The following is a 69,854-nucleotide window of genomic DNA, read 5'->3' as shown; positions in this document are numbered from 1 at the left end:
ATAATTTTTTTAAGGAATTAAAACTCATTTGTAAATTACACCTAAATTTATAAAGTATGAAATGGGGAGATTTACATACATACTACTAAATTCTTACCTATTTACTATATAATACCTAAATCTTTATTTTTACTTTTGAAACACATTTTTAAATCAGATGTAAATTTATGCATAAAAAATATTTTCCATTAAAAAAAAAGTAAAAATAGTGATATTTTCATGTGATTCCAAAATTGCATTATTATGTAAATGCATAAAATTTTAATGCTAAATATTTAAATACATAACATGTATATAGACCATTTTCAAAATAATATAGTTCAATTCAATTTCTTTAAAAAATATTTAAAAAAATTATTTTTCCAATATTCAATATTTAACTTATTAAATGATGGTGAAAAATCACACGAAAAATTTGAGTTAGAGAGAAATATTTTACTTGGATATTAAGTATTGGATGTTATTAGACCAATACCGATTGTGGAGAAAGGCATATTAATAGAGGTGTATATTAAATGGGCATGGGGCACTTTGGACTTCCTATAAAATACTATTAATTCAAAAACCTCATCATAAAAAACTAATGAAAGCTAAATAGTTTGACAATTAAATTAATATCAAAAACTCTTTATTATATCATCAAGACGAGAGATTATTATGTGTGGAGTCCGGACACAGAAAATCAATAAAAGTACAGTAAAAGCATAATTACTATTCACCATTACGTTTTTACTGTTTACAATCACAAAACCGAATGATTTTTTTTTGCATCCAGACTCCGCATATAATAATCTCTCCATCAAAACAAGATCATGTTAGACCGGTCCAGCCGGCTCCTTGCGAAGGTTCAATCCTATTTGCAACTGCATGGCCCAATTAATGCAAGTCTTTCGGTGATGAAGTTGAAATGTAAATACATATAACACAGCAAGAGCAGGTGTGTCATCATAAAAATCTCTAAACAAATCAAATATTGACATTTTACTCTCATTTACTGCTAAAAGTTGACACAAACTATTTGAAACATGAAAAAGACTTAACTAAAAGTCCCAATGGTATCATTAAAACAGTATAGATATGCAGATAAGTTACCATAATAGACAACCTTGAAAATCAGCCACTGTGGAGCTATAGCGTCCAGAAGCCCCCCTTTTACCTGCATGGTGAAGTTTGGTGGAGATCCATGAAAGCAAGAAAAGAAGTTAAAAAGTTAGATAAGGAATCAAAAACTTAAAACTCCATTCATAGCAGTCAATCAACTCAATGTTCTTTTAACATTTGCCGAAACTTTTGTTATGAATTTGAAGGCCAGCACAACTATCTTACCCCATGCTTCAGTCATGTCCTACAGAGAAGCCAAAACTAACACAAAAAAACCAATCAGCTACTTTCCCAGAACCTTCAGTTTGCTAAATGAAATACTATACATTATGTGAGAACATCCACAGAGTCAGTAATAAATACTCTTGAGCCATATTGACCTTCAGATTCTATAGATTCTCCTCCTAGCACTCGAATCCTATTTCTAAATTGGACTCAAAACAGCATAATCTTGAGGTTGTTCACAGTTCATAAGGCCATAATACAAAGGCTGAGTATCCTGCAATGCCAAAGTTGATGACTGGCTGGTGGGAATGTAACCATTCATTTGTCCAAAAATAGTATTGGGTCTCTGGAATTGGCATATCCGGGATGCGTGCTTCTTTCCGACCAGATGAGCCTGGAACATGGCCTCGCTATTACAAACTGCATTGCATAGAACACAAACACGAGGCTGCTCGGGTGCAGTGTTCCTCTTCCGCTTCTTCTTTCGATTCGCATTTGCATCACATTTTATATTTGATGTTTCTATAACAGATTCATTGTGTTGCTCGGGTTTCGTGTCATTATCAGCTACTAACTTTTCAGCCATGTCCGGTCGCCCTTCCATCCTTTCCAATAATTGGACAGTTCTCTTATGGCGCTTCCCAGTCCTATGGTTCTCTAGGACTTGCAGGCTGTTGCAGTCAACCCGGCAGACATCGCACCATGAAAGTGGAAGGGTGGATGGTTGCAGCAGCAAAGATTCTTTCAATGAAGGAGGCTCCAGTGCCACTGCGTCTTCTCCAGGTGTTGACAGATTGATTTTAGGAACTACTTCATGTGCAACCGATTGCTGCCCAAAATTCTCAACTACCGTTGATTTTCCATGTTGAACATCATTGCCATGAAAGTGGACGGCTCCAATGTCAACCTCCTGACGAGGATAGGGGTGGAATTTGCCCTGGACACCAACTCCCCGTCTCATTCCATACCAATCCCTAAACTGAGACCTATTACCCTGAGCCTGGACAATGACTTGATTAGATTACCAGAAGATGGTGCTAACACAAATGTATCTAAGGGAATGCTGCAGAACAGAAGTATTTTACAAGACTGTACATTGTTCGTCTACAATAATGCGCACAGTTTAACAAAGCTAATCAAAATGAAAATTCATATCGTGATAGAACATACCAGCCTTGTTTTACTGAAAATATGCGGTTAAAACTAACATAAGTTTGTCATAAAAAAAAGGGAGGGGGGGGGGGTCGGTAATAAGATGATCTATGGTGTCAAAGATTATGCTTTATATAAAAAAGGAATACGGAAGTGAATACCATTTCTCAAACACGAACTTCTAAAAGTTGTAAACTTTGAAAATTGCTTTAATGAAAATTTCATACGAAAGAAGCATAAAAATTTCATTTCAAGGTCTACAAAGAATGAATAAGAAGGACGCCAGCAACACACGCATCAAACAGAAATAGGATCTTGTGAAAAACTAACTAAAATATAACTTATTTGGATAAAATGGACAAAAAAGCCCAACATAAGGGGGAAAAAAGTTATTCCATCCAATATTATCAAAGTGACTCAGGAATTACTTGAAATAGTAGTCACGAAATGCCAATAGATAACAACCATACATGTACTGAAGAAATCTCACAAAGCAAAAAGGCAAGAAGTTCACGATTTTTTTTTTATAGAGAAGAGCTAATGAAACTTCCACATTGATGTTTTTGTGGAAAGGGAAAAAATCATATTGAAGTGACACTTAATTGAGGAAACAAGAGATGAAAATGAAAGAATCCATCTAAGCACAACCTCAACATGAAAATGGGTTACAAAAATGATCAGCTCCTAGAGCAATAGATCTAACATAACCATGGCAGAAACAAAATTGAAACCCTTATGCATATCACGTTCTCAAGTATTTTTGTTAACAGCTATTCAAAATTTGTTGATCTACAAGATCAAAAAAATCGAGGACAAACTTCTAGCCAAAAATAAATAAAGGACTAGATCATCTGAAAGAAATCACTAAAGGTTGAAACAAGAGTATAAAATACCATTCCACATGTTCCAAAGAAAAATATGACACCACATCAATTGGCTTGCTCAAGGACTTTTGAGCGCACACACGTAGATTGATTTATATGGAAAAGTAATGGATCGTTGTGAGTATGATGTCTTTCCACTCACCCAATCTATCTGATAGGCTTGTTAGCACGGAAGCTAGATTGGAGTTTGGTTAGCAATAATAGCCTTGAAACTCAACTGGGGTTTTGCTAGGCGTACTAGTATACAAGTTGGTCCAGAATTAGCAAACCAGATGATATCGAAGTTGATCCAATGTTTAATTAGGCTAGATAGCATAGGAGCTGGCCCAGATGTTGATTTGACTAGGTAACATAAGATATGCTCAGAGTTGATTAGGCTTGGGAATCGGCCCAATGTTGTTTAAGCTTTGTAGCATTGAAATTTGCATGACATTTGTAGACCCGAAAGCATGGAAGTTGGTCCAATGTTTGGTTAATCTTTATACTATATAATTTAGCTTGGAGGTTGAATTGACTTCATACCAATGGAGGCAGCAAAAAATCTATTTAAATTGGTAGAATGAGAGTTAGCCTGGGGCTTGAATTTATTGGATCTACATCATCATCTCTATAAACTCGATCTAAGATTGGGTCTTATATCCATGGGGAAGGCCCCTGCTGGTTTCATACAAATTGAACATTATTAGTGAAGTCACAACCCCAACGGAAAGAAGGAACAAATTTTGGTTGATAAAACATTCATTAAATTGCCTTGAAGATCTTCTGCAAATGTATGATAAAATATCGAAGCAAAGCCCCAAGTTGGGTCCGATAATAACTACATAAATAAGGGCACTGCATATACTTTTGAAAGCTCCACATAGGGATAAGAATTAGATGCCATCCTTTATGTTAGGACCTCTCTTCCTTTCAGCCCAAACTTTGATATTCACTTTAAAATATAATTGAGGTAATAGAACAATTTTGAAAGAGCACAACAAGGAGATTTAAGTAGCCCACATAAGGAAGGGCTGTAATTCATGGTCCCAAACAAATGTCTAAAAGAAGGACATAAAATTTTAAAAATAGTGGTTGATTCCAATCAAAATCTTACATTTAGCTTAACAAAATATAGAGCTGGGCGTTGAAATCTGTTTCCTATGCAAACAAAGCCATACCGATCTTGCTCTTTGCTCTCATCCTCCTTTAACTTCTTTTTGAATTAAACAAGCCTATCAATGTCCTCCTATCTTCAAATAATCTCCCTTTGTCCCAATTTGGATGCCAAAACTAGGGTTTATATATTTTTTGTGTGGAATCTTTAGTACCCTATATAAAGGGCTTTGAATGATTTAATTGTTCATATATATATATATAGACAATTATGCTCCTAATTTTATTTATAGATCTACTATCATATAAGACCTTCAAATTAAACATCACGCCATTGATTTCATCCATAACATGAAAATTAGTTAAGGATCAAATTTCATCATTTTTCATAGTTATTAAATCTTCAACAAGTATGCAAAAGACAAAGATGATTGAAGGACACATAAAAGAAAACTTTTAACTCCATTTTGCTCATGCATTTTGACAAATCGGAACTATCAAATACACTTCAAATACCATCAATAGCTTATGCATTTAAATACAAACCATTTAAAATACTCTAAGGATTGAAAAGCAAAATTATCTTTCCATGCAAATAGAATCATTCATATGATTAAATGATTTTAAAAGTTCTTAAAATCTTGCACGTACTAGTTCTAATTGCAACAACGAGCGATATATATTATAATTGAGTATTATAGCATGAAAATCTAAATAAGAGGGTAATAGTCTTTCTCCTCTAACTGGAATAACCACATGTGAGATTCAGCTTCCGTCAAAAAGATAACCACTCTACACTTGATATAATAACTAAACTTATATGACTTTTCTACCATATTTTGATAAAGGTTATTTGGTAAAATTATGACTTGTTAACCTAGTTTGATTTTTATTGGGGCCTTTTTTATTTCATGTTCTTCAGGGTTATATAGTACGTTCCAAAAGAAACTGGCAAATTTTTAATCTAGTGTTCCAAAAAAGTTTTATACGAAAGGAAAAAAAAAAAGGCAATTTGATTCGATAAGAAAGAAAGAAAAAAAAAACTAATAAGAACAATTTTTAAAGCTGTGCACAGGAGCGGATATCCGCAGGAAACCGATTAGGGCTGGGAACGAGGTTTATAGTTCAAATTCATGGATAGAAAATCATCAATAGAAACAAGAAACAAATAGCCAGCATCAAGGACCACTACGGCTAGCACAACCCTAACGGAACAAGCAGAAACCCTAATGGCCTTTTTGAATAATAACAAGCTCTTACTTTACCTCGCATCAGGAATGATCTTCATCAAATATGACAAAAAAAAAAAAAGAAACATGTTCTTACACCAAAAGGACGACGTTTCCGCCGGTTTTCATGAGCACCGTCTTCGGCGAACTCGCCGGGGCCCATAAACTCAGTGGCATGAGTCACCTCATCATTCGCCGGCGGAGCCACAGTATGAATGGCGGATCCTGGTGGTGGAGTATAGGAGGGGAATGTGAGAGGTACACACCATTCCGGCAAATCGTCATCATCATCCACGGAGGGGTTGGGGTGAGAGTCCATCAGCGAAGGATAGGATTTAGGGTACCGAAAAAACCACATAGAAGAAATAATGTATATATATATATAATATGCAGCGGTGTAAAACACCTAAATTTTAGGTGCTCTATAATATTTTTTTGAAATAAATTTTTATTTCATATGATTATTCTACAATTGCTATAAAAATTAAAATACTTTTTAATAATCTACATCAAATTCCATGTAAAATTAAGTTTAACCTTTTTATAATCTAAATTAGAAAGATATGCATGTATAATCAAATAATATTAAATTATTAGATAATTGCAATAGTATAAATTTATAATATTTTTACTATATCAATAATTATGTATAATGCAAACCCAAATAATTAAAGAGTAAGATTCAAATAAATTTAAACTAGTTCACCTTGTTGATGAATTTAACTTGTCTATAAAAATCATAAGCAATATGGCTACTTCACCCAGCAAGTTGGCTTTACCGCAAGTCAACTATGTAGCAAGCCACCTATACATTACGAAGTCAAAATGGCAAAGTCATCCTAGTAAGTCGATAATTTCGTTCAGCAAGTTGAAGACCTTAGTTAACAAGTTAGAGACCACAACCAAAATGTTGGCAACTTATATAACTAGCCAACCGAATGGGGTCGATGACTCTTAGTGAGCCAACAATTGAATCACATCAATTAAGGACTCTAACCTTCAAGATAGAAGCTTTTGATTTTGGAATTTATGATTTTGGAATTCTAGAATATTTATGTTTTCTCTGGCCTATTTGAGATATATATTCTTGTATATGATTATTTTGAGGAATTAAATTTGTGTTTTGCGCAATATGGATGCTTATTTTATATATACTCTTCATATTTAGTGGCTCTAGTTTATTTATATTTATGGATGATTGACTTACTTTGATTAAGAAATTAGAGTTAAATTTCTCGATCTTTAGATCTGAACATACTTCATAACTCTTCATACTTTGATGATTGACTCTAAAACCCCTGCATAACTATTAGCGTCATGGGGTGGTATTAAAACAACGATCGAGAGGAATTTAATCAATACCAAAATCTTAGGAGATAATTTGTTAGGAGTGAGAATATGTGATATCATTTTAGAACTCGTGTTTTATGTATGTTTGAGTTCAATAAATGCGTTTGATATTAAATCTCTCCTCATTTTTGTCTAGTTTGAAGTGTTACAGTCATGCACTCTCAAGATCCTAAGGTACCTGATGGGCAGAGTTCTAGAGCTGCTATGATTCATAATACAGCTGAGGTTGTAATGTTAGACTCAATAATGCATTTTGTTAGGATGGTAGCACAACTGATGGGTGAAGTCCATAGCAGAATGTTTGGGGTGAGAGGAGACGGTATTGATCGTCATTTGCAGTTATTCTTGAGATTAAAACCTCCTTGTTTTTAAGGGGTCATAGATCCTCAAGCCACAGAGGATTGGCTATTAAGGTTGGAGAAATGCTTGGATGGAATGCAGTGTTCGAAAGGTAGAAAAGGTGCCTTTGACAATATTGCTTTTAGATGATGAAGTTGAGCACTGGTGGGTAGGCTCGTAGAGAGATAGATTTTTGGATTGAAAAAATGTTTAACATTTTCGAGGAGGAATTTGTGGAGACCTTTAGAGGCTAATTTGTTTTGCTTTCTACGAGGAAGCAAATGCAGGAGCAATTTTTTAGGCTGGTCCAAGAAAGCAAGTTAGTGATGCAATATGTAAGTTATGAATTTAGAACATAATTATTATTCTTAAAAATTTGTAATTTGAACTATCGGTCATAAAATTACCCGGTGCATTGTTTAATTATGAAGGGTTGTGTTGTTTTAGGGAAAGAAAAAGGAATGAGAGAACCTCTCGATATAAGTTTAAACAATGGATAAAATAAATGCATATATAGATCATAGGAAATCTAGAAATTCATCGAAGTGACAATGACATATGGAGTCATTTTATTGTATGTTGTACAAAATATAAGTTCCGCATATAATTGACATAATTATAAACATCATCATCAAAACAATCAACAATTTGATTTTCTATTGAACATCAAGGCATTTTCCTCATAAAATTTTCATTGGTGTTAGAGCAAGTTATTTATTAGATAACTTCTTTATATAATGGAGAAGCTGTCACTCTTGAATTTCTCTTTTCCTTCACACGTCACAATTGGTGAAATTTGATTTGAACTAGGTCGAACCTATTCCGAATGACTTAGGCTTCGTTTGGGATGGCGTTCTTCTTGCTTTCTAAAACAATTTTTTAGAACGAAAATTTCTTGAATTTAAATTTTTTATACTCGAAAGTCATTTTAGAATGTCATCCCAAACTGAGCTATGATATAATGCCATCCAGAAAGCTGAAGAGAGCATTAACAAAAGCTGGAAAGAAGGGAAACAAAGTAGGGAAATGGAAAAGCAAGTCAATTAGCTCATTGGAATGCCAGTTCAAATCTCATGTGGCCTGTTCAGAAAAATGTGAGGAGAGGGAGGTAGAGAGTCTCTGAAGCACATTTTCATGTGCAAAATTCTTGGTGGGGTTCTATCCCTCTCATTATTTCTTAGTTTTTGTCAAACTTGTTGACCTCTATTTGGTACCGGTTGAATAATTGTACATGCATTTATTCTCGATGAAATAGTAACTAAGATTTCATTTCAAACATTTTTTTACTGTTTTTAAAAGCAGCTTTTCATTTCTATATTTTGTTTGTGATTTAGCTTTTGCTATTATTTCAAATGAATGGCGTCGCTCACGAGCTCCAGCCGAAAGACAAAACTTATGGTATTTGGTTGCGGGTGAACAGTGCAATGCCAATATTGACGTTGCACTGTTCACATGCGTTATTTTTCTGTTCCACCGGATTTGCTAAAAAAAACACGCGAAGGAGAAAGACGATTACCTGGACGTAAAATAGAGTTTGATTGAAGATGAATCATGCCTTTTCTTAGTTTCACTATATTTTAGAGTGAAAGATGAGATTTTCGGTTAGAGATGCCCTTATGTTTTGGTGCAATTCTGTCATTTTTTAGGGAAATGATAAATACATTTTGGACGTCCACAATAAGACTCCCTGGAAGATCATAATGGGAAATTGGGATTTTTTTTTGCAATTTTTTTCTCGACGGTCTCTCTGGCAACCAGGAGTTCTCTTATCTTTGATATCTAAATGATTACATGTATATTTTGCCATTAGTGAGTCCTATTTGCTCTCACCTCTATAGGACTTATTTTTTATTGATTTATTAATCTTTTGCTTCAATTTTCTCTCTTCTCTAAGTTATTAGTTAATGAAATTGGGTCGTGCCCTTTTCAAAACAAAACAAAATCCTTTCTTTGATTTCTTACTCCCGTCCAGCTACAATGTAGCTTAATACAAATAATTTGCTAATTACCTAATTCTCGCCCGATGGTCCAACATATCGTAAAAACAAAAAAATAATAATTCACGGCTCCGCCGAGCCGTCGGATTTCAAATAAACGGTTGAAGTGGAAGATGGCAAGCTTTCCCTCATAAACCTTATCACCCCCGCCATGGACGGCCGCAGACTAGGCTGGTCGCCGACGCAGAGCGCCGCAAGCCCTAACGCCGCCGCCGCCTCTTCCTCATCGAAACTCCCAGCGACCATCGGATCAACCGCCACCGCTGCTGCTCCTCTCAATGCTGCCGCCGCCAGTGGCGGGCAGCCTTCTTCTGCCGCGATCGCTGGCAAACCGGTAATGAGCTCAAGCAACATCACGCCGAAGCTGTACACATCGCTCTTCTTCGAGAAGATCCCCGTACGCAAGTAGTGTGGGTCGGTATAGCCCGGCGACCCGATTATGGGGTCGCCGGTGCCAGCGGGTTTCACAGCAGCCGAAAAGCCCACCCTAGCCGATCCGAAATCACAGAGCTTCGGCCCTCGCCGTTCGTCGAGCAGCACATTCGCTGCCGTAATGTCGCCGTGGACGATCGGAAGCTCACCACCTTCGTGGAGGTAGTCCACCGCTTCCGCCACGTGGAGCGCAATGCTCAATCGCCGATCCCACGGAAGCGGCGCCTCGCAGCCGACGAGTCGATCGCGAAGAGTGCCGCCGGGTATGTATTCGAAGACGAGAGCGCTGGCGCCGTCTTCTCCGTGGTCGCTGTATCCTATGAGGCGGACGATGTGAGGATTTGAGAGACGGAAGAGGACATCAAGCTCCTGCTTGAAGGCGCGAAGGAGACGCTCACTATTGCCGCTGCGGTGGAGCTTCACGGCGGCTAGAGAGGAATCTGGGAGGCGAGCGAGATAGACGGTGCTGAAACCCCCTTCGCCAATAACATCTGAGGTGAATGAGTTTGTGAACAATTCGATCTCCGCCCATCTGAATCGACGGAACAGGATAGGGCTGCTGGTGAGCCCGGCGGGTGAATCCGGGCCGTAGGCGATGGGAGCGGGTGTTTCGCCGTCGCCGTCGCCGTCGGTAAGACTCAGTCGATTGCCGCAACAGGAAAGTGGAGTGAACCGGCGGAGGAATTTGAGGTATGTGACAGAGGCAATGGTGCTGGAGAGGAGAAAGGCGGCGGAGAGAGCCATGGGGAGAATCATCGTTGCATTCTTTCTTTCTTTCACTGGTTTCTATCTCCTCTCCGTAAATAAAGACCAATAAAAGATCCCATCCCGATTGAGAAATCTGAAAAGCGAACGAAGATGAGAAAGCTGGCGACTTTATTTGGCTGTGCCTTTGCAGCGGAGAACATGGATTTTGAAATCTAAGGACCAATTTGGTTGAAGGTAAAATTAAAATATAATAAATTTTAAAAATTGAAATATTGTAATTAGGTTATTTTTTATATATATTGAATTCATTCAATTAGGATGAATTCAAAATATATCATCTTAAATTCTTAATTAAGAAGCATAATCCAAGCTTATTACTTTGGGCGATAAGGCCATGCAGATGACTCATATAGATTTTCAATTTGATTATATATTTGGTAAAATTTAAATTCAGATAATCTTGAATTTGAGTATGAAAGTTACCAATTAAAACATTGCATAAAAAATTGTGCTTGGCCAGTTGAATTTCTAATGAAAATAAACTTTAAAAATTAAAGTAAAATATATCTAATTTGATCTGAGCTAAAGTCAAGTGTTTTAAGTATGATTGTAAACTTTGGGACATTAAGTGAAAGATCAAATGATCTCTAAATCATTTTTGCTTATAGTCAAATCGAGTATCTTGATACGATGAATCTAAAGAGCTCAAGATCATTTGATTTTGAAGTAATTAAGGCACTTAAATATTAATTAAATAGTATATAATTAAATTATTCAATATGGACTATCCAATAGAGTGTCATGATAATTTGACTAGCTTTGTCAAAAGCCCACTCCCTAAAATAGACTATTGTAACTTGGCTACAACGACACCAGTTGACTTCGTCTCTCTTTGTTGCTAATAGTGTCGACATACACCAACATCTATAAAACCAATGCATGCTTTTGGCATTGGCATCACTTATTAAGCTAATACTTACCATCAGTCACAACATTAATACATGTTATCACTAATAAGGTATTTGCCCATGGTCGACACCAACTTTGACTCCAAAATTAGACTTTGATCTTATATCCTTAAAGGAGAATGAATGAACATGCCACAAATGATCTCTTGAAGATAACTCCAATATATCAAGGCTCATACAACTTCTAACAAAAAATTCATTACCTGCATTTCATGTTTACTATAATATTTTAACATCTTCCCCAATTACATGACAATCATCATTTGTAATTGATAGCATACACTAGTGGAATGTTTCAATTAGTTTGTCCAATATTTTTCACTACTACGAGTAAAAACTCTGGTATCAAACTTCTTTTATTTGTGTGTATGCTAAACCTTCGTAAGAAGCTAAGACATTAAGCGCCAATATTTCATTGCCATCAAAATTCTAACACAACAATTTCAAATTTTTATAATTAAATAGCATGCAATGATTCTTCCTAAACATCTTCAACTAAGGTGAGTACCTTAGAGGGCTCATTCCTTATTCTTTATTTTATATGCAATTATTTAATACAAGGTGCTTAGATTAAGGTTAATTTGGGACGGCTTTTTTATTACTTTTTAAAGCAACTTTTTAGTTTTACTTCAAAAATTAATAAGAAAGATATCCCAACCCAAATCTTAATGAAAATAAAAAAAATAAAATATAAATTTGCTTTAACTGTCATAGAAATGTTAAAGAACGACAGGCAAAAATCCTCAATGGGCACTTCTTAATTGAAGTTCTTAGAGTAACTCGGCACCAACAAAAGACGAAGAGAGTAGCTCCCACGTCCTCCTTGAAAGCTTTTCCTTTCACCAGTAATTGGCAGGTTCTTTTCGCTGAAGGACTTATAAGGAATAAACTAAATATAAAAAATAAAAAATTTAGTTTCTTGTTTAGTTGAGAAGAAATGTAGTTCTTTATTCCTGTGAAATAGCCGTTAGAGGTGGGAACAATTATTTGGTTCGGTGAACGTACCGAACGTACCTCTACGTCAGGTCAGAGGACGTAATAATTGTTCTAGAGGTGGCCACTAAGATCTACCTTCACTTTCAAAAAGAGTAACCCTATTATATCTGCCCTTTATATAGGTAATGGACTCGTTAACCTTCTCAAAAGCAGAAAAAACTTCACCCTTCAGCTTTACTCAACGCCTAGACTTGGAAAATCCATCCCAACAGCAACAGGTGAAGATGCTGACTGCTTACATTTTTATTATTTTTGGATCAACAATTAAGGTTTAGGGAACAGTAATGGCACCAAAAGGTTTTGGACTCATAATCATTCATACAAAGGCGTCAAAACTGAAATTAAACTAACTCAGTAGCTAAAGTCACAAAATTAGACTCGGGCTTCATTTGTGACGGCTTTCTTTTTGCTTCTTAAAGCATCTTTCTAGTACAAAAAATTCAATTTTTACACTATAAAACTGCTTTAAGAAGCAGAAAAAAAGTCATCCCAAACGAAGCCTCAACAAGTTAATTTCATCCTTACTCTGCTGCCCAAGAACTTAGTCCAGAGCTCATACCGAAAAGGTCAATGGAAGGCGGCGGCAATGGCAATGGCAAAGGAGCGTCATGTTCAAACAAACCCAGCTGCAGTAGGAATCTATGAAGCAGCACCCCAGCTACATAGGAAATGCCGGAGGCTGAGAATCCTAGCCCAAGATAATAAAGGAAAGTTTTGATATAAGACTTTGGTTCGCTCACATGAGCCTTTCCAATAGAGAGTAGAGCAATGCAGAGCAGTGAGGAGAAAGCAACTGCAATGGTCTTGTCCTCCTTTAGGTCGCTTTCTCTAAATGAGAAACCATAGATGAGAGGAGGAAGCAGACCAAAGAATAGATATGACATTATGGCTACTGTTGCATGCAAACCAAAGTTTGATTTTCTGCCTAACAGCTTCCAGTAGCGACCACTCCGCTCATCATTTTGAGTTGCAGCTGCACTGCTTTTGAGTTCTGAAAGCTGCAAATGGAGATATGGGAATGGATGTAATACTTAAATACAAATGCTGAATTGAATATCCAAATTGACTATTGAAAGGTTCTTACATCATGTAACATCACAAAGAAACCGCCTATAAGATTTGCCAATCCAAGGGCAACAATATTCACTGCAAAACGAAAGAAATTGGTGAAACTTTATTATATATCTATATATAGTAGAGGTGAAAAACAAATCTCAAAAGCGTTGTTTGAATGCTATTGAGGTTTGAGGCAACAGAACAAATTTGAGATTTGAGGCAACATAATAATACGATTGATCAACACAATCAAATTCCACACATAACACATATCGAGGTTAACATCACAAAAAGTTGTTTCAGCAATCAACTCAACCTTATTTTAAGATTAATTTAATTATGAAAATAAAGTGCATCAAATATTAGTTAAAACGAGAGCATATAACCTACCAAATAAGCCTTTTAATCTTTTTAGAGAAACTGTTTAACTCTCAATATATCTTTATTCAATAACTGATGAGCATCATTGCTCAACAATTATTTTATACTGGCTGTTGTTATAGAGAAAGAAAAGGAAAAACTTAATGCAGAATATATTAAAGTTTATTTTACTTTATGTTTTACGGTTTAACATTGTTTTATAAAACTTAAGACCATAATGGCAGCGAGAGTTGTTCGGAAAGATCTAGAGAAAATTATAAAGTAGAAAATTCATGCTTACATGTTGAGGTCTTAGCACCAGCGGCCGATGATACTACACCAAGGCTGGTAATTGATTCAATCAAACCCCCATATACGATACTCTTTAGAACTTCCCATTCATTTTCTCTTCTTGTTTCCACTAATATCTGATTGCCAACACTAATCTGCACATCACCAACAGGTAGGAATACTGTAGGCTGGGCAGCAGAAATGCTAATGCTTAGATCCTTTTGAGAAGTTCCTTGGGAAGAAGGTTCAACTATTACAATAGGCTTAATCACATCATCATCTGCTACAGTGTTAGAATAAACCAAGAGAGAAACAATTCAAAAGGGAATATAAGTAAATAACGAAGACAGAAGACAACATGTTCCCATTTTGAGTCTAACCATGGGGTAAGAAGACAGTAGCAGGCGGTATTATTCCATCAAAATCATGGTTGTTTTGACCAATTCCTCCTGATATAGGAGGCTTGTTTATGATCACTGGCATGATATCACCATCATCTAGAAAGTAAATTACATCAACAAAGTGCATAAAAACAAACAGAACTCACATCATCTGAACATACTTCATAATATATCACATAACTTGTTTAGGGATCATAAAAAATGATTTTTTATTTTAACGTAATCAGTTGTACAGGAAGTTTGCAGGAAAATAAGAAAATGATATCCATTTTACTGTTTCAATGACGTCGCGAGCAAACAAACTCTGAAACTTTCTTTCCAATAAACCAAATTATACTGCAGCAAAACAAAATTTAGGAAGTGCAGGTTCAAGGAGAGATAAATTTGCAGGCTTCATAAATGTTAGTAATTACAATCAACAACCAACATCATATAACAATAAAAAGCTCACATGATAATGCAGTTTTACTTAATGGAGAAGCTTTGATAAATCTTTCATGCTAGGGAGTGCCTTCGAACTAGCGATTTGATGCTACGGGCTTGCTCAACATAGTAGGTACTAGGTATCATCCGTTTTCCTAATTGGCTGGTGCATGTGATTTTTTATGTAGTCTAGCAGATATATTGGAAAAGGATTTCATGCTATTAACATTATAATCTTCCATGAAGAGTTCATAATGAAGCAAGAGTAAATATTCTTAAATATGTGACGTGTCATCCATGCTGGAATTTATTTTTGTCCAAGCTAATGCTCAGGAGTTCTGAGAAGAAGCAAACCTGAACTGATCTTTAAAACTGTTGAATAATTTTCTCCAGCGTTGGCAGCTTCAGATACAGGTAGAGCTAGGGCGTTCTTACTTTCATTTTGCAATTGATCCCCACCAGATGATACATCAAGCACAATTGGAAATTGAGTTGCTGCTACTGAAATAAATTGTGTTAGCATCTAAAAGAGAAAAGTTGTAATCCATAAAATTGTATCTTGCACGATAAAGGTAACCCAAGTGCAGATCTTCAGAGTTTTACCCGGATGGAGCTTTCCATTGCTTGCATAACTTTCTTCAACTTCATTAGGTACCGGTATTGGTAAAGCTGTAATGCCATGATTTTCTTCTAGATTATGATCCCCACCAAATGAAATCTCAAGATGGGGTTGCAATTGAGCTGCTTCCACAAAATTGAACAGCTTTAGCAACTCACACTATCAACATAGAATTTAAGGGATAGATGAGTCATGCTGGAGGGGGTGCACTAAACAGAGGGCAGGCGAGCAAAGCTCAGTGTTGGTTTAAGAGAAAAAGAGACATCCTTCATCGATTAATAGCAAAATTGAACCCATTTGACCAGATTTCCATTGCATTTGCTCGAGTTGACTTATGGATTATATATGGAGGTCAATAGATAGAAATTCCTTAGTTTGTCTAAGTTTGGGTAATTAGATGTTGGGGACCAGAGGAAATATGATCCTAGGGACATATTTTATAAAATAAACCCAAATTTCAAAAATAAATAATAAATTATCCAAAGCTTCTACATCTGAATATTGCACTGTGTTAACTTGAGAGTGTTGCCTGACATTTTGATGTAGAACTGAGTATGAATGCAATGAATGTTGTAAGATTTTGCACAACTTTTGATTAGAGAATAACGAAGAAAACTACAAGCAGTTAAAACAACGGAATAAAACGTAGGAGGGGTCACGCCCGCTTAGGCTAAGTCACATAACCAGAAATTTGAACATTCAAAATAGATTAGAAAACAACATCATGCCAGAATAGTAGTTTTAATAAAAATCTCTAGTCTAACAATGAGAGCTAGAAGTAAATAGGTACACTCAAATCCTACTTTTACTAAGCTTAGCAATAGCAGGCGGAAGCGTCCTTCGTGACTTCAATCAATTCACAATAAATGTTAGACCTAAGAAACACAAGAGGAGTAGAGAAACTTCGTCAAGGATCGGCGATGGTCCTCCACTCGACGATCTTTAACTGCTCTTCAATAGCTTCCACCAAAGTATCCAAGATGTGTTCGACATAATCTACAACCGTATGGTCGATCCTCGGGTTGACGTCGAAGAAGGTTGAATGTAAGATGAATACAATCCCGTGGTCGTCGTACTTAAGTCCGTACTCGGTGTTGGGATCGGTCATTCATGGATGCTCGATGACAAAGTCTTCCCAAGGATTGCTAATACTCTTGAAGATCATTGACGAGAAGGAAGTTTCTCTAAAAGTGGTGTTGGTAGAAGGAGGCCGGTCAAGGGATGAGGTCGGGAGGTAGGAGAAATAGGTTAAGTGGGGAGAACAAATTGAAAACCTGAAATTAATTTCAGATTTCCAATTGGGAGGAGTTTAGGAATTCAACTTCAATTTGATTCCAAGAGAGAGAGGTGTAATAAGGTGGAGAGAGGAGATTGGGGAGAGAGGGAGAGGGGGCGGGTAGAGGTAGATGGCATGGAAATATTTCCAAACTCAAATACTAGGATTTGGAAAGTAAATAACATAGAGAGGCCTTGAGGATTTCGGCCAAAAGGAGGTGGGATGAAATTAGACTTGTTTCCAAAGGGGTTTAGAGGGATTAGAAAATAAATCCTAATTGATCCCTATAGGGGCCGGCGGCAATAAAGGCTAGGAGGAGCAAATTTTTTTTTTGGGGGGGGGGGGATTATGATCTCTTAATTTGGGCTTAGGATTTAGGAAAGTATTTAATCAAATCCAATTTGAAATTGAAATCCAAATAGATGTAAATTAAAAACTTTCCTAAAATAGATTAGTTAAATTAGGAAAGAATTTGAATTTCAAATAGATTCCTAATTAACTCTAACCAAACTAGGAAACCCCAAAAGAAAGGTGGGAGAGGGGATGGGGCGGCAGCTAATGGGTTAGGGCTGGCAGTTTAGGTGGAAACATGGATGGGAATGTGTGGGGCAAGGGGGTCGGGTGGGCAAGGGAAGCACAGTTTTGGGTGTAGCCAAAGTATAGGAGAGTATGTGGTGATGGAGGAGCATAAAGTGGCCGGCGGCAAGGTTTTGGGAGAACCTTGGTCGGCGGCTAGGTGAGGGAAGAAAGGTTTGCGAGGGAGATAAGGTAAGGAACCACGAACCCGGCCTTCTCCAAGGTTGGTGGGTGATGCGCAGATTTCCCTCTCCAAGGGATCTCTCTTCGATCTCTCAAGCTCTCTCAAGAATTCCAACAAGAAGACACAATTCTCAAATAATCATTCATTCATTCATTAACTTTGAAAAACAAAACAAGGGGCTATAAATAGCCTAGTACATGAAACTCAAGAAATAGAAAGACGAAAATGCCCTCGGGGCTTACATACGACATCCCTTTACTAGAAGGGTACAACGGGAAATAAAATAAAATAAAAACAAGTACAATGACACATCAATAAGAAAATACATGACATAAATCAAAAGTACAATGACTCGATCGTGGCCGTAGATCGGCGGCCCCACCTCTGATAAACCTTCCAAGATCTGATGTCCCCATCACATTTACCCAATAACAAAAAGGGTGTATTCAGTGCATGAGCTTCTCAACATAGTGGGGTCTGGAAAGATGCAACCTTAAGTTTACAATGTAATAGTTATGCTAAATCAACAACGTCCAGCAATTTATCGTAAAACCGATCTCATGGCTTAATAAAGCATATAAATATCACCATAAATAAGATATCACAATAAAAAATGAAGAAAAATCAGTGGCAAAAATATTCAGAGAATTAGCTGGCCAGCAACATTATTTATGGCATTTTGTTTATCTATCTTCTTCGTAATTTCAGATGCAGCAAGAAGCAATGAAGTTTTCTTATTTTCTCAGGTTATTTGTTATATGAGACTGTACTTCAGCATTAGGGAATCTGAAATTAACATTCAGTAGTATGCATCGACAGTTTCAGATGTATGGAAGTAAACAAGAGATCTTTAAGGAGAAAAAAAAAAGAAAATGCACAAGTTAGTGCCAAAACATGTGCTAACAGAGAATCATTTCCATCAAAGAACAAAGACAAAGACAGCTAAGGGATGTTTGGTATTGCTCGGTACAACTCGTTTTTTGGCGGGAATTTGCCTCCGACCGGACGTTCCTCTACGTCCGATCGAAGGACGTAATAATTGTTCATAAAATTGAGAGAGGAGTGCGTAATTTTAAAAACAGCAACCTCCACTACCTCAACTACCGTACTAGAAACGGCCATGTAGCCATCCAGCCGCACATTTATGACAACCCAAATCAATCTGCTGCATACACGTGTAAAGCTAAATCTCTATATATACCTCATGTAATACACAACAGACAATACAATGCTATACAGTAATTCATGAGATTCAAATGGATTTCTCTACTGTGCTTCCTGTACAGGTTTCTTGTTTTGTGCTAACTATTCTTCCATAGCAATTCTTCATGGTATCAGAGCAGGAGATCTCTCAGCAACTCCTGGTCTAAATGGCACAATCGTCTTCCTCATCTCAGGTGGCAGAGCATTGTAAAGACAAGACCTCTGAGCCATCACCCATCTTCGCATCTGTCAAACTGGTTTTAGCTAATATCAAAACCATCGTCCCTCTTCCTCTTTCTAACGACAACTACCCACTGTGAAAATCACAGATCCTCAAGCTTTTAAAAGCAAATGTTCGGTGGTCATTTAGACTCCAGCATCCCCATCCCTCAGCGTCTTCTTCTTCAACAGGACAACACCACCATTGTCAATCCAGCTTATACTCAATGGCAAGTCGCCGATCAGAATCTAGCTGCGGCAATATGCTCAACCATTACAGCCGCAATCCTTCCCTATGTTCTTCATCTGGAAAGTTGCTCGGAGATCTGGTTTACTCTCGAGCTACGACTTCAGGCATCCAACAGATCAAGGGTAATTCAATTGAAAAATGAATTACACAACATCTCTATGCGAGATCTTACAATGCAGCAGTATCTGACCAACATCAAGACCCTCGTCGATAACATCGCAGCAACGGGATCCAATATCGACGGAGAAGACATCATAATGTATACACTCAATGGCCTTCCACCTTCCTACCAAGCATTCAAGACTTCTATCCGAACAAAGTTATCCCCCCTCAGTCTTGAAAACCTGTATTCGCTACTCTTAAGCGAAGAGATTAGCCTAGCCGCAGAGCTAACCCGTGAACAGAACTTTCTAAATACTCACGCTGTGCTGTATACCTATCGCGGTCGCAGAGGAAGAGGACGCTTCTCACCAAGTAGTGCAACTAAAACTCCAACCACCCCGCCTACAGTTTACCAGATCTGCAACAAACGAGGTCACGCCGCCTCTCAGTGTTGGCACAGATTCAACGCTAACTACATTCCATCTTAACCAGCCGCAGCAGCCACCACCAAAGCTCTAATTACAGACACCTCGACCGTTTCCAACGACTGGTACATTGACTATGGTGCAACCTCACATCTGGACAATCTACAACATCCCACTACCTACCTCAGATCGGACAACGTCACAGTCGGCAACGGAGAAGCGCTTCCCATAGCGCATTCAGGTGCAGGCATCCTCCCCACGCCCAATCGTAAGTTGTCTCTCTCCTCTATACACCATGTTTTGAATCTTAAACACAATCTCCTCTCTGTTTCCACTCTTACCTCAGACAATAACATCTCTATTTCTTTCTCTTCATCTGGCTTCATCATCACTGATCTCAAGACTCGTCAAATACTACTCCAGGGACCATGCCGAAATGGGCTCTACAAAATTAACTTGCCTTCCGCCTCCTCCAGCGCTCTTTTAGCTATTTCAGCAAATACACTCTTATGGCATAACTGACTCGATCATACTCACAATCAAGTGCTTCGCACCATCTCCACGCAGCATCAACATCTCAGCATTCCAACTTCTGATTTTCTTTGCTCAACTTGTAAGGTCTCTAAAGGCCATAAATTAGCTTTTACCAGATCTCAAACCCATGTATCTTCACCCCTTCAATTACTACACTCAGATGTATGGGGACCATCCCCGGTTATATCTCACTAGGGATTTAAGTACTACTTGCTTTTAATTAATGAGTTCTCTAAATTTACATGGATGTTCCCAATGACTTATAAAAATGAAGTCACTCCTATTTTCATTAAATTTAAAGCTCTCATTGAAAATCAACTGTCCCACAAAATCAAGTGCGTGCGCACCGATGGGGGCTCTGAGTATCTCAATAGGGAACTCACAACCTTCCTTCAAACCCATGGCATACAACATCAAGTCTCTTGTCCCTATACCCCTGAGCAGAACGGCACTGCCGAGCGGAAACACCGCCATATCATCGAAACCACGCGTGCTTTACTCCACACCGCCGGTCTTCCACCCACATTTTGGCCTGATGCAGCCCTCACTGCCACCTACATTATCAATCGGCTACCCACAGCTACTACCAATCACATCTCACCCCTTCAAACTCTATATAATCAACAACCCAATTATTCCCTTCTTCGCACCTTCGGTTGCGCCTGCTATCCATGGAAGCCACCAGCCCAACGCCACAAACTTGAACCCAAGGCCACCCCCTGCATTTTCCTTGGCTACCTAGATTCCTACAAGGGCTATAAATGTCTAAATCCTATCAATAATAAAATTATCATTTCCAGGCATGTGACCTTTGATGAAACAGCCTTTCCCTACCCTCAACCAGTACCTCAAACTCCACCACCAAACATCCTTACCAATTCAAATCCTAATCCCCACCTATTAACTCCTACCTCCTCCTTACCCCACCATACAGCACCCATACAACCCGCAGCCAACTCCCCACCCATATTACCACCTCAAGTCCAGTCCCCTGCTACATACAATCCTATATCTGCTTCCCAACCCACACCGATAGCTAACCCCAGCCTACCTACCACTCCCATACAACAACCAGCTCCACCCGTCCCCTCTCACCACATGGTCACCCGGCTTCAGACATGTTCCCTCAAACCCAAACAATTCCTTGACCTCTCCCATATTACCACAACCTCTACTCAACATACCACTCCAGACCCAACAACCTTTGCCGAAGCCTAACAACATCCTCATTGGCAAGATGCCATGGCTCACGAATTTGCAGCCCTTCAAAAACAGGGGGCATGGACACTAGTCCCTCCTCCCCCTCAAGCTGCCCCGCTTGGATGCCGCTGGACTTATCGCACTAAATACCATTCAGACGGCATGCTAGCTCACCATAAAGCCCGCCTTGTTGCTCAGGGTTACCGCCAAGAATACGGCATTGATTACAATGAGACATTCAGTCCCGTCACTAAAATACCCACCATCCGCATTCTTCTAACCATTGCCTTCAATAAACATTGGCAAATTCATCAGCTCGATGTGGCGAATGCCTTCCTTCATGATAATCTCTCCGAGACCGTGTACATGAACAACCCCCCGGGTTTGAAAGTCACTCTCATCCGAACCATGCCTGCCTCTTACACAAAGCCATCTACGGCCTCAAACAGGCCCCGAGGCAATGGTTCAATACTTTTTCTACACACCTCATTTCTCTCGGTTTTACTCACAGCAAGTCCGATCATTCTCTCCTCACCTTCACCAAAAATGACACTCAAATGTTCCTCCTCATCTATGTCGATCATATCCTCCTCACCGGCAACAATCCCACAGCTCTCCACAACCTCATCAAAAGCCTAGATCAAAAATTCACAATGAAGCACTTAGGCTCAGCTCACACATTCATTGGCATTCAAATTCACCAACTTCCTCACTGCCTTTTCCTCAATCAAGCATCCTATGCTAACTCCATTCTACTCCGAGCTGGCCTATCTCACTGCAAACCCCTCTCAAATCCAATCTCCACCAAACCAATCACAGCTGAGTTTACCGACTCAGCTCTGTTCGATCCCCATATCTACCGCCAACTTACAGGGGGTCTTCAATATCTCACAATCACTAGACCGGATCTTGCATACCCCGTCAATGCCCTTTGTCAACATATGCATGATCCTCAACCTCCCCACTATCACCTTCTCAAACACACTCTCCAGTACATTCGTGGCACCTCCTATGGCATTCCCATCACCTATGGTTCCCTGCATCTGACATCCTTCTTCGACGCCGACTGGGCAAGCGACACCATGTCTCGCCGGTCCACAACGGGATATTGCTCATTCCTTGGCCACACAATCGTCTCTTGGTGCGTCAAAAGCAACACACAGTCGCACGCTCCTCAATAGAAGCCGAATACCGGGCTTTAGCAGTAGCAACCGCCGACGTTCTATGGCTACGTCGTCTACTTCAAGACTTCGGTATACCACTTCCCTGCCCAACCACAATATTCTGCGACAATGCATCAGCTATTGCTCTCGCCAATAACCTTGTGTTTCACTCCCGCACGAAACACATTGAGATCGATCAGCATTTTATCACAGATCACATACAGAACAATGTCATTACAGTGGCTCCCATCGCCACACAAGACCAACTCGCTGACGTGCTTAAAGCCACTGTCCACGCCCAAATTTCATTTTTTGCAGTCCAAATTGACAGTTCAGACAGAACCGTCCATTTGCGAGGGGGTAAAGACAGCAACCTCCACTACCTTAGCTACCGTACTAGAAACAGCCATGTAGCCATCCAGCCGCACATTTATAACAACCCAAATCAATCTGCTGCATACACGTGTAAAGCTAAATCTCTATATATACCTCATGTAATACACAACAGATAATACAATGATATACAGTAATTCATGAGATTCAAATGGATTTCTCAACTGTGCTTCCTGTACAGGTTTCCTGTTTTGTGCTAACTTTTCTTGCAGGTCTTCCATAGCAGTTCTACAAATTTGCCCAATAATAAGTATGATAAAGGAATATCGTATTGAAATTCAAGCTAATTTCAGGCTAAACTATTTGCATGATGAAAATAAAGAACAGAATAATATTTGATAAAATGAATATAAAAAATTAGTTATACAAGAGTTAAATTGTGTCTATGATTTTAAAAAAGAAGCCGACCTGCACCGTCATTTTTGGATTTCGCATTTTCTGCATAGTTTTGTGTTTCAGATGCAGAAAGAACCAGAGAAGTTGGGTACTTTTGTCCAGAATATCCAATATTAGAAGTAATAGGAGATTGTACTGGTAGCACAGCGCCCGGGATTGGCACTGCAATTTACAAGTTCATAATTAACATTAGCAATGATGCATAGATTCATTATTGTTCATAAAGAAAATAAAGAATTGTTGAACTCTTATGTTGTTTTATTTAGTCCAAACACTGTAGCAATTCAAAAGTCAATGTGCACGTAACAGCGTAAGATAGAGCAGAACTGAAGCTCAAATTGTTTCAATCAATAATATGAAGGAGTGCCAAATGTAGAGAAGTAGAAAAATAGAGAAAAAAACTACTTGAAATTTTATTATTTGATATGTACCACGCATGAAAGTACATGTAGACTTCTCCAACAGTCTCATAATACTGATATGTTACACACAACATAAGCATGGTCATTATTTGTTTAGACAATGTTGGAACTACAAACTTACATATTCAATCCATGAAAGACGATGCTAGCCAAATGTAGAAATCAAATCTTATCTACCATAAAAATCATCAATAAATCTTTTACATCACCCCTCTCCAATCTCCACATAGATAAAGAAGTTATTGCTCTTTTATTTGACAATCAGTTCCTATCAAACAACTCATTATTCCATACTTCCATCTGGTTAAATCATGGAAGTGCTAAGTTTTCAATTTTTAGATACATATAAATTCACTTCCTTCACCAAGTTCTTAAATGCAACCAAAAATAGGTTTGTTAAATCCACTTTATTTTCATATGCCAATGGCCCAACAACCAACCCACCACCTCCAGCTAAAAAAATAGAAAATATTACTTAGATGATTAACTGCTTCCAAGATGCCTAGCATTCAATTAATCTTACCTCATTCCCTTAAAATTTTAACTTTTATTAAGTTCATTTTGTTGAACTGCTGAGGAATCCAAAAATTTATAACAAAGACAAACCTGCTTCATTTTCTTTGTTCCTACTTGACTCTGATTTGAAAATAGAAGATAGCCGGCTCCCATCCTTGGAAGATGATTGTCCTGAGGATTGAATGTTGGGAACTTGCACGTCCACACTTTCCTCCCTTTTTCGGAAGATCCGGAATATATTAAACCCATTTTCTGCATGTAACAATAACAATACATTAAGTGAAAACGTGCCTCTGTAATCTCTCGCATATCATAGTAATCTTATGCCACTTATAATTTATTTGTAGTGCATATCAACTACTATGGTAAGTGAAACGTGCCTCTGTAGTATAAATAATGGAACAAAACAAAATGAGCTTTGCCAGAACAAGTACCATTTTACCGTACCAACAAAAAAAAATTAAGTCGAGTCCTGAAGTACCAATCAGATGCACTGAACAGCGAGAAAAATAAACTATATGTGATTCTCGGATTAGATAAACTTAAATAGATAAATAATTATTTCATATATTCGCCACTGGCCAACAAATGTCGCAAAATCTAATAACATATATGTAGTCCATCAAACAATTCCAATAAAAATATACAAAGAATTCAATTCTCATATTACTAGGATCAAGATGTTTGTTTTAGAGTTATTGAAACCATTACATAATCATATCACTATTATCAAGTGCAAAATATTTATAAATTATAATAAATCCTTATTATTTAAGATATTTTTACTTATGGCATTTTACTTTTTTTACTCAATTTGTTTGTCAATATATGGATAACTTTGCATCAACATATTATTCAATTCAACAATAATTATTGTAATTCTAGCTTTGCAGCAGTTTGGCTGTGAAAAAAAATTACTAATGAATTTGGAAAGTCAGTTAATTTTGTTTATTTTTCAGCATCTTGATCTTCTATATCATCACTGTGATAGGCAGAATTACCATGGACTTCCGTGAATATTTCCATTTTCATCTACTTAATCCATCCTCTGTGCATGTTAAGCCAAGATTCTTTGGTAGGCTAAAACTATGCAATACTTTATATGCTTGCAGTTGTATAAACTAGGGAGTCTTTTAAAGTGAGTATCAAAGGACATGGAGAAGAACAGTGAATTTTCATAAACCAACTCGAAAGATGAATCTCACAAAACTAACATAGCAATTTCAATAAAACTGAGTCATCCAATTGGCAGGAAATCAAATAAACTTCATAATGTTAAACAAACTGTGATCAGGTTGGATTAAAAATGAACAATAAAGATAAAATGCTATACCTGTTGGAATGAAAAAGCTAAAGCATGATAAACATCTGAATACGTCTGGCTCACTATCATGACTTGTTTCTACAATTTCAGTAGAAGTAGCCACAATATTTGGTCTAATATGCAGCTTCTCAGGGCGTTCTTCATATTGAAAATCTTGAACCCTTCTTTTCCTTTTGCGTAAAATTACTCTTTTGGTAATGCAAGAGTGGCAATTAGGACAAAACAAATCATGAGTTTCCTGCTCCTCTAATACCTTCTCAAGGTCTAGCTCTGAAACGTCTAATTTAAACGTCTTTTCAGCCTCACTATGCCCATGACTTTGCGGTTCAGTCTCAGTAGCTGGGACTACTTCATCTTCAACATTTACTACAGAATCCATGTGTGAATTTGGTCCATTTCCCATCTTAATGTGATTATAATCCTGTTTCTCTCCTTCCTTGGGAACACTTTGAAGATCATCCAAAACATCTGTGAATTCTGAATTCCCGTTTTCTAGTTTTTTCCCGGTATCAAAAGACTCTGGCTCTGTTGAATTCAAATTGGTGCCATCCGAGCTACAAAATTTAGTACCTGCAGGTATGCATCAAAACAAGTCATTTAGCATTAACTTCATCCATAAAACCTTCATTTCCCAGAATAAAGTATATGTCTTTACACTATGCTTCGCTGAATCTACACAGAAAATTCAGAAAGTATTCTTTCAAGGTGATAGAAAAGGAAATTTGCTATTTTGCACTTATTAATTTCCAACTTATTTCTAATAAATACAAAGTTATTAAGAAAAAAAGAGAGATAATAAATTGAGACAAAACAATGACAAAAAGTTGAGACAAACTAGAAACAAAGACTTAATATTCTTCTTTAATAGCAATGTTTTTGGGCTATTAGTTTAAGCTTTTAGGCTAATAGTTATGCATTTGCTAGAATATTGGGCCCATGTCATGTCCCTACATGTTTCAACTTCAAAAAGTGATATCAAAGTGTTGTAACATGCAAACTCAAACCAGACTCATGACTAGACCCAATAGCTTACTATGGAATCAAACCAGACCAATTCATAAGTTTAAATTTGTGTTTATTTTATCAGATTTATTTGTAAATTAGATAGAAATTATTATTTTTGGATAATTTTATTAATGACAGATCTTTCCTCGTAAGCACATCAATGAGATTGGTGGTGCCCGAATATCAAAGAAGAAGAGATAAGGAAATCACAGTAAGATCTTATTAGGAAAGTGTGTCAATAGAAACGATAAAAATATATTTTTGATGTTATTTAAAGAATTTAGTGTTATACAAGTAAAGAAACAATTTCAGTGTTAGATATGTCAACATGATAGTTTTAAGGGACATGCATGTAAAGCTCCCTAAATAAGATAACTATCCATTCTCTACTTTACTTGACTACTAGTGTGTGTAAGATTGAAAAAATCCAAGGAAATTGAGATCAATCCTCACTCTAACGACTCGATTTCCACATAAGTGATTCAACCCCATTGTTTGGAAAGGAAAAATGATAGATTCTAGAATGTCAATAACTCCAAAAAATGGGTGGGGGAGAAGAACTATAATAACATAGAGGTCATTTTATTTGATTGATTCTCTAATACTCCCTAATGGAGGGCGAATTATTACGTCCGGACATCCAATCCAGACGCGCCACGTCACCCAAATACACAGGGACCCGATGTATTTTGGTGACGTGGCGTGTCTAGATTGGTGTCCGGACGAATCCGGACACCGGACGTAATAATTTGCCCTAATGGAGAGTGCTTATAGAAATACTTATCTATAGACTACCATGGCCCGATACCACCTATTCATCCAATCTTAATTGATCATTACAATTATGAACCCTATAAGCAAGTCTAAGAAATAATTTTCAAAATTATAGCTTTAACAAGAAAAACTTACCCTTTTTTTTCCTTTTTACTGAAATGGTAAAATGTTGATTTTTCTAGGAAAAAGCCAAGGCTTGGAATCTTAGGTTGGGGAAATTTGGACAAATAATCTTCCAATAGCCTAAACCACATGTAACACTATTACTTCGTAAGTTTTCTTCTTCTCCTTTTTCTACACTTCAAGAATTAAAACTTAACAGAAAGAGCGATTATTATTACGATTTGGTATCAGAAATACATAACAAAATTATATATTTATTTTGTAAGAACTGGTTACCAGAAGCCAATAGACTAGCTAGACATGGAGCAAAAAAGCGAGCTAATAATTAAAAAAAATAAATAGAAATTTCATAATCAACATCGCCGGGCCCGGCGAGGAAATCAGTGAACATCAGCTGGCCCGGCGAAGGGCCCAGATTAAAGAGGATTGCAAAGCCGTCATTTTTCGCTGACAGCCAAAACCTCCATTTCTTTCCTTAAAGCAAAAGGTAGAAACAAAAACAAAAAAGAAAATATGGAAAAAAAAAAGAGCTAGAAGCAGCGCAACCTTGGTCTTCCTCGAGGGAAAAGCTCACGCTATCTTCTCTGCCGGAGGCCTCCTCATCGGCAGCACCATCAACCGCCGTCGCCGCAGCATCATTGCTTAATCTGGGCCGCCGCCGCCGCTTTGTATGGAGCCCACAGTCGCCTTCTGCATCTCCGGAGACCTCCTTCTCCTCCTCCGTCCACTCCTTGACCGGCACTTTCTCCATCAACGCAGAAGCCGTCGCCATCGCCGCCTTGGTCGCTTCTCAGCAGCACATACTGTTTTGTTCTACATTTATTAGATGAGCTGATAAGGTGCAAGCCTTTCTTAATTGCAATAAACAAATAGCGTTGCTGTCTTATTAAATGTTGCTTGAAAATCGAAACATCGAAGTATGGAAAAAAAGCATATTTCGCATTGATCATCAGCCCATGTTAGAAAGCGGGTGAGCCACTGTTCGTGGTGGCTATAAAAATCCTCCTTTCCATTACAAATTTTTGAACAAAGGAAAATTTATTTTAAAACATGCTGATGCGGATTGTTATTTTAATTGTTAGAATGTGGGCGAAGACAAAACTCAAAAGGGTGAGGATAGTATTTTTTTTATTTTAAAATGTAATAGAGGTGATTTATGACAAAAGCTGATATTTTGTCACAAGCGATTGATCCTTTTGATGCCGTTCACTGACGAACAAGGCAATAGATAATGAGATAGAGAGGTAAAGTTTCGAGAGAGAGAGATTGTGCGTGTGTGAAAGTAGAGCAATTATTAGGTCCAGTCAAAATTGTATGTATCTGAATGTATACAGAGCAATACCGAGTGCTCAATACTGAGTTTCAGGTGACGTGGCGCGTGGTTATTAGTTTATGAATGCGTTCGGTGACCGGACGTAATAATTGCTCGTGAAAGTAATGAATGGTGTTGTCATTGAGGATATTTGTAAGACATTGTCAATACATAAATCATTGGATCTATTTATTGAGAATTTAGACTATCAATTAATAAATTTGATATGAATCTGTCTTAATTGGCATAAATGTTCAAAATTGTTTGTGAAGGTAGTAATAAAAATATAATATATATAATAAATTTTGACTAATAAAATATTGAATAAGATTTTGACCAATTTCATTAATAATTTAAGTATATTAGCAATGATAAACCTAGAATAATTAATAAAAAAAGATTACAATCAATAATTAATTATATATTTGTATTAAATTACTTTTTAATTATATATTACTATTAAATTATGATAATTAACTGTTTGATAATTAATTAATCACTTAGGCTTCGTTTGGGACGGCTTTTTTATTGCTTTTTAAAACGGCGTTTTAGTACAAAAATAAAAAATTTGTACTAAAATTCCGTTTTAAAAGTAATAAAAAAACCGTCCCAAACGAAGCCTTAATTACTCATAGTAATCAATAAGTAGATATGATTAATAAGGATTTTAATAAAAAATAATCATAGTAAACTTCATAAAGTTTAGGGTAGCTTACTTAAGGTTCCATAATATATGTTAAAGGGAAATTCATGCTGAATTATAAATCTAATCATTTTGTTGGTCAAATAAATAAACTGATTAAAATTTCATTTGGGGGAAAATTATTCTATGTTAAACCGGACGGCGTCCGGAGACCAATCAGAATTCGTCATATCATTTTCTGGCTATGTACCGGTGCTTCATACCGTAGTGTACCAGGTGATATAGTGCATTCTAGTTGGCCTACAGATCATCCGGTGTCCACAAAAAATAAATTCTCTCATTTTGGACGACTTTCTTACTGCTTCTTAAGACTATTTTTTAGTATAAGAATTTAAATTTGTACACAAATTTTATTTTAAGAAGCAATAAAAAAATTTTAAGGAAATAAATTGTTATGATTATCTCAACTTATAACAAATTTATCTTAATTTCAGTTAAATCATAGTTGATAAGATGTGATTTTAAGGAACAATGAGGTTCCTTCTTTTACCATTTTGAATAAATGATTTCAAACACTGTGAGACATGTGATAGCATTAATTTTATTTTTAAAAAATAATTAAAATATATATAAATGTGTAACAGTTGGTTTCTACTCACGACTAAGGTTGGCAGAGCTACGTCCGCCATTAATGGCGTCCGTTGATTTTTGAGCGTACAGGTAAGAACTTATAGCAGAAAATAATTAATTATTTATCTAACTTGATCGGCCGATCGGATTGATAGTCAGGCAGGCCCACCGAAATCAAGTTTTTTTTTTTATAATTTTCCTATCATAATTTTTTTTAAATGATAATTTTAATCAACTAATTGACTAATTGTATATATATAGGCCTACCAACTTTTTTTACATGATTTTTTTATTTTAATTTTATTTTTCCAATCATCTAATATTTAATTAAAAGATTGTGCTCATATTCAATCAACGGTAAGAGAGTGATCTATAAAATTTTAAGTGAATCAAATTGCGCTTAGTATTGTGTCGTTTGATCTTATTTGTTCAAGTTTCGTTTGGGATGATTTTTTTATTGCTTTTTAAAGTAATTTTTTAATGTAAAAAAATTAATTTTTGTATTAAAAAATTACTTTAAAAAGCAATAAAAAAAAGTTCCAAACGAAACCTTAATTTTGCATTGACTTGAGTAGAGCTTGAACATAATGTGAGTTTTAAAATTTTATTAAATGAACTTAAAATAAGCATTATATGAGTATATATTAAGTTATTTATTGAATGCACTTCTTGGTTTATAGCCTTAGTGGAACCTTGGCATTTGGGAATATGTCACTATGTACATTCTTTTTTATATGAAACTCAATGATTATTCTGTGATATAGGACAAGTGATAAGTGTATTCTAGCACATGTAAATATGTACTTTCTTTTATGGGATGTGCTGAATAAGATTCAAATTCTTCTCTTATATTTATCTCTCCTTTTTTTTATATGATGTATGAGCATTGACTTTAAAGATTCGTTTAGGACGGCTCTTTTGTTGAGTTTTAAAGCAATTTTTTAGTTCCAAAATTTGTTGAAGTAGAAATTTTTTTTTATAGAAAGCTGCTTTTTAAAGCTGTCTCAAACAAAGCCTAAGTTCACGATCATTTCTCTTCCCTATTGCCTTTTGCTTAGTAAATATCCTAGTGCAAGAAAAGCCATACGTTAGATTGGCACTACGGGAAAACACGCGATTACCGTCGGAAATTCCGGCGGATATTTTTGCGCCGGTAAGCACGGCGCATTATTGCGCCGAAAATCTACGGCGGACTTTCCGGCTCAAACGACGCCGGAAAAGTTCCGGCGATATTTGCGCCGGTATATGCGTCGGAATAAACCAATATCTCACTATTTTCGTTGCACTTTATGGCGGAAAATCACCGGCGCCATTACCGGCGGATATTGCGCCGGGGTATTTAAACTCAACGAAACAAAACCGGCAGATGTTGCGCCGGAAAAATCTCTGGCGTCCGATCCGCCGGAGAAAACCCTATTTTCCGTAACCGAGCCCCTCTGGCCATCACTTCTTTCCTTTCGTTCTCTCACCTCGCCCGTAAATCGTCGTCGCCCTCCGTCGCTCGCCCGTAGATCGCCGTCGCCGATGGTCAGAGGAGTTTGCCGACGAGTCTCATAGCTTTTGTGGTCGCTTCACCGCCGACGGTCGCTCATCTTCGCCGACGGAAGGTTTTATTTTTTCGTTTCTTTTGACAAAATTTTTTCCCATTTCAGTTGGATTACATAGATTAGGTTTAAGAACATATCTTTTTTGCTTTAGTCATGAATTTCTTTTTTGCTTTAGCCATGGATGTTCTTACCATACATTTGCAAGAGGATGTACCCTATTGTATGCTTTTTGCTTTAGCCATGGATGTTCTTACCATACATTTCCAAGATAGATGGTCTTGATATCTCCAAGTGCTGATTTAGGTAGTGGGAAGGTAGTACTAGCCTTTGGAATGCTTAATCATATTGAGAATAAGTGTCTATTATGGAAGCTATACATTTTTTGAGAATAAGTGTCTATTATGGACACTTATAGAGAGAGGAGGATCTACATATGTTGTGTTTAAACACATTGCATGCATGTGTATGCTTTGACCAAATATTTTCTATTTCAATTGGATTACATCAAGGATCATAGCCCATATCTTTTTTTCTTTATCCATGGTGAAATATAGAGTGAATAAGAAGGATTTACATATGATACTTATTGAATTAGAAAAAAACATATGATAAAGTTCAAAGAGAAGTGCTATGGAGAGTTAATTTTAGAAAAGAAAGGATTTACATATGCTATGGAGAAGTGCTTTGGGCGATCAAGTCATTAATAAGAAAACATGTTATTAGTAGAATTCAAGTTGGTTGGTTAAAGTGGAGGAATACATCAAACCTGTTGTGTGATAGAAAAGGACTACTCAAACTTAAGAGAAAATTCTATAAATGATGGTGAGACCTGCAATGCTTTATGTCACATAATGTTGGCCATTAAAAGAGAAGTAAAAAATTAAGTTAAGTATTGTAGAGATGAGGATGCTCAAGTGGCTGAGTGTCTTTACTCTTAGAGACAATGCTAAATGGAGACAATGCTTCAGGCCTATTGTGTGATATATAGTGGAGGAATGCTTCAGGCCTATTGTGTGATTGATATAAAAGTATATGTAAGGATGAGGTGCTCATGTACTGAATGAGTTGCTTTTGTATCTTCTTAGACAGACAATGCTAAATGATCAAATTTTTACAAGCACACCCTGATTTTTTACATCTCTATATTAATTCAGTTTTCTAGATCTATTTAAGAGCGATAATCCATTACTTATTGCTCTTATATGTTGAGGTGTATGGATATTAGAAACTCAAAAGAGTTGAGATGATATTACGATTTATCTCAAGGTCGAAGACATAACATATAGGGCTGCTAAGCGAACCAATACGTTCGACGAGCTACTCGTGTTCCGTTCGATTAAAATGCTCGGTTACTGTGCATCTGTTTATAATTAAGCTAAGAAACAAACTTGAACAATATTTTTAAATACTCGATTCTATAAATAAACACATGAATAGTGTTCGGCTGCATTATGTTCGCGAAACACCATCGATTTGAAGTTCGTGAACAAGATCGACATTAAGCTCGATAGAAGCTTGATTCTTGTTCGATTTTGAACTCGTGAATAAGCTCGATAAAAATAATTAATATTTGACTATAAAATTAATAAATATAAATAATCATTGCCTTTGGTACATAGACTATTGCTTTTATTATAAATGTGTTTGTTCATAGATATGTTCATGAACATGTTTGTTTGATAGTTAAAAAAAATTCGTTAAATATGTTCGCGAACAAGCTCAATAAGCACTAAACGAACGAACATGAACTGAATATGAACCGAACATGAACACTCATTAATTTAAATGAACCAAACATGAATACAAACAATAAAGCTCGAACAAACATGAACCAAACTTGAACAAACTGATATTAAATGAACACAAACATGAACACTCACATACTAGGCTCGACTCGGTTCGTTTGCAGCCCTATTAACAGATGAATTCATTAATGGGGTGAACTTTTTCATTCAGCAAGCGAAGCGACTACCCAGCTTTTTATCAGAAGGAAAGTTTCGATGTCCATGCTCTAAACACAAAAATCTAGTGCACTTAGAAATAGATGATATAACTGTTGATCTGATTAGAAAGAATGACAAGATTAGAAAGAATTTTGAGAACCGTGGATCTACTCGGATGCATGACATGTTCACAGATATTAGAAAGCATGAGAAGCGACCATTGTGGATTGGAGAGGATATATGGGCTGAGTTGAATGCAGCTTGGGGCAGCAAAGAGTACACTAGGAGGAGGGATCAAAATCGATAGAACAGAGCTTCTGATGTTGGGGGCTTGGGTAGTTCACTTCATACAGGATGCTCCGTTCCACATACTGAGCACAAGCGTCGTTTGGTAATGAATTTTAAATATTTTTTAAAATTGTTCTTTAATTTATATTAATAAAATCCTCTTAATTCTAACAGAAAGAGACGCTTGGTAGAGAACTAACTCCTGTGGAATTGCATAGTCTCACTCATAAGCAACAGAAGGATTAACAATGAATTGATGAGAGAGCTAGGAAAGCCCATGTAAGTATATATTTATATGTGTTTTATAATTTTTATTTTTAGTTTAATTAGATATATTAATACTCTACTTTCACAGGAGGAATATACATGGTTTCGAGAGACTCATGTCGCAGCAGGTGAGGGCTCTTCTGGCGGCTCTGTGGAGTTTTATGAGTATCCAGAAATTACCGGCGTATGTTTCGGCGTCGTATCCGTCGGAGATTTCCGACGCATATTTTGCACCGTAAACATCCCGCAGGTTATTTACAGCGTATCAACGGCGTTTTATCCGTCGGTAATTACCGGCGCATGCATACGACGCAAATTACCGGCGCATATGGCGCCGGATTCAGCGGTCGAAATGTCGACGGCTGCCATCATTTTTTGCGCCGGTAATGCGTTGGAAAGTGCGCCGGAAAGATTTCGGGCGCATATTATGCGCCGGAAGACTTTTATCGACGCGCTCCAAACCGGCGCAGTGATATCCGCCGGAAAGTGTGCCGGAAACCTATAATTCCAACGGAAATCTTGTATGAGTGGCGGATATTATCCGCCGGTAATGACGGGTTTTCCCGTAGTGTGGCACGCGATGGTTGTAAGAGGAATCATAATTGTCGTTGACGGAGATCAGAGGGACAAAAGTGGGTGGGAGACGTTGGTCAGAGCAGCCAGAGTTGGTGGGGGTTGGAGGTCGAAGGGACCACAGTTGGCTGGCAATGGAAGTGGAGGGATCGCAATCGCTGAGCGACGGAGGTAAGAGAGATTGCAATCGATGGGCAATGGTGGTTAGAGGGACTATAATTGGCAAACACTGGTGTTGAGCAGCCCAGCTTGATTATAAGCATACTATATTTAGAGATCATTTGATCATCCAAGTAATGTTTTGAACATTTCAAATCTGCTTCGGTCCTTTGATTTTGATCTATTTAAGTTCAGATTGGACCGATTCTGATGTAGTTGTGTTTGTCTCCTTAGTACATTCAATTTGACTATAAATTTGTTGAAATTAGAATTTAAGTGGTCCACATTTGATTTTAGAAGTTGCAAATTATAATAAGTCCCAAGATCCGCTCGATCAAAGCCATTTTTGGGGAAGTATACGTCTTGTAGCAATTTCAAAATCGTTGCAAGATTTTTTTTTAATGATTTTTTTCAATTTCAAATATCACATATGCACATAGTATTTAGCATTGTTGCGTGCGAGAATATACGTGGTGGTAGAGTTTTCAAATTCGCGTCCTAGCGTTGCACGAGTATTCCGCACACAAACAGAAAAGAGAAAGTGAACACCAAGGTTTTTACGTGGAAAACCCAAAAAGGGAAAAAACCACGGGGCCTCGCCCAGTTGTAAAGTTTCACTAGTGTTTTTGTAGATTACAAATGGAGGATTCATCCCACAAATTGGGATAATCCGAATACAATTTGTTTCTCCCAAGAAGTTTACAAAATTCTGCAGATTCTCTACGTTTTCCGAAAATCCGGCAAAGTTCTGGCGTCTTCAGGCGGCAGGAAGAGCTTCGGCGGTAGTCGAGGAGGTGAGGAATCTCCTTTTCCCCTTTCTCCTTCTTCTTCTGCGAATTCCTGGTGTTTCCCGAAAATCCGGCAGAGTTCCGGCGTCTTCAGGCGGCAGGAAGAGCTCCGGCGGCGGTGGTCGAGGAGGTGAGGAATCTCCTATTCCCCTTTCTCCTTCTCCTACTCTTCTTCTTCTCTCTCTTCACTTGAGCCCCCTTTGGTGTAGAATGAGGGCTCTATTTATAGTTTTTCTGGAGTGGCATAGCCCGTAAATAGTCGTGAGATCAAGGGCGAACAGGGAGTGGTTTGAATGGATGGCCGATATCGAATCCTTTGATCATGCACCGTTTGTTGGACATTTGAAGGCCTTAATGATGTCGGAATTCAATGATCTTGGACTCGTTGGATTCGTCTCGTCGAGCCGTTCGATTCGAGTATAAGCTCGTCAAAATCGGAGACCGTTTGGTAATAGTATTTTTAAATATTTTTTTATTTAAAATAAATATTTATCCTATTTTAAGCAAATTAAAAAAAAAGTTTTATAGTTTCCGGAAAGCTCTCGTTGTAATGGCCATCCTCAAATGAAAGGCAACTTAAGAGTAACACAACATGTTAGGCTTGGCGACTTGGCGTACTTTTATGCATTATATATTTACTTTAGACTTTAGACTTTGGAAGAAATGGGCGAATAAACGAAAATGATATATACCAACATCATCGTTTTTGTTTTTTTAAGAGATTTGTTCTCTCCAAATCCTGAAATTTAATATATAAAGCCAATAGTCAGCTATTTGTTGTACCAAAGCATTGATAATGAAGAGTTGACTCCACTTCTTTGCGATTTTTTTTTTTTTTAAGAACATGATATCCGGAGAGGAGGAGTTCGGCAGAGTAACTAATTCCTTGGTGTGTCTAGCAGCAACTAGCTCCATAACTATTAGACCACACACTTATTTTCTTCTCACTTAAGAAGTCGTGCAGCATGAGAGAGGAATACCCAGCTAAGCCTAATGGGGTACTCCTTTGCCATTGAAAATGATCGCATGGTTGGCTTAAAAACTATAAGATAATGGATGCGCCCAGTGTAAAATTAATTATAATTTTATAATCGCAAATTTAGAAATTTAAAAAACTATTATAGATAGTACAATTTTCTTCTTAAAAAACTAATTATTTTTATAACATTGTATTTTAATAAATATTCATTTACAATAATTTTTATATTTTATAAGAGGATTTACATATGTACTTGTAATTAAATTCATCTTCTGCTGTACTTGCAGCTATATTATTATTTTTTATTGCTGCCTAATGGATCTATAGGATGGCCCAACCTTAGCACTCTTTCAGGCTAAGTTGGCCCATTGAAATTTCAAGCTATCATTTTTGGGCCGTTATAAGAAATCTAGCAATTTTTGGCCCACTGATAGAAATCCAAAATATCAGCGTAATATGAATGCATATTCATCAATTTGTTTTCAAATAAATAAAACATAATTTTTCATAGAATAATAAAATAATCTAAAAAATTACAATTTAAGATTTAAATCATTATACATAGTACAATTTTGCGATTTCTAAATAATTATTTCCTATTATTCTAATTTACTAGCAATTTCGGTCATACTATCCATAATAATTCCAAAAGCATCGCGAAATTTCCTAAATTGTGAGCCGGCATCTCCATACAGCAATCCAGGCATTAGCTCATATATAATGTACCTCCTCATCTCCTTCCTCTTATCCGGTTCCACAGCTCTCAGCCTTTCCATCACATTCACCTTCCCTGTTCTCACCTCCTCCTCCTCCACATAGACCGAATACTTCTCGTAATCCTCCGGTAAGTGCCACGGGTACTGATAATAAGCGGTAAACGGGTTAAAAATGACCGGTATACAACCCGCCACCAACCCATCGAAAACGGACTTCCTCGTCGGGCTATCTCCCGGCGGCTGTAAACAAAACTCCGACTCCATGAACGTCGTCATCACATCTCCCGGCTCGCCGCATCCGCCACCGCCGCAATCAACGAACCGACATTCCGCCGCCGCCGCCGTACACTGTTTTATCAACACCGACCTTATGCTTTCCGTTGACTCAGGCCTCGCCGCACCCACAAAACTCACCAGCTTTCCCCGCGCCGCAGAAGCCACCCGCGCCTGCCACGTGGCAATATCGTCGTCCGAATGCGGGTGGAAGTGGGTGGGGTGGGGGATCCCGATCTCATTTAATTCCCACGGCTGCCTCTCGATAAGAAACTTAAAGGGAGATTGCATTTCGGGTAAAGATAAAAAATTGCTGCCCCATGGGCCGTCGCCGACCCGACGGAAATCCCATGAGATTTTCCCGAGAACAAACATATGGTCTCTTCCGCTTCGTCGGGTCCATTCCGGGCGGGTCTCCAGCCACTTCACAAGCTCGCTGCTAAGCCTGTCTTTATCTGAGATCGAAGCGTTGGCGAAGTGCCAGCGGAGGACGTCGAGGCCGGCGTAGAAAGGGACGTAGAATAGTCGGGCTTGGGCCGGGTCGGAGACCCGGCAACGATGGTTGAGAACCCTGGAGTGAAAGATGGGCTCGAGGGAGTACTGATGGGTTCGGTACCAGCCCGGCCCGAGACGCGGAATGGGTAGCCCAATACCATCCTTGACTAAAAACTCACAGAGATCGGTCCATGGAAGAAGCTTATTGCATTGGGCTATGAGATCTTTATTGAACTTAGAAGGCAAATCGTAGACGAAAATTCCTTTACCGCTACAGTTAATGTTGGAGTTAGCAGAAACCCACTTGCGCATTAAATGGAGTTTTTCTTCAACTAGTTTAACGGCTTCGGAAATTTCATTATTGGCGGCGGTAATGGGTTTATAAGTTCTGGACAAGTTGGAGGGGGGGATAAGGTGGCGGAGGGAATGGGATAAGGCGCCGCTGGAGATGCAGTAGGAGTCGAGCTTGCGGGAAGAGAAGCAGATTTGGAAGGAGCTTGAGAGGAGGACGGACAGGGACCAAATGGTGAGGAGGACGAGGAGGAGGAAGGAGGTGGAGAAGGAGAAAAAGGAGGAAGTTTTGGGCGGCGAAGGTGGAAGAAAGGCGGCGGTTTTGGTCGGAAGACGCTGGAAATTTGATCGGCGATGCATGAGAGTGATGGCCATGGCGGGAGGGTTGTTAATTCGTGAATGGTTCATTTGAAATTGTGGAGTGGTTAGGTATTTATACTGCTCGCTCGCTCGCGAAAGCAAGGCTTAGTTTAACTATGGATAATAGGAACGAGGGAGACACGTTCGAAGGAGAGCACGTCGTTTAAGGGTTAGGATAAAGGAAAAGAGTGAAATTAAGGAGAAAGTTGAAGTTATGATAATGTATTTATTTTGAATTAATTTAATGCAATATGTAATTACTTAACTATGCAATTTATTTATCTTAAAATAAATTTGATGATTATTATATTTATTTTGATTAAATTTGAATTAAAATATTCTCAAGTTATTTAAAAAAAAGTTTACGTAAATATAAATTATAACTTTGATCCAATTTATTAAAGAAAAATATTTCTCCACAAGTTTAAATCACGCACTATATGATTTATTGTCTATCATTTAAAAAATTAATAATATTTTAAAAGAAAAATATTGAATTTGAATATTCTTATAATAATTTGGTTAGAATGAATTTATTTATTTATTTGAGATTAATACAATATACAGATACGCAATCAACACTTCTATCACTTTTTTTTTTTCAAATAAATCCAAAAAGTTTTAAACTCAATGTTATCATATTTTCATAACAATATTTCCGCCCAAATATTTTCCTATCATTTACAAATTAGATTAAAATATAATGAAGAATAACAATGGAATATTTTTTATATTTTATAAATCATGTGCTGATTTAATGTTAAGAATTTGAGAAAAGAATAATTCAATCGAAAATGAGTAATATTTCACATGCACAAGTGCCAAATACCAATACATAATTAATATAAGTAGGTGGCTCTCATTAAACTGTACATTAATTATAATTATTCAAATTAAATGTGTTGAATTTGTGTTAAAATAAGATTAAAAAGCATTATTCAGTAGCAATTAAATAATTTTTTATCATCAAGGGAGATATTCATAGTGATTCTATAAATTCAATATACAAAAAGAATCATTTAATTAAAATTTCCTGGTTAATCGATTTATTTTCAACAATTATTTAAAAGTTTCATATAAAGTCAAATTCTAGCATTTAAAAACCAAAAGATTTGATCTCACATAGTTTAAAAATGGTCATATAAGTGGCTTTATGGTAACCACGAACTTGTAAGAGTAGACAAGAATACAAAAAGATTATGAATAGCTAGAAATTTGAACTCAGCGGAAGGTAGTGATTAATTATTTTGTGCAGACGCCGAACGCCATCTGGAGACCAACCGGAATGCGTCACATCACCCTTGGCTAAATACAGCTAGCATGGCGCATTTTGGTTGATCTCCGAACGGCGTTCTGTACCCGGTCTCCGCACAGAATAATTTCTCCAGCAGAGGATATTTCTTTTAAAAAAAGGATTTTAATTTGCTAGTAAAGAGATTCAAATACAATTTTGATCAGGACCATCCCAGTTAAAATCATGTAGAGAACTTCACGGCCATTTCTATCTGAACAAATCCTAATAAACAGATAAAGAATCGAGTAGTAATATGTACATTTATAAGGAGTTTAACCAATGAGTGAAGTAAACATGCAATATATTTATTGCTTGCAGAATGAAGAGATTACAGGATAAACATTCTGACCGTTATTTCCTCATGAGAAGCACAACAGTGTGAGCAGCAATGCTACGGTTCTCGCCAAGACTGTCCACTTTTTCATGGGTCTTTGCTTTGATATTAACGACAGAAGGATCGGCACCGAGCAGTTCACATAAATTGGCTCTAATGGTTTCCTTATGTGGGCTCAGCTTCGGCTTCTGAAGAATAAGGGTGGCATCCAAGTTTCCCAGTTCATAACCAGACTCACGCATAAGCCTAACCTGGGATTCAATTACAATAACATACAGTTCAATTTGACAAGTACAGTAATAAAGGAGAAAACTGTACCATTATAGGCCCAAAGTATGGGTCCATTATAAAAGCTGTTGTAGTATTATAACAAAAAATATATATATATGTTTTGAAAGTTGCGGGTAATATACACAACTCATCTTGTTCTGTTGGTTGAGAGTTTAGACTACCAACTAAGAGATTTAAGCTTCGAGTCTTGTGTATGCGATGTGTGTGCGAGTCTGACTTAATTGGCCTAAATGTTAAATTTTTTTTTTTTAAGGGTATATATATATATATATTCCCCTAACTAACAAAGTCAAACAATATCTTTATTAAAACTATAAAATTCTAATATATTTGATTATGAAAATTACTTCACACCTAAAAAATTTCTGAAAAGAAGTAAGAATGCTACAACCATATAAGACAGTTTGAAAAGAAAAATACCAAACAGAGCCTGAGCATTAAGAAGGCTGGCATTAGAAACTGCCATTTTTCACCTTCAAAGAGATGCATATAAAAACCATTTTATTTCACTAGGATAGCGTTACATTACAAGACTACAAATGGTATTGACAAACATGAAAGTTGATGCTCATATTAGCATACAAAAGCAACAAAGCAGTCGTATTTGAATGTAGAATAGTATTTATGTGGAATACAAATGTATAGCTAAGAGATTATGGCGATAATGGTTGAATACAATGGCCTTACCATATGCTAATTTTAGGGGGGAAAATTGGTACAAGAAAATATTAGAAAAAAACAGTGGACTGCAAATAGACAAACATAAACTGTATCATTAACAATTATTTCGGTTTGACTTTAACAAAGTAATGGGAAATATAAGGGCCGTATTTAGCCATTTAAGGGAAGTGACGAAATATCATTCTGCAAAAGCTGGTTTGAAAGCTTTTTCATGAATGAACTATATATGAAATTTTGTTTCAAAATAACATGAAGCTATATTCATAGGGTATTCAGCCTCTAACAAAGGTATAGAATCTTTAAAAAATGGATCATGAGTGTAGGAGAATCTATTTATGTGATTTTTGATGAATTTAGAGTTGCAAAGAAAATAAATAACATAGATTATATGGGCATAAACTTTTTTGAGAAGCTTAATATCAAGAAGAAGATTGATAATGATAAGGACAATGATGGAAAAAAAAGTATAAGAGCAAAACCTAAAGAGTACATGTGGCGAGATTCATTACAGAGTGTTAGAATTAGAATTTGTTTTAAGAAATGAAATAAAACTTATTGAATTAACATAATAAGTCAAATATAGGGATATATAGAAGAAGCTTTGTAAGATGAATATTGGATAGTAATGAAAGAAGAATTAAATCAGTTAATTAGCAATAATACATCATGTATGAAAATCAATCCCAAAACCCAACAATCAATCAGTAAGTAGAACCAAATAGATCTTTATGAATAAATTGAATGAATCAGAAATTATAATTTAGAACAATACTAAATGAGTAGTTAAGAGATTTAGCCAAATAGCGAGTGTAAATTTTCAAGAGGCATTTGACTTGATAGTTAGAAGAGAAACCAATAGATTGCTCCAAGACTTTGTTTGCTTTGAAGGATATAAATAGCACAAAATGGACATAAAGAGTTCTTTGAGGAAGATGTGCATGTTGAACAAACTTTAAGATTTAAGCATCCTCATTTTATGGTCTTAAGTACACATGGCTTGAACAACTTAGTACCTGCTTATTTGATTATAGATTCACCAAAAGGAAATTAGGCAGTACTCACCCAGTTAGAAAAAAAATCCTTGTTATCCAAAACTATGTGGATGAGATACTCTTTTGATATAACTGATGAGAATTTGTTCCATGGGATTGATTTTCATACATGAGAATTTTTAAGCAGCATGATCATTGAACTTAACTATTTTAGTTTTTAAGTGAAGCATGAGGGTAAGGGACCTTTATTAGTCAAACCAAATATACTCAAAGCTTATAAAGAAGTTTGATATAAATATTTTCAAGCCACTAGGAGCCCTATAAGCCCCTCTATTGAGCTTAACAAGAATCCCAAGGCAAATAGGTAAACACTAAGCTTTATAGAGACATGACAGGTACCCTTTTATGCCTTACTACAGGCAGACCAAACATTATGTTGAATGTTTGCAAATATTCACATTTTGAATCTAAACCAAAAAAGTCATCTTATCCTAAGCAAGTGTATATATAAAAACCTTATATCATTCAAGATTTGTCATAACCAAGGAATTCTCTTTCATGTGATTTTTTAAGGTTCTCCAATACCAATTTTGTAACATTTAGGACTTCCCAGTTCTTAAGACACTCATTAATATCATCATTTGAGAAAAACAAAATATAATTTTGTAACTTTATCCACAGCAAAAATAGAGTATGTGATTTTAGGAAGTTGTGTAACTCAAATCCTTTGGCTTAAGCAACAACTATTAGACTATGAGATTCACTTAAAGCACACACCCATCAAATATGACAACACAAACACCATTAGCAAACAAAAAATTCCATACAACACCCGATGACCAAAAAAATAGAAAATAAACATCACTTAGGAATTATGCAGCTAAAAGTGATGTAGACATAGAATTCACCGGAACCAATCGATTGCTAATAGATTTCACTTAGGGATAAGATGGTGATTTAACTTCCAATACAACATCTTCTAGCCAAACTTTCAATTAGAATAAGGTTAAGGGACCTATAGGCTCTCACTTTTTTTGCTTGACTTCTAAAGCTATTAACACCATGGTTTCTAGTACAACCAAAGTCATTAGCTCCAAGGAAATTGGGGGAGGAAGGCTAGCTACTCTGACATCTTTGTACAAAAGATATTATTGCCATTAACTCTAAATAATAAAAGGCTGAAAGCCTTCTAGTACAACTACTTACAATCATCAATTACAAGGCAACTAGGAGAGGAAGGCTAGCTATAGCAACATCTTTATGTGAAGACACTGTTGTCATCAACTCTAAACATTGATAGGCTGAAAGCACTGGCGATCAAGTTCAGGTTCTTGATATCTTCTAACTACTAAGTGGCAAAAGCTAATGAGTCACAAAATGACCCTCTCAACGAGACTTGTGCCTTTTGCTAACTATTTTTGTGCTTCCATTCAATAAGGAGCTAGAGAATCTTATAATATAGAGTGATGTAGTTCGTGCATAGTTGGCACCAAACCCATGCTTAACTCGGACGGGCTTCGCCCACCCATGGTGACTTTTGAGTTGTCGTACCCACCTATAATCACCCACTTTCCATACTTTTTGAACGCAATCTACCACATACTGATGGTCTTAAGGCTTATTGCCCTTTGCTATGATTGCAAACTTTGAAGCCACATATCAGAATTTACCATAGTTGCAACATGATCAAGTGTTGCACACTACATAGTGAGGATTGCAGTAAAATAAGATATACGATGATTAGCAATGTAAATCGATTTATCCCCCGATATTGAGTACTCACCCACAAGGCCATGAGCGTACCCATACCCACCCATACCCAATGGGTATGGGTGGGTATATAGGTGGGTGTGGGTATGGGTTCCCAATGCAGGGCTGTGCTCCTAGCACAAAACAAGGTAAGTTGGGCTCCAACTAAGTTTCCATTTATCATTCAATTTTTGATGGGCCCTTAAGAATTGCTCTGTCTGATATCTTATTACTCATCATTCATTAGAACTTGGGCCCCATTTTCTTTGTAAGAGTGGAGGTCATACTTCACGGAGATGACAAATGGAAACAAGGCAATCCTGACTAAGTTCACCAATCCTGAATAAGTTCACCTAGGTAGAGATCACCTCAGCAGATGCCGACATAGAGCCATGCTATGCTAGTGTTCCGCAAGTAAACTAACAACAATAGAGTGATGTTGATGATGGTGGTGTTAGTGAAGGCACTAAAGAGGAAGAGGGTAGCCATCAATGGGCCCAAGGCTAGAGCATGGAAGCTATTGACCAAAAAATACGTGGATGTTCAAGCCTTAAAGTTGTCCTCACTGCTAGTCCACTACCAACAAGGAAGTTGGAAAAAGCGAAAAGCAGTAAAGATGAGGCCTCCTCAAATGCCACCCAACTATATGCATCACCCGATCCACCCCACAAGCAACGTTCACCAAACTATAGATCTTTTGCATTATGGTGACAACTTGGATTTCAGGGAAGGGCAACCCTCTTTAACTCAAGATTATAACTAACAAAAACTATTTCAACTAGGCTAATCACCATAGTTTTGAATATCCTTGAATCTCTTGTGAGTTCCATCCATACCTTTTTCATTGCGTGCAAATCTTTGTTCGAAGCTAACGCGATAAATTCTCCCCCTCTACCATCACAATACTCCAACACAAAATAACTATATTTATTTTTGTGGTGAATTTAGTGCATTCCTTCTCTACTACAATTACTTCTTGTTACCTCAACAACATCCATTCTCAGTGCGTAGATCATGATAAAAATTTTGAGAAATTTTGATCAAATCTAATCCACCCCACTCTTGAGTTACTGCCATAGCCTTCAAGATAAAGTAACCAATTTTGAAATCGAGTAACGCCTTAGATAATCTGACATTGAGACGATATACTGTTTCAATGGTGTGCTAGAAGATGAATGACAATCCTTGCTGTTCAATGAAGTACAAATTCTAGTGCTCAATAAAAGTAACCAACAAGATGGAAAATAAAGAATATATAATACACATATTTCAACAAAACTTACAATTATCAAGGAAAACAAGCACATATGCCGATCTAATCAATGCATGAAAGGGCATGAGAGTTATTAAATACACTGAATAACACAATATCAAAAAGTTGTGGTGTGAATGGAGGTGACTGAAAGAACATGGAAACTAACAGCCTCTTTAATGAACACGGAGGAAGCAGCGCCCTTCCATTTAGGATCGTTATCAGGGAAAATTTGCCCAATGTCCGGAAGCCCCAATGCACCCAAAATAGCATCTACCACGCAGTGAAGCAACACATCCCCTAGGTCACCAAAGTAAAAAAGAACAAACGCAAATCATTCATGGAAAAAGCCCCCTAAAATCCTAAAAAACCCTACACCTATACCACAAAGAATGTAGATCTAACCGTCCGAGTGAGCTTCGCATCCGCGGTCATGGGCGATTTTGATGCCACCGATGATTAGCGGGTAGCCCGGCTCGAGTCGGTGAAGGTCAAAACCATGCCCGACTCGAAAGGGAAGAGACGGCGGAGGCGTCGTCGTTGGCTTGGGAAAGGTCTCCTGCTCTGCTAGCAGGGCGGACACTGGCGCTGCTGGCCGGAAATTGGACAGCGGCCGGCTTGTTTGGCTGAGCAAGAAGAAGGGTAAAACCGGCGATAGCGCGCCGGAGAAGCAGTGACCTCTCCGTCCTCTCGGTGCGATGGCGGTTGATGGGATGCTAGGAATGAAAGACAGAGAGGACGCCATCGCCTCAGAGCTCGAACAAGTAAGCGAAGGAGACGTTGATAATAATACTTCGTTAGAACATTCGTTTAGAACATTATTAACCTCATACAATGATACATGACCCCTATATATAGGTCATGAGATACAAGCAAATAAAAGCATAACTAATGACTAAATCGCCCTCGGGGCCCCAACATAACTCACTCACACACACAAGGGTAAAACAGGAATACTGAAAACTGAAAATGCATGAATAACTAAAAATATAAGCTCTGAATCGTGGCCATCGATCGGCGATGCTTCCGGCGATACACGTGTCTGAACCGTTGATCGATGACCTCATCATCCAACGATGGCCAAAAACAGGAAGTCAAAGGTCAAGTGATGTTGGGTGGTTTGACTCATTCACCTTCGTGAGGAGAGATCAAACAACTGTAAAAGCTTATGCCAGGCATTTGTGGCTAACATATGTTGAAAATCACTCTTTGGCATTTATCATGCTTTACTTTCCAAAAAATAATAGATATTCGACGACGTTGGATGCTTTGACACGGTTATTTTTCTTATAAGAAGGGAGAAAAAACAACCGAGAAGGCTTGTATCAAATATCAATGACTAATGGGTGTAAAAAATCACTCTTTAGCATATTTTGGATGCAATTGACAAAGAATGCCCAAGGTCAAGCAATATTAAGTGATCTAACTGAGTCATTTTCCTTATAGGATTTGAGAACAGGTAATCAATATGACATTCATTGAATGTATGTGACTGTTAAGTGTCAGATATTGATAGTTGACATATAAAAATCTAACTACAAAATGATTAGTGTCAGCACTGGTCAATAAATAGTGATGATGATAAACGTTGATATTGATGAATGACCGGTAACAACTTGTGGAGAGTAAAGCTCTGGAGTTCTTTAAGTTCAAAATTCTCTCTACTAGAAGGTCTTCTTGAATATTGGAATCACATAAGCTATTTATAGAATGTCAAAAAAAGTCATATTGGATATTTTTATAAACAATTAGAACACTCCATTAGACAATCTGAATCGACCCCGCTCGATTATTTGATCTTTTTTTTTATTTGACAACAATTCTTTGATGATGAAAAATTTTGATATTCTTAGGCTCGTTAGATGCATCTCATCGAGATACTTGTTTTAATGATAAAAATGAAAAATTTATGTCATTTGCCACTCTAAATGGAGATGAGACTATCCGGTCCATTAAGACAAACAGAGGTGCTCCATACCATTGTATTCATCTTGCCGAACTGTATGGCTCAAATAATAAGTTAACATGGTGTTTAGATAACTCCAAAATTAAATCCTTCCAAACTTTTTGGTAAAAATAGCATCGATTCCTACTAAATCAGATAAATTTATTTGTGATGCATCAATGAGTATGCTGGAAATATTGAGCAAATGGCTTGATGGAAGATTAAAAATCCATATATTTATTGAAATCATTTGCACCTAATACATAATTAAGTTAAGTTCCATTAAAACTTAATTACAGCTAAGAATCCATAATAAAATCAATAAATAATATTGAAAAGGAGTTTGAAACTCGGATTATATTAAAGTTCAGTTGAAACCCTAAATAAAAAAAAAGGAATAAATGAACTTAAAATTCATTTGTAGCCATACACTTAAATCATCAGTTAACCCAACACAGACAAATGTTTATACTTCTTCTCGATGTCAAGAATTAGGCGAATTATTACGTTCGATTACCGGACATCCAATTCAGATGTGGCACATCACCTAAATACATCGGATCCGATGTATTTGAGTGACGTGACGCATCTGGATTGGTGTCCGGACAAATCCGAACACCGGACGTAATAATTTGCCTAAAAATTGAAAGGTTAAAACCCTGAAAACTGAAGAGAGCTAAAAAAATTCCAATAACAGTGACCTACAATACATAAACGACAACATTTTCTTGGCTTTTTAAGAAATTAAAAAAAATAATTGAACTTAAAACATTTGACCAAGCTTTTCTACAATAAATTAACAAGCTTTTCTTCATCTTCAGTAATAATGCTGAAATCCTCGTCTATTTATTAATAAATGGCAAACATTTCCAACTATATTTGTACTTCACTGCCCACATAAAAAACAAAATTATGAGATAGTAAAATAATTGATATTTATAAGAATTTTTTTTTATTAAATTATTCATAAAATTAGTCTCCCTTTCCGTTTGGAAGACGACCGACCTTGCCGACCAAGCCATGAAAATACCAACTACTAACTCCAATGAACTCTTATTATTCTTACAAGAAAACTTATTGGGTCCGGATTTAAGATTGATTATAGATTATTGCATTATTATTTTAAAACCTATTAATTATTAGAAAACTAATCAGATCAATTTTGGATCAAATTTTAATCATGGTACCTTGATTAAAGGAATATATAGTAAAATAGAATATAATTAAAAAAAAAATGTAATGAATTTTAGATATTTGAAATTATTTAAAAGAGTGTAAAATAAATACGAATGATTAATTTTTTTTATTTGACTAATAGTAAAATGAATTTAATGTAAAACTCAAAAATGATAGTGGCTAATGACCAGTGGCCTGAGGAAGTCGACAGACAATAGGTGGCACCACATGATAACATGTAGCTGGTAGTGCTGGAGAAAGAGAGGGTGGTTGGTGATGATGGGTGTCAGCCATTGATGTCAACATTAGTTGGTGGTGGTCGATGGCTGGCGCGCCAGTAGTAATGACTTTACATTATATTTGACAATTGACCAAATCTAATGATTTCTAAATACATCAAAATTAAACTAGATGATAAATCTCTTATATTTCAAAATACTACTCCATATTTATTTTACTTCAAAAAAGAAAAGAAAAAATACAAATATTTTCAAAACCCTTACATATTTTATATTTTTATTACTTCAAACCAAAATAATTTTGGATGTAGATATGTATAATATATGAATAATCAATTAAATTTTATATTTGAAGTAATATCAAAATAAATCCTAAACAAATTCTAATGTGATATTCTTGTCTTTTTTTTTTTTCATATAAATATTCTTTAAAAAATTGTGTTACATAGCTTGACGCAATATTCTTCACTTTTATGGCATCTTTTAATTGCATTGCTTCCATTATTCTCATTCTAATGCGACAGGAAAGGACGAGTTAGTTCCTAACCTCTCATGCAAATTGAATCCGCCGCAGCTATCATCTCATCCCTTCCGGCGCCGATCTCCCCTCCATATAATTTCCCGGCGAGTTTCCGACCCCTGCAACTGAAGCCCATCGTCACCACCCGTGCCGCTATCTCCGCCGCTCTATCCATACCCCCAACCAGCAATTCCCTTTCCCATCTCACCAACCTCGAACGCGTTCTCCGACCTTCACCCCGAGCACCATTGATCAACACAAACGACCTTTCCGATCCCAACTATTCATCTCCCCGTTCCTCAATTGGCAGTCATTGGCGTGAACTCCACGGTGCCAACGACTGGGAAGATCTTCTCGATCCCCTAAACCCTAATCTCCGCCGAGAACTCCTCCGTTACGGCGACTTGGTCCAATCCGGCTACCACGCCTTCTTCCAACTTTCCCCTAATTTCTCTCCCCCGATACTCCCCAACTCCTACCGCCTTGCTCGCCATCTCTTCACCACTTCCTCCATTAATCCCATTCCCCTCACCTGGTTTCCATCTGCTTCCCGCACAAACTGTATCGGATTCGTCGCCGTATGCGACGACGAATTTGCAATCCATCGAATGGGCCGCCGGGACATAGTTGTAGCCCTTCGTGTGAATGGGTGGACAATCTAGGTATAAATCTTGTGGCCCATCTGGATGGCAAATGCAGTCATCCTACTTGGGCCGCTTGTAACATTCCTAAAGTAGAATGTGGATTCCGGGCCTTATATAAAACTCTAGGCCCAAATAGACAAAGCCTATCCACAGCAGCAGTAGTAGCATTGCTGGGCATAGCTTAGGCGCTGCGCTGGCCGTTCTAGTCGCAGATGAGTTATGCTTCCTCAATGGGCCGCCAATAGCCGTGTACTCTTTTGGTGGGCCGCGAGTAGGAAACCCGGCCTTTGGATATCGTTTGGAGAAAATCAACCGGGTTAAAGTACTGAGAATGATTAATGTGCACGATTTGGTGACAAAAGTGCCTATAGGTTTTGAGGGGATTGAGATTGATGGGTATGAACATGTGGGTAAAGAATTGAGGTTGGATAGTAAGTTTCGCCATTTCTTAGACCCAATGCCCACCTGTCTTGTTGCCATGATTTAGAGGCTTATTCACACCTTATTGATGGATTGGGCGGGTTAAGTGACTGTCAATTTCAACCCAATGTTAAACATAATTTGCTTACATTATTTTGTCAACAAAGAGAAAATGTTAGACAAATTTATATACATGAGGCATAGGCACTCGGGCTTGACCCGATTGGGCTATTGTCTATGAATTGCCTTTCATGTTAAGCCTTTCTCTCAATAAAGGTTGTAAGTGAGTTGAGCTCAAATATTGCTCGGCTCTTATTATTAGGTAAGTGAGTTGTATTTTTTTATTTGTGCCCAGTTTGTTAAACTACTAATGGTTCATGACTATACACTTTTGTTTTTTATGAAAATATCTTTATCAAAATTTGATGATAATATATCCAAAGATATCCTATTATTTTAAGAAAAGCATAATCTAAGAAAAATCAATTAAAATTTATATTGCTAGAGTTTGTTTGGACAAAATACTGGCTAAGGTTCACTTCTTATCTTTTGCTGCTTGGCTGTATTAGCTACTCAAACAGGTTATCTAATCCTTCCACTATATATTTCCAATGACTGATTCTGGCTTTCTCTTGTTGTCAATCACAATGGCTTCAAAATTTAATTTATTAATCTTTATTTCAATAATTAAGTTCTTATTGAGCACAATCCTAAACTCTCCATATCATATAACCTAAGAATTCTCCTTAAGATCCCATCCATTGAGAAGATGAAAATTACAGATGAAAATCTCTGCCCTTCAAATACAGCCTTTGCTGTAAATGACATACCTCTCAAAATCCAATAAAGAGAACAAATCTATGTTAAAAATGATAAAAACATAGACCCGACACTAAAATTCTAGGTTCAGGTTGACCCGTTTAAAAAATAGGTCATGCTTGGGTCTTAAAAATACAACCCATTTAATAATTGTATTGCTATTGATGACATAAATTATTATTATTTTTTTCTTTTGGTAGTTCATATTACAATTAACTTGTTTTGGCAAGAGAGGAATAATCTTTATCTTTAGAGGAGTCACTCTAAATGATTTTATTATTATTGAGAAAATCAAATTTGCCATCAAGATGAACAGTAAGGGATGGTGCCATCTTTTTGATTTGACACCTCACTAAAAGATTTATATTATTAACCCAAATTCCATTCAAACGGGATGAATTATTCTGTGTGGACACTGTCCAGTTTGTCTCTGTGAACAGTAAAAGCATAGTGAACTACGCTTTTATAGAGACAAAACCAGACTGTTCTTCTCCTTCGGAATCCGCACAGAATAATCTCTCTTCAAATTGGTGTATTTTGATATTGATTTCTACAGCTATGACCTTGCTCTTCTTCTTGGCTATTGTTGGATTGATTTTTTTACATTGGATGAATGCTATATTTAGTTAACCTTATGATGTGGGCTTGTGATTTCTCTAACTGGTTCACTTTAATGAGCATATTTTATATTTCTGTGGAGGTTTATTGCTAGAGTTTGTTTGGACAAAATACTGGCTAAGGTTCACTTCTTATCTTTTGCTGCTTGGCTGTTTTAGCTACTCAAACAGGTTATCTAATCCTTCCACTATATATTTCCAATGACTGATTCTGGCTTTCTCTTGTTGTCAATCACAATGGCTTCAAAATTTAATTTATTAATCTTTATTTCAATAATTAAGTTCTCATTGAGCACAATCCTAAACTCTCCATATCATATAACCTAAGAATTCTCCTTAAGATCCCATCCATTGAGAAGATGAAAATTACAGATGAAAATCTCTGCCCTTCAAATACAGCCTTTGCTGTAAATGACATACCTCTCAAAATCCAATAAAGAGAACAAATCTATGTTAAAAATGATAAAAACATTGGAGATTTGCAAGAGAGAATTTTCAACAATGTATTGATCTATATATGTATCTTCTACATAAATATAACATATAAATAGATGAAATTATCATGGTGAAAGAATCAATTAGAATCCATAGGAATAATAAGCAATTTCTAGAGAATGAAGCAATAATTATAATTCCTGAACAAAAAAAATGTAATGCATTTCTTTCTTAGTCGTATATCAGAAGTAGAAGTCTGGCGTTTGGAAAATTAACCTTAGACAAGAAAACGGTCAATCATGTGCTGTATGACGTCTGCACCTTCTGATTGCATAAAGGAATACTTAACCTGTAAAGAAAGAAAAGCTGAGTTAGATACATATTCACTCAGTTAATTAGCTTAATAGAAGGTGAAGGTGGGACCTGAATGACACTGTGTGCAGCAATCCATTGTTTACTTCTGTGGAAGCTCACATCTACTTTTTCCCAAGACACTCTGGAAAGACCTGTGACCATCTCTTCTGCAGAATTGCAACCAAATTCGATGGTTAAATGGCTGGAAAATTGCAATTTGCTCACTCTTTTTTGGAACAAAATTTGGTTGAGGACATCCTTAACAAAATTTTTGCTCCAAAAATTGACATATGCGGCAAAATATATGACATGTAACATGAAATATTTTAAAAGAGAAATTTATGTAAATTCTATCACAAATATTTCATGAATTTATATTTATCTATAAAATTATTGTAAGGACAATTGTTTTAATGGTTACATATACATGTCTTAATATTTTATTATTTTTATCATAAATATTATAGTAAATATTTTTTTTTATTATTCTTATATTATCTACAAATCAAAATCACTCGATTTCATAGCATTAACGATAATAGAAAGACAAATTAATTTTTGGAGCTCATCCAGACAGGAGTTAAGACAGAGTATCCTTCTCAAAAATTTCCACTCTTTTTTTGGTCCCTCAATGTATGAGGAAAAAAAATGCAGTTTCCCAAAATTCTGAAATTTTCAATCGCTTTAAAACCGGGCAGTGAGTTACTTCAGTCATCTAAAATCTAATGTGGCCGAATAGAAAGACTATTATGATAGCAAGGAAGATGATTGGTTTGATGGAGAACGTTTTGAAGTTAAAACGACCAGCCGTGAAGAATGAAACCTGGAGTCCTATTTCATAACAGTAAAACTCTGATAAAAACAGAGAAAAAATAAGCTACTTAAGGGAAGCAGTGTCAAAATGAAAATAATGAATTTCACAACAGATAAGACAAATCAATTTCACAAATTCAAATGAACTTCTGATAAACCGACCGATATATTAAAAAAAAGACTTTATTTACTGTGCCAAAAATTTTTAAACAATTAATTAACTTAATTCTAATGTGTCCTATTTAGGAAGAATTATTACATGTAGAGTCTACACACTATGCACACTCATAATCCGGACGTAACTTCACGTCTGAACTCCGCACAGAATAATTTCCCTATTTAGTGCTTTGACTCCTTAGATCTAATCCATAATAGTGCATTAACTCCTCCAATGTAATATGAAATAATCTAACAAAGGGACTATTTTGAATTTATCCTGAGAAAATAAGAAACTAAGTTTAACATATAAGATAGTTGGTACTAAAAAAGACCTTATACAAATAGTTCATGGTCCATTTAAATAAGTTTTTGTAAAAAATGTAATACAGATAAAGCATGTCCATGGGAAGGGGACAAAAGAGGCTAGAGAAATATAGTAGAACTTTTAGAATTCATTTTAGGTCAAAATTTAAGAAGTTACCTTCATAGTCACCATCGGAGGGAGAAACTTGTGTGTATTCATCAGGATTGCCTCCCATTGAATTTTCCTCATAAACGATATGTGGATACTTCTGACTCAAAGCAAGCTCCCACTACAAGGAAAATTGATGGATGAGTTATGAAGGATACAAATATAAAGAGTAGTTTTGATCTAAATGTTCCTTTTAAAAAGCTAACCTTTGGAAGCTCACAAATACGTCTTATTGAAGAGGTCCTCCACCCTACCATATCTAAGTTTTCAAGTTTAGGAAAATCCGAATTGGTTTGTTATTTGGACAACAGAAGTAACTGTTGACAGGCAAAAAAAAGAAACTTTTATTTTAAGTTCGATCAATGGTAAATTTGTATGACAAATTGAAAGCTAGCAAAAATCAAATAGAGCTGGATACGATCGCATCCAGCATTTGCATAAACTACTCGGCGTTTAAAAGCTTGCAAAGAAGATCTGCAAAAGTATATCGCTCAGTAAGTAAATTAATAAAACTATCATGCAAGGAAAATACTTGGCTGCTCAAACTCAAAGCCCAAAATAAATTTTCAGTGCTCTTCAATGGATGACAGATGGAATGAGCATTACTCTACGTGTTATCTCTGAATCACAGAAATTCCAAAGCAGGGAAAAAAAAAAAAAAACCCTACAAGAAATAGAGACCGCTGCAATCGTTGACCATCCTAAGCAAAAGTGGCAGTTCTCCATTATCATTATCAGTAAGGAAAAGGTGTTTTCCAGTTCTGCCAAATATCCAGTGAACAACTCGAGATGCGAGTGCCTCCATGGCAGTAAGGCCAAAAAGAAATGGCACCTGCTAAAAGGAACAAGATAATATTAAGATGATTAAGCTGTTCTATATTTAATAATCATGATTAAATATATCAATTAAATAACTACACTATAACTCTTTAGATAATTTATTTAAAAGAAATGAATAAAAAAATAAAGGAAATAATTTAAATTAAGTTCAAATAAATTTATCATCCCATGTTTGATGAATAGGAGTGCTTGGAAGCATGGATGGGGGTATCAATGCTCATTCTTCCCAATTCTTGTTCTACTCCCACCTGCATGACATTATTGAACCTTTAATTGTTGTTGATGATTTCACGTAGAACAACATGTTTCCACTTTTAATCCTATTTCTTTGTCTTAGGGCGAGTCCCATAGTGCTGAGTGCTCGAGGATATGTAGTTGAGAGCAAATTTGGCAATGAGTGCTGGGCCAAGAGAACTGTAGCTTACTAACATCCCAAGGTCATTGACTTGTGGTGGAGCATCGGATCACATAAGAGTAGGAAGCAAGTGCGTTTAAGTTGCGAGGATGACAAGCTATCTAGTCGGCTAACTATAATGGACAAGCTTGAACCCTTTTGAATGAATGTTTTCCTGTAGTTGAAGTGACGAACATAGTTAGTGATAATCCATTATGGATAGTGCAAGCGGGCTACCCCTTAATGGAGGCGAGTGGAGAGTTGTGTACTCTGTGAGGACCCTTGACTGTTCTTGTAAGGGGCAACTCCCCTCTAAGTGCCCTATGGAGTTTGTTTTTGTGATCCTTAGGTGAGCTCCCTTGTGGGCTCATAAGGTATGAGTCCATCCGCTATGACTCGCCGATAACGTATGCGAGTATATAGCCCTAGTTTTGGAGTGTTGGTGACCAATATCCAAAACCATTATAAAATATTAAAGCAAAGAGTGAAAATCGGAAGCATAGAAGAACCACTCTTCCTCGCCACCTTTTGGTATATCGAAAAAAAGTCAACTACTAACAAAAACATCAAGCCTTTATCCCACTACATGGGGTCGGCAAAGAAAAAAGTCAACTGCTGTAGGTGCAAAATGATAACAGGAGAAACACATTATAATTTGTATCAAATTAATCAAATTTTCTGGAGTAATAAAAAGATGCAGCACATATCATTTCTTTTCTAGAGTTGCCTGTAAGTTGCCGTTTCGTGGTTGAAGTGAGAATGTTGGGAAAAAAAAGGTGCAAAGAAGTCGTAATAATTAATCCTATTTGAAGTCTGAGAACAAACAAATCCTCACAGAAGTTTAATCTATTAGTTGAAAGGTTAATGGGCACCTGTCCATTTCCTCTGGAACCAAGATGAGGGGTAGCAACAGTAATAAAATTGATGGCTTGCAGACCGCATATAGTTCCTCTAGTATCATCCTCGTCAATGCAGTCTGAATTTTCCAGGACTTTTCCACCAGGAGGTCTGTACAACCTTCCAAGTGCATATCTAGCAACTAATCCTCCCACTGAATGTGCAACAAAGGAGATTTTTTTCAATTCGGGTCTTCTATTAGTGACATCAGCAACCTGACATTCCAAAGGACAAAGTAATGATAAAGGAAATAGTGCTCTTATCGTCACCAAAAGGCCAATAGAATTATTAGGCAAATGACGGAATAATTTATGATTTGCTCAGCAAGTATGATAAGAAATATGAATCGACTAACTTCTTCAGCTAATCTCTCCCCCATGACATCGACTCCATCCAATGTCAACCTGCGCATGTTGCAATTACTACCTACAAGAAATTTGCAAAGAGTGACCATCAAACATTAAAATGAATGAGAAAGAAATAGCACCGTTCATAGTCAGAACCAACAAACTATTTTCATCACTGTAACCATCATCATTATTAGCCTAATCCCAACTGCTTGGGATTGGCATTATGAATCCTCATTGATGGGGACATCAGCAACGATTTCGACACATGTACCTTCAGGAGATGCCGGAGATCGACGGCCACGATCATGATTTGTACTTTTATCTTTTTATGTAGTAGTTTATTTTTATTTTCTGATTTTCCGTTTTTACCCTTAGAGGTATTTGGTCGTCATTGTAGCCCAAGGGGCATTTGAGTCTTTTGTTTCCTTTGTCATTTTGAGGCCTATTTATATGGCTCTTTTCTTATGTAATAGCTAGTTTTGATGAATGAAAATTTTCGAGTTCATGTTCTCTTTGTGAGTGCAAAATCTCCACGATCTCTTAGTGAGTTCGTAGGAGAATCTAGATCTCTTTGTGAGTTCTAGGTTTTCCTTGTTCCTCAATTTTTCTTTTCTTTATTTCTCAAGATTTCATCGTTGTCACGAAGGTTCGGGTGAAAGCATTGGTGGAAGATTAGAATTCACTCTTTGGATCCCTAGATTTTCTTTACACCTTCCCCTCTCCTGCTCTGTTGCCGCCACCCCCTCCCCGGACTGCCCCAACTGCCGGCCTGCAGCCCCAAAACCACCGGCCAGTAGCCACTGGCCAGCTTCCAGCCCGCCGACCATCCTCCCCTTGCCGCCGCCCCTTCCCTTCCTTCAACGTCCAGATTTGAAATTCAGCCATGATGCAAGATTATTTCCTAAAGGGTTTTCGTTAATTCAATCAATGGAATTAATGGGATTTTGTCTTTTAGTCTCAGATCTGAAATTAGTGGGATTTTGAATTTCAGTTTCAAATCTGAAATTCAGCCGTGAGATCAAGTTTGCTCCTTTAAGCGTTTCCTTAATTCATGCCTTTGGATTAATTGGACTTGAATTTCAATTTTGAAATTCAAAATCAACCCAATTAATTGTCTTTAATTTAGGAAACTATTTTGTGTTTGAAGCTGAAATTATTTCAGAATTTTATTCAAATAAATGGAATAATCAAGTGGGCCCCAACTCCTCAAAACCGATATCCCCTCTCTCCTCTAGTGTGGCCGGCCTCTCCATGGCTGCCTTCTCTCTCCCAAATTAATTCCCCATCTCCACCAATTCAGCCCCAAATCTCTCCCCATTGGCCACCCCTCTTTCCCCCTTAGTCTTGATTTAAATTTTCAAATTAATTCCTCTCCTAATTGCCCAAAACCTGACTTTTCTCTCAGAATTCCTGCACCCCCTCTTGGACTCACAATTCGCTCGCTCGACTTCCTTCTTGGACTTGATCATCCTTGGACAACCACCATCCTCCACCACTCCGGCCACCTATCCAAGAATGACGATCTACGGCTACTTCTTCCTCAGAGTGACCTCGGTTCTAATGTGGAGACGCTTCTTCAGCTAAAGCCTAGACTAGTTGAGCGTATGGGCTCCAAAGGTGAAAGTTCTTATTATTAAATTGTGGATTCTTGTTTATCGTCGTAGTTTTACAATTGATCTTTGCATTTTCTTAAATGGTTTGGTTAATCGAATGTCGCTCTTCGTTGCCTAAGAGAGTTATGAACTAAGAATTCTTAGGTTCACTCTTTTATTGCAAATGATGATTTTAATTTGGATTATTTTGTTCAAATTGCTCTCTATAATTTCTTAAAGTAACTCCTGAACGACTTTGTATCACATCAAATACATTCTAAAAAAAATATTCATCAAACCATTCATAACAGTTAGTTTGAATTTCTCCCTCTCTCTTCATCTTTCCCTTCTCTCAACCTCTACAAGGTTGTTTTCCATAGCAAAGGGAGTGTTATACAAGAACATATGTGATTAGATTCAAAAATCATGCAAAGCATGGGCTACAAACATAGCGCGATAACCAACAACTATGAAGCCTACCAAAGAAGAAGGCAAAAACATATTCCACAAGCATAAATAATAAATGGGTCCGCATGTGTAATAAAGCACTAGTCTAGTCTTCCTTTTATGTTTGATTAGGTAGACTGATTCTAAATTGTAAACTTGGTCGACCCAAGTATTATAAAAACACCACTTATTATAAGAAAAGGCATGGAATACAAATATTTCTGGTTTCTCTCTCTCTAGTCTTTCTTCCTCCCCTTCTTCTTCTCTTGGAGTCTACAGCTACTCAAAGGGATCCTTCCCCTATGAATCAAAAAGCATGACACAGTGACAGAGCAGTTAAGTTGCCAAAATTGTAACTCAAAGATCATAATTCAAGTTATGATAACCAAAAATGCAAAGATAAGACTACATATATCAACACCCTACATTGACGGAATTGGGCGTGCCCTTTATATGAACTTACAATTTTATATCTAACCCTTGATCAGATCTGGGAAAGAATTAGGCTTCATTTTGTAATGCTTTTTAGAAACTAGAATATCACAATCTTGATTGATATGATAAACATGAAACCAGAAGCCTCTACACCTTCATGACTTTATGTTTATAAGAAAACACTTGCAGAACAACTAGTACATCCACATAGAAAGGATAACTTCATTTCATACAACATGAAAAAACAAAGCAATATGAAGGCATTACGAAATAAAGTCTAAGTAAATCACAAGTGCAACACCCAAAACAAGATTATATAAGAAACAAAATCAGAAGCCAAAAAAATGAAACAAGAAAAATCCATATATTTGTGAGTGGCATGACCAAATTATTCAGAATTTAATGAAAATAAAAAAATATGGTTTGGGGTTTTGTTGTGCTCTTTGAAATTTGGGTGGTATCATTATCAACGAAAATAGTTGAGTATTAGCTTTATAGATAGCTAAGTTTCAAATATAGCACATGTAATTGGTCATTTTTTATTTAGATAAACTCAAGCGAAAACTTTTAGACTCTAAGGTTGACCTCCATAGTTCAAGTTTACCTTCAACTCCCTCTCTAGTCTTATCAACAAAAAGAATATCATCAGCAAAAAGCATACACCAAGGTACATCCTCTTGCAAATGTCTAGTGAGAACATCCCTGACTAATGCAAAAAGATATGGGCTTAAGGCTGATCCTTGATGTAATAAAACCGAAATAGGAAAATATTTGGTCAAACCACCTTGTGTTTGAATACAAGTAATAACTCATGCATACATATCTTTAATGATTTGAATATAAGCATTATTAACTCCTTTCTTCTCAAGAACTCTCCATAGCACTTCTCATGGAACTTTATCATATGATTTCTCTAAATCAATAAATATCATATGTAGATCCTCCATATTCTCTCTATATTTCTCCATCAAACATCTCAATAAATGTATGGCTTCCATAGTAGACCTACCCGGTATGAATCCAAATTGATTTTGAGAAACAATAGTATCACGCCGCAACCTACGCTCCATAACTCGCTCCCATAGCTTTAAAGTATGACACATTAACTTATGAAACACTAAATTAAATATTACGTGAGAATGTTTTCCATTATTGTTTTCTTTCCTAGATGCATCGTGGCTCAAAAGAAAATCATAGCAACCTTTGCCACACAGGAAGAGCGGGGCAAGATCTATATCATATTTTTCAACGGCGAATGGCGAACCACGTCGCAAAGTTTTCCGTGAAGCCATGGCGCATAGCGCGTCATTTTGAACACAGCACAAAATAAAAAATAATAATTATGAAAATCATTATATAGATCCTATTTTAGAGTATCAATCAAGTTGAGTAAGGCTTGGTTGAATATATTTGTAGTCCAAAGTTCAAACCATTCAAGTGAGCTTCAAATTCGTCCAAAATTTCTACTAAAATATGGCGCAAATAAAGCCGAAGAAAACATAACTAAACTATTTTAATCATATCAAATAATTTTAAAATTAATTATTACATTATTTAAAAAATTAAAAATATTTATAATTATATTAAAAAAATCCCCAAAATTCAAATTGGGCACCGTGCGCCATAGCGCCCAAGCCAACTTGAACATGTGTGCCACGCCATGCAGCTGGCACCGTAGGTACACCGCGCCATCCGCCATGGCACACGCCATATTGCGTCATTGACAAGTATGATCTATAGTACCTTTTGCTAAAATGAAAATGATAGTAGATAGCTTCCAATGCTAAAAAATAGCAATTATACAGAATTTTTTATAGAATTATTAACAAAACTTATAAAACATTAAAAATGACTCATAATTGATGACTCGAGTGCATCACTATTAAAATGGCTTTGTTATAAAATGATGAAGGATGGAGTAAGAAATAATTGTATCAAAAAGATGATGAGTGTACTATCAATTGAAAATAAATAATAAAAAGATGCCTACCTTATTTGGGCAGCAAGAAGATACACAAATAAGACTCATAGATAGTGTTTTTTTTCAAATAAAACTGAGAAAAAAGAGGAGGACAAAGGTAAAAGCTAGAATTTTTGGGAGGGGAAGAGGGTTAAAATGTGTGAACAAAAGTTAGCATCTTAAGTAACACTCCATAGGAATGGATAGGAAAAAAAAATATTAAAAGATTCATATAGTCAACCTCAAATTGTCGATAAATGATATTTGCTTGCTACTATTGATGATGGTAGAGATTGCAGCATTCAAACTTATTGTCCAATTGCAATACATGATGATGTTGTTAGCGAATTTGACGCCCAAATGCAGCATGCTAATATGGGTCTCTCAGCTTTGCAATCGGGCCTACTCTAACTGAGAGCAGATTGAGAAACCCCAACGCTGACGACTCCATCAAGATACTTAAGCATTCGAGCTTATAAAATATAATTTCAAGTGAAGCAAAAATGAAAGTTGGTTTCCAACAAGAAGTCGGCAAATATCACACTAATCATTAAGCCGGTCCTTAATGTCAAGGACGACAGGAACAAACAAAACGTCTCTTCCATAAAACATCCAACTTTTAAGCAATTTATAAACACGTTGAAATTACTGGAAAAGCACAGTGAATTAATTACGTATTATTACCTCAGACAATTTCAACGCAGCATTCTTATATGTGCAACTAGAAAAAGAAATCGTACCATCAGGATCCTCATCCTCATCAATCAATGGGAAATCTAACCAGGTCTCCGGATGCAATGAAATGTTTCTCACAAATAAAAGAACCTCCTCCGTTATCCCCAAGGCCTCACCACTGGGCTCCCCGTCCTCCTCCTCCTGTTCCGCGTCATCATCTCCAAAGGGCAGAAACGTGGACGCTATTTTCGAGATCTCCGACACCGCCTTAGTACTTGAAAGAATCGAAATCCCACTCTTGAATCTCCCACCCAGCTCGGCGAAATCGCTCCGGATCCCGGCTATCCTCGGCGACTTGGACACCTCTGACTCATCTGAAACACCATCAACCGCCGTATCGGAAGGATCGGGCACGCGGCTGCGATCGGACGGCGGGCTATCGGGGGGAGGGGCCAGGAAGGAGGCGACGCCCCAGAACTGGCGGGTGATAGTCTTGGTCAGCTCAGACAGATCTTCCTTAACGCCTCTACTCGGCGATTGCGGCTCATCATCGGTGTGGACTAGGTCGCCGGATCTGTCGTCATTGCCGGGCTTCGTCGAAAGATTGTGCTCGCTGCCCTGGTCATCGTCGCCTCGAAGGGAGTTCACCAGAGAGCGAGCAAGCCAAGCCATAGTTACTGCTCTTCCGCCTCGCGGTCGATCGCGTGACTTAAATGATTCTTCGATTGCAGCGGTGGATAAGCATCTCTACATAAAACCCTAATCATTTGTAAAATTGCATTTTAGCACTAGATATAAAAAAAACAATTATATTGAGATAATAAATATTTAAAATTATCTAAGAATACTAAAAATTAATTAAATATGCCTCAATTGAAGTGTTTAATATAAGATCATAAATAATATAAATATTTGAATGTGAGAGAGATGTTTGTTATATGACATTATTATGCCCTAAGAATATTTAAACTTCTCATAAAAAATAATAACTTAATTAATAAAATGTAAATTATAAACGAGCTAATCAAATATAACTTTTTTTTTAAACTAATTAAATATAACTTAAATAATAAAATGTACATTTTTTTTAATAATAATAAAAGTACATGAATTCAAATTTTGTTAGTTCTTTGTGTAGAATTTTGAGTTAGGTTTTGGTCTCTTAGTGTTCGAATTTATAACATAGTGGTTAGAAAATTATTTAATCTAAATTTATTTATGGGTGACACGTGATCTTACATGCAAGAAATTTAGAATAAAACCTTAGAGAGTGGGGTGTGATTCAGGTGAGTATATGAAGTAAATATGTTGTAAGTATTGTGAGAGAACAATATAAAATTTGGTGAAATAATAAAAAAATAAAAGTACATGAATTCAAATTTTGTTAGTTCTTTGTGTAGAATTTTGAGTTAGGTTTTGGTCTCTTAGCGTTCGAATTTATAACATAGTGGTTAGAAAATTATTTGATCCAAATTTATTTATGGGTGACACATGACCTTACATGCAAGAAATTTAGAATAAAACCTGAGAGAGTGGGGTGTGATTCAGGTGAGTATATGAAGTAAATATGTTGTAAGTATTATGAGAGAACAATATAAAATTTGGTGAAATAATAAAAAAGTAAAAGATCAAAATATTCCAAGTATGCCTCTTGACCCTTAAATTTATAAAATCTAGATAGCTACATAAAATACTATATCTAAGAAAATAAAAAATAATAAGTATATCAAATGATGTGACTCATTTTAGACTATTATGAATATATGACTAAGTCGATTGATCACCACATGAAACTTTGTCTATAATGCGATTCTTAGTTTTGGGTGAGTCCTTTGAAAGAGTCATGTGCGAGAATCATCATGTGTGAGACCTTGAGTCTTAGTGCACTATGCTTTTATGTTGAAGCAAATCCTTTGGATGTTTTGGTGAGTTGATATCAAGCAAGTTTCTAACCTTTGAAAGTAAAGGGGCAAGTTTGCTTGCGGTAACAAAGCTTTTGAGATGTGTGGGTTCTTATAGATCGAATGTTGTTGTCGGTGGCTATTGATGGCTTTAGCAGTCAGAGAATGTCTGTGGATGAACAATTCATGTTGGGATGAGCATCATATGTAGCTCGAACCAACCCGAATGAGCCTTCTCGGAGGATTTGCTAGGTGTTATAGTTTCATGGTGTGACCCCCAAATTTTTTTTTACCTCTTCATAATTTTAAATTTACACCTTGAATACTTAGACTCATAGTCCTATGATGAGAGCCAAAAATGTTAACCATCAAACTATAATAATGTAGAACATACAACATAGGGAGTCCCACATTTTGCATTTTTTTTATACTAATTGGTCCTAAATTACATTACCCTTTTATTTTCAAATAATGGCATACTAATTATAATTTACAAATAAATATCAACTTCCAAACTCCATAACAAGTTGAGCAAACTAAAGCTAAAGTAGTTTGGTCAAATGAACTAAAAAAAGAAAAAAATGAATATTTTGATATGATTTATATTAGCATGAACTTTGAAACAAATAAATTTGCTTTCAGTGTAGTATTATATATAAAAATTTTATTTGTACTTATTTCAAAGTAAATCTAATAATTTTTAAGCCCAATTAAAATTAAATTTTATATCGCCATTTTTTAATCTAAGAAAAAAAATCTAATCATGATGATTGTTGCGTTCTGAAAAATTCCCAGCGGTAGAGATATTTGGAGTTTAGCGTCCTAGCTTTGTACAAAGATCCAATAACAAACAGATGAAATATAGGGTGTGTGACCATATAAGACATTAAACTTTTTTACATTAAAAATCATGAAGAGGGGAAAATTCACAAGGTCTAGCCCAGTTACAAGGATTTCACTAGTGTTTATAGTCGATTACAAATGGTGCCCTTTCGCAGGGGGAAGGTATTGACTTAATGTATCATATAAAGCACATTACATAGTTGGGGTTAAAATAATCCAATAATAAGGGAGTCATTCTCAAGGGAACGTTGTCTTGTTCATTTGTTTGACAAATCTATATTTGAGTAATGGAGATTAGAGGGACTGTAATCAGTAGGTGATGATAGTTGAAGGGACTGTAGTCAGCAAGAGATGAAGATCGAAGGAACCATAGTTTGAGGTCGACGAAGGTTGAAGGGATCATAGTCAGCAAAAAATGGTGATCAAAGAGACCGTAGTTGGTGGTCGATGGTGGTCAAAGGGACCATAGTCGATTGGTGAAGGAGGTTAGATGGATCGTAGTCGACTGACGGTGAGGGTTTGGGGGATCATAGTCGGCGGGTGATAGAGGTCGGAGGGGCCATAGTCGGCAGGCAAAGGTGGTTGAATGAATCGTAGTCGGCGGGCGACAAAGGTCAAAGATACCATAGTTTGCGGGAGATGGTGGTCATTGGGACAGTAGTTGGTGGATGACGGTGGTCGTAGGGACCATTGCTTGGTGGGTTAGGGAGGTCGAAGGGATCATAGTTGGCCGGTGACAGTTGTTGCATGGACCAAAGTCGACTAGCGATGGAGGTCGTAAGGACCTAAGTTGGCGGGTGACTGAGGTCGGAGGGATCATAGTCGACGGGTTATGGTGGTCGAAGGGACTGTAGTCGATGGACGATAGAGGTTGAAGGGACCATAGTTAGCAGGCAACAGTGGTAATATGGATCATAGTCAATAGGCGAAGGTGGTCGAAGGGACTGTAGTCGGCGGGAGATGGTGGTTGAGGGCACTATAGTCGGCGGGTGACGATGGTCGAAGGGACCGTAGTTGGTGGGTGATGGAGGTTGGAGGGATCATAACTGGTGGGTGATGGTGGTCAGAGAGACTGTAGTTTAGCGGCGGTGAGGAAGTCAGGAGGTGGTCCGATGATGATAGAGTGGAAGTCCGACGGGGGTTAACAGTTGGGTGGTATTCTGACAGCGGTTGGCGGCGGGGCAGTGGTTTCACTGGTTTGACAATGGTTTAGCATTCAGTGGCCTTCGTGGAACTCGGGTAGCAGTCGACACTTGGCGATGGTCCGATGATGGTTAATAGAGGTTTGCCGGTTGTGGTTTTAAAGCTTTTAAAGCCTTAGAGCTCTCTCCAATCTCTAGAGAGTGGAGGTTTATTTATAGATTTTATGAATGACACATTCCATAAATATAGAGAATATTCAGGGCATGTTCTAATTCCTTCATCGGATGGCCGTATTGATTCCCTCGATAATAGAGCATTTTCAAGTGTTTAAGTACCTTAATGATGTCGGAATTCATCGATCTTGGGCTCGTTGTATTCGTCCCGCCGAGCCACTCGATTCGACTAAAAGCATGTCATATTTGGATATCATTTTGTCATCCAATTAATGCTTTGAACCTTCCAAATATGCTTTGGATTCTTAATTCGGACCCATTTGGGCAAGATTGAACCTATTTTGGCGTCATTGGGTTCGTCTCTTTGAGAAGTTTAGTTCTGTCATATTGCAGAAATTTGAGTTCATATGGTGCTAAATTTAATTTTAGAAGTTTCGAACTTGAATATGTCTCGAGATTCGTGCACGAACATGACGATTTTTTATGACGTATCAATGATAACTACAAAAGTCAATTCAGTTTTGATTCTTAATATGAATGTAGAAATAATTATGAAATGCATTTTACAAAGAAAAAACAACAAAATCAAAGTATTTGAATATGATGATTGCCTAGATGATAAATTGTTTAGTTGAAAAAAAAAAATTTGATGGTTATCATCATGATTTTGAGATTGAATCACGTCAATATTATTAATTTTCACTAAATTTTTAAAAATAAAATTAGATCTTCATTCCTAAAATGTTTTGTATCAAGATTAAGCAATTTTAATGTCATTAATTTCACACATCACATGTAGTATTCTTTTGGGACCGCTTTTTATTCTAAAGCAACTTTCATTTACAAAAAAATTTAGTTTAAAAATTTTGTACTAAAAAACTGTTTTAAGAAGCAGTATGAAAGACGTCTCAAACAAAATCTTAATCTATCAATACATGAAATTATTAGACAATGCAGCCAAGGTATTAAATAAATATAATTATATTATATTATATAACTAGAAAATTATTAGATATTCACAATTATAATCAAAACCAAAATAATCATTTTAAAAAGAATTATTTGAATTTTCCAATGAATTAATTGTATTGAGATATAACAAACTATATGTGAAATCAATAACATCTGATATTAATAAAAAAAACTTTCTGATGTAAAATATATCATGATATTTCATCATAAATTTTTCTAAAAATGTAATTATGATTACCACTACCCCCCTAATCATTCATGTTATCATTAACCTTAAACAAGCCAATATTCATTATCAGCTTAATCGACCTGGACAAAAATTTGCATCTTAATAATGTTGAGATTAAGGATATTGACACCCAAATCAAAGTGAAATTATTTTGTGCGGACACCGAACGATATCCAGAGACGAATCAGAACGGGCTACATCATGTCATTTCTTTGCTTCTTTGTTGCCAAGGATAGATCGTTGCGTTGAGAAAAACATAGAAGTAAGGCTTGTACAAATCTGTTCCCAGGTTGAATGGGCAAACTGAAGTGCATGGTTCCATTGAGACATCAGAGTAATCCTTTAAGCATTTGAAAGTGTTGGTTCAGTGTGGTTTATTCATATATTGACAAACTTTATTGAAAAAATATGTGAGGTCAAAGTTTTGTAATGGTTAGGTATTGAAGCGAATTAAGTAACAATGCTACGATAAAATACTAGATGAGGAAAGTCATATTGGGGAGCAGCAATGATGATAGGTTTAATTGGTTGCTGATTTCAGTGTGTGCTGCTTGCTGTAGGAGTAGACCATTCTTAATAATGACACATTGTAGGCCTAAAAACATTGAGCCAGGCCTAGATTTCTCGTCTGGAACCTATGATATAAGCCCTTTAACAAGAAGGAGAGATTCCCAGTGTCATTTCAAGCAGCTAAGGAACAATAAGTTGGATTCAATGGAATTAATGGTTACGTTGTGATGAAGATTGAAAGAAAACATAGCTTTAATTGTTTAGTATAGAACCTAGTGACCGTTTAATGTGATATGAGTGGGCAACACATGTAATGTGGATTGTTATAGTTGAGAATTGGATGTTGATATCAAAACTTAACTATTATATAAGAACTAAAGTGGAGTTGTCAAAGTGCAATTCAGCCACTTGACTATCCATATATATTAGTGGGTAGAGTGCTAGAAGCAAGAATTCAGAGAGAGAGAGAGAGAGAGAGAGAGAGAGAGAGAGAGAGAGAGAGTTATTTGTGGAGCTTATTTGATTGTTGTAATGTGAAAGGAGTAGAATAAGCTGTGGAGGAAGATTGTATTAAGAAGGTTGCTAGGTTGGTAATGTAACACAAGTTGGATTTTTCAGTGAAGAGTAATTCTTCTTCATTGAATAAAATGCGCCTTGAGATGATTATTTGTTCAGTCATAAGATCATAGCACCGATATCATTTGTGAGCAGTGGCATATCCTAAAAAAATGTTTTTGAGCGATTTGGAAGCTAATTTGCCAGTGGCTAAACAAGAAGGGAGAGGGAAATAAGAACATCCAAAAACCTGAAGTGATTGTAGTATGACATATTTTTAAGGATAGAGGAAAGCGTTTGATTGATAAGGTACACTACCACTATTAGAGTGTTTGCCCATAGAATTTGTGGAATGTTAGCATCAATAAGCATAGTAGTAGCTTGGACTGTTTTTATGCTAAGACAATCCTTACACACCTGACCATCAAATTTTGTTCGACAGTATGGGGCAAGAAAATTGATGTGCTATTGCATATTAATATAGTAGAGTTTGAAATGACTTATTTTTAAATCAACCATCACCATTAGTTATGATAGTGAGAATTAAATAGCTTAGTTGGCATTCCCACATACACCTTAAGTGCATAAATTAGGCTGCTGCAGCCGAGAGATGTCTGTTGCTTATGGTCATCCATATGAATTCAGAGAAAGATTTGAAAAGACACCAGTGCGGATATAACACCTTTATATTAGTCTTTTAAGCCTGCATGTATATAAACAACTGCATAAGTATTCATATTACAAAAACTAACAAACAAATAAAAAACAAAGGATGATCATCAGGGCCGGATCCACCTTAAGCCCAGGGGGCAATTTGTCCTCATCCATGTATTTTTTTAGACTTTATTATAATCCAAAACAAAAGTTTTAAAATACTATGGTCTTTAGACAATGAACTTTTATTACATTCGGTGCAAGGACGTAGAGGAACGTCCGGTCGGAGGCAATTTACCGTCAAAAAATTAGGTATTTGCTCGGTACAACTAGGTATTATTTGATAATAATGAGGAATACCGTTCTTTGAAGACCAATACCGAGTTATACCGAGCTGTATTTTTTTCTTGCCATTTTAATAATTGGGAATGGTTGTTTCTCGAAACTTAGACTTTTTTTGTTTTACCAGAAGAAAATTTGATGTTGACATAAGATCCTATTTATGCAAATAATTATATAAATATTTTGATCATTGATTTACAACAATTAACATAATCATGTCATCAAATTACACATACTTATAAATATCATATTTTTACAAAGTTCAATTTTTTTTTTCAAATATTGAGCAAATGTAAATAGTTGTGAATTAATAAAAAATTAGATAACCCAAATTCATATTGACGATTAGAAAAACCCAACAATGACTCTAATTATATTTTATTTTAACTATGAGTATGTTTGGGACAGCAGTAATATTTTATAAAATTTATTTTACAGTTATTCCGAATGCAAAAAATAGCTTTTACACAGAAAATTTTGACAATAAGTGAGAAAGTAACAAGAAAATAATAGTCAAACAAAATTATGATTGTCATTCTATCTCAAGCAAACCCTAAGCCTAATAATTTTATAAATATTTATAAAATGATTGATTCTTATCCATAACCTCAAGAGCATATACATTTCATGTGGGTGTAAAATTTTCTTTTTTTTTTTCATTTTAGGTAAGGCTAAACAAAAAAAAAAATTAAAATGATAATTTTTTTAAATGTTAAAAAGCGATTATATTACTTGAAGTAGAATTTCTAAAAAAATTGTCGAGT

At 36.5% G+C, this 69,854-nt stretch overlaps 5 protein-coding genes and 1 pseudogene across 8 annotated transcripts; 1 reads left to right on the top strand and 5 right to left on the bottom strand.

The window, feature by feature from the left end:
- Positions 1-1,215: 1,215 nt before the first annotated feature.
- On the bottom strand, positions 1,216-6,048 carry LOC110114918. Of its 2 annotated transcripts, none has more exons than XM_020847960.2 (2): positions 5,781-6,048; positions 1,216-2,326 (listed from the first exon to the last, which is right to left on the bottom strand). In XM_020847960.2, exons 1-2 carry the CDS (start codon positions 6,039-6,041, stop codon positions 1,526-1,528), a joined length of 1,062 nt encoding a protein of 353 aa, XP_020703619.2. In that variant the 5' UTR covers positions 6,042-6,048; the 3' UTR covers positions 1,216-1,525. The 2 variants fall into 2 exon arrangements, with proteins under 2 accessions (XP_020703619.2, XP_020703621.2); XM_020847962.2 differs by having other exon boundaries at positions 1,216-2,320.
- Positions 6,049-9,176: 3,128 nt separating this feature from the next.
- LOC110114922 (salt tolerance receptor-like cytoplasmic kinase 1) lies at positions 9,177-10,695 on the bottom strand. The gene has a single exon (XM_020847966.2). It carries the CDS (start codon positions 10,555-10,557, stop codon positions 9,433-9,435), a length of 1,125 nt encoding a protein of 374 aa, XP_020703625.1. The 5' UTR covers positions 10,558-10,695; the 3' UTR covers positions 9,177-9,432.
- Positions 10,696-12,667: 1,972 nt separating this feature from the next.
- Positions 12,668-28,653, bottom strand: LOC110114926 (membrane protein of ER body-like protein). Of its 3 annotated transcripts, none has more exons than XM_028699619.1 (10): positions 28,255-28,653; positions 25,816-26,376; positions 24,573-24,734; positions 23,557-23,706; positions 15,608-15,745; positions 15,359-15,499; positions 14,561-14,677; positions 14,191-14,463; positions 13,558-13,619; positions 12,668-13,471 (listed from the first exon to the last, which is right to left on the bottom strand). In XM_028699619.1, the coding sequence occupies exons 1-10, from the start codon at positions 28,478-28,480 to the stop codon at positions 12,995-12,997; spliced, it is 2,307 nt and encodes a 768-aa protein (XP_028555452.1). In that variant the 5' UTR covers positions 28,481-28,653; the 3' UTR covers positions 12,668-12,994. The 3 variants fall into 3 exon arrangements, with proteins under 3 accessions (XP_028555452.1, XP_020703630.2, XP_028555450.1); XM_020847971.2 differs by having other exon boundaries at positions 12,669-13,471; positions 15,359-15,505; positions 28,255-28,651; XM_028699617.1 differs by having other exon boundaries at positions 12,669-13,471; positions 14,191-14,460; positions 15,359-15,505; positions 28,255-28,651.
- An 8,783-nt stretch (positions 28,654-37,436) lies between these two features.
- On the bottom strand, positions 37,437-38,987 carry LOC110114924 (xyloglucan-specific galacturonosyltransferase 1-like). Its single transcript, XM_020847970.2, has one exon. The coding sequence runs from the start codon at positions 38,985-38,987 to the stop codon at positions 37,437-37,439; it is 1,551 nt and encodes a 516-aa protein (XP_020703629.1).
- Positions 38,988-40,452: 1,465 nt separating this feature from the next.
- On the bottom strand, positions 40,453-46,632 carry LOC110114928 (2-C-methyl-D-erythritol 2,4-cyclodiphosphate synthase, chloroplastic). The gene is made up of 4 exons (XM_020847973.2): positions 46,523-46,632; positions 45,971-46,413; positions 45,735-45,865; positions 40,453-40,851 (listed from the first exon to the last, which is right to left on the bottom strand). The coding sequence occupies exons 1-4, from the start codon at positions 46,630-46,632 to the stop codon at positions 40,618-40,620; spliced, it is 918 nt and encodes a 305-aa protein (XP_020703632.2). The 3' UTR covers positions 40,453-40,617.
- Positions 46,633-49,375: 2,743 nt separating this feature from the next.
- Positions 49,376-50,713, top strand: LOC110114925 (annotated as a pseudogene).
- Positions 50,714-69,854: the final 19,141 nt, after the last annotated feature.

The sequence above is a fragment of the Dendrobium catenatum genome, unplaced genomic scaffold (assembly GCF_001605985.2).
Source record: "Dendrobium catenatum unplaced genomic scaffold, ASM160598v2 fragScaff_scaffold_133, whole genome shotgun sequence".
Taxonomy (NCBI): domain Eukaryota; kingdom Viridiplantae; phylum Streptophyta; class Magnoliopsida; order Asparagales; family Orchidaceae; genus Dendrobium; species Dendrobium catenatum.
The sequence above is the reverse complement of the archived record's forward strand: the minus strand, read 5'-3'. Positions and strand labels throughout refer to the sequence as shown.

What these genes read in the sequence shown, in the direction of transcription:
- LOC110114918 (XM_020847960.2), bottom strand. Translation starts at nt 6,041, where the DNA reads ATGTGGTTTTTTCGGTACCCTAAATCCTATCCTTCGCTGATGGACTCT. An exon ending in GGAAACGTCGTCCTTTTGGT is followed by an intron (nt 2,327 to 5,780) that starts GTAAGAACATGT and finishes GTCATTGTCCAG; the next exon opens with GCTCAGGGTAATAGGTCTCA.
- LOC110114922 (XM_020847966.2), bottom strand. Translation starts at nt 10,557, where the DNA reads ATGATTCTCCCCATGGCTCTCTCCGCCGCCTTTCTCCTCTCCAGCACC.
- LOC110114926 (XM_020847971.2), bottom strand. Translation starts at nt 28,480, where the DNA reads ATGGCGACGGCTTCTGCGTTGATGGAGAAAGTGCCGGTCAAGGAGTGG. An exon ending in TACTGTCTTCTTACCCCATG is followed by an intron (nt 14,464 to 14,560) that starts GTTAGACTCAAA and finishes CTAACACTGTAG; the next exon opens with CAGATGATGATGTGATTAAG. An exon ending in TCTTTGTGATGTTACATGAT is followed by an intron (nt 13,472 to 13,557) that starts GTAAGAACCTTT and finishes CTCCATTTGCAG; the next exon opens with CTTTCAGAACTCAAAAGCAG.
- LOC110114924 (XM_020847970.2), bottom strand. Translation starts at nt 38,987, where the DNA reads ATGGCCATCACTCTCATGCATCGCCGATCAAATTTCCAGCGTCTTCCG.
- LOC110114928 (XM_020847973.2), bottom strand. Translation starts at nt 46,632, where the DNA reads ATGAGGTCATCGATCAACGGTTCAGACACGTGTATCGCCGGAAGCATC. An exon ending in ATGCGAAGCTCACTCGGACG is followed by an intron (nt 45,866 to 45,970) that starts GTTAGATCTACA and finishes TTGGTGACCTAG; the next exon opens with GGGATGTGTTGCTTCACTGC. An exon ending in CCGTGTTCATTAAAGAGGCT is followed by an intron (nt 40,852 to 45,734) that starts GTTAGTTTCCAT and finishes ATTGAATCCCAG; the next exon opens with GTTAGGCTTATGCGTGAGTC.